A 72,089-nucleotide genomic window follows, 5' to 3' on the forward strand; every position below is an offset into this window, starting at 1 on the left:
TTTTAAGGAAAATCAATATAACCCCTCAAAAACTGTGTGTAGTCTGTGATGTTTATAGAGATACTATATTATATTTATGTATATTGTATTTATACAGGTACTAATTTATATTTACATATGAGGTAACAACTTTGGTGTTCTGTTGCACAGTAGGGTAATGACAGATGATAATAATCTGTATCTCTCCAAGAAGAGAGGAAACTAAATTTTGGATGGTTTCACCAGAAATCACACAGTGATATATACAGCAATCCCAGTCAAAGACAAAAGAGGTTGTAAGCAGATGATCACTCCATCAGGGACCTCTTCCAAGACGATGGGTGTAGTAAATCTACTCAGAGGGAGGAATAGAAGTAGATGAGATGGAGGTAAAGCCTAGAGCCATTACAAAGGCCTGTGGACTTGGAGAAAGTAGAGAGGGGTACGGAAGGAAGTTGGCCAGCAAAGCAAGAGCCAGATGCTGTTGGATGCTGTACAAATGGCAAAACTCTGCTGGAAAGAAAAATTGGCCATACTTATTTTTGTAAAAAAATTACCATAAAGTATCTTATATTTAACTCAATAATTCCACGTATGGAAATGTATGCCAGGAAAATTGTTCTTCTCCATATCCCACAACGATCATGTCAAATGATTGCAGTCCCCCCTCCCCCCCTCAAATAATCTCTTAACCCATCTCCCTTTCCAGATCACACCCTGTGCTCTTGAGGGGGCAACGAACTCATTTTGACTCAAGAGAAGCAAAGCTGCTGTCTGTTAAGTACAGCACCTTGACATTTGTGTTTGGCTGGGTCTTGTGCCTTGATCCCTGTCCTTGCTTCACACCTTACTTTTTTCTGACAGAGATGTACCATCCTGCTGTCTCAGACTGCTTTCCTAGCGGGATTCTGACTCCAGTCTTCCTCTACTGCAATCTCTTTCAATTATTTCACCTTTATGACAACTTTCTATGTATCCTCCCCTTCCCATCAATCCTTCCCTCTGACAATTCAGCTCGTGAACAAATAATCTGTGATTGAACAGAACAAAAGGAAAGAAAATTTCCTCCTTCTCCAGATGGCTCCAGAACCTCTTGAGAATCTTTTCTCAGAATTAATTATCTGCTTAACAGACTGTACTTCCTTCACTTTCCTTGACTTCCAAACGTTCTGCCATCTTGGTCTTCTTCCCGAACGGTATCTTGGAAATGTCCCTGGAAAATATTGCCAATGTCTTCATTGTGATTCCATTCTTTTTACATCCAACCTTTACTGTAGCAGCTTTCAGGGTGGCCTTTTAAAATCACAGGGAGTGTATAAAACCACCCCAGGGAGTGTGAAAGAGGTTGCAACTATTTTATTATCTTCCCTGTAATGAGTCCTTAAGTGACTTTATTTTACCCTCTTCCTTGGTAGAGAGGTGATCATGAGCCACCTTTAAAATAATGTTTGCAATTCATTAGTTTGGATTACTTGTATGGATGAAGCCTAATGCTCCCCTCCCCCCCCCAAAAAAAAATCATAGGAGTCCAAGAAATAGGTCAACAAGTAAATATCATATGAATAAATTTATGGAAGGAGAAAGGGTTTCTTAATAGGACAGCATGAACTGCTGCTGATTCTAGAGGGAAAGTTGAAAACTCTGAGACACAACTCAGACATTAATAATGCCCTGAAAGGAAGGCTGTACCTGTCAAATGAAACAAAAGAGCATATAAAAGATGACAGGGGAAATTTTAGCTCATCCTTTTGTCTTAGATAATTTAGTCTAATGATCTAAGGAAAGCTGGAATACATAAAAGCCTATTTTTTTTTTCCTTTAGAGGAGACATATCTTTGCTCATATCTAACTGAGGATTCAATCTTCAGGAATATGATTTTCTAATAGGTTATTTAAGAAATGGAAAGCTAAAGAAAAGCAAAAAAATGAAGGAAAAACCAACAGTATTCACCCAGGCAAAAGATACCATTTTGTATTCATTTCTAATACATCGAGTTTCCAAACTTCCCACATCCTGCCAAACGGCAGGATAAAGTACATACAGTAAAATTATACAGACTTGCAAAAAAAAAAAAAGATTTCAATTCAGGGTATTAATAGCAGAAGGAATGTTCTTCTGGGAGTAATCTAAGTGTTATATTTACCTTTGGTTTGGGAATATTTGCAGTGAGGAATTTCAAATGCAAATATTTTAAAAGCATAGCATGTTAGGAGAGAGACACTGTAGACGCTTCTGTTTTTCTTTTTTGAAAAGAGGTACTTTTTTGAGATTTTGTATTCTTAATAAAATCTTAATACGATTTCAAATTTTTACAAGGGCAAAAGGGAGTCCTTGCACAATTTTTTTTAATTTGAAGCATTAAAAAGAGAAACTATAAAGAATATTTTAGTAACGAAAATCCTGAATATATCTCTCCTTCTTGAGCCAAGATTTACATATATATGTATATATGTATATATATATATACATTCTTTGAAATTTGACAGTTATATTTGTTCTCATTTTAGTTAGGTTATGCTATAATACACTATGTTCCCGATTTTTATTATCTTTCAAAAAGTTATAAACTTTTTTTTCATTTTTGTTTTTGTCTCTGTCATACACATATAAATTTTCTCTTATGTGTTATGAGTTTATGATACTCTTCATCTCCAGAGGTCACAGGTTCTATGCTACAGGCTTGTGTGGAAGTTTTGGGTATCCGTATGTGCATCTTACATGAGGTGGTATGCCTTTTTAACACAGGACTGGTGATTACTATGGGAATCCCATTTTCTTAATCCTATCACAGCACCCTAATCCGTCTGGAAGTGTCTGGAAAGTTATGGTTGCTGTCCTTAAGAAAATAAATGCTTTTCCAAAAGATAAAGACAATATATATGCAGAATAGACCTCAAGCAAAAATGCGTGCAGGTTGTCTAACCTCTTGTCAACTTGATAGAGTTAATAAGTGAAGAACACAGCCTGAGATAACACAATGCAGATAATATATTGTCATTTAATTCTTACTCTGAGTGTCATTGAGGCTGATGGTTTTGAATAGTTGTCGAGTGGTAGCCAAACTGTTGTATCATTACTATATCTTCCTTAACCCGAATGAAGAGAATAAAGTAATTTCTTTGTTTGATTTCGACTCTTCATGTGAAGTCTCCATTTTATGCTGCAATGAACCATCAGAGTTCAAGTTCTATGGGTTAGCTCAGCAATATGACAGACCCATAGGAATATTCCCTATTCCTATCTTTGCTTCAAGTTATGAGCAGAACATATTTCATTTAGAAACACATCTAACCCATAGTAGCATATGTCACAAACACTAAACTTTAGAGAGATAACAGAGGTACTTTCACTAGACAGATCCATCTATGATAAGTTACAATTTCAATATGGCCCCACATTTCAATAGCTGATCCATAGGCAGATTGCAAACTTTCAAGATTCTGCTCTGTCCTCCAATATCCCCTGCCTCTTGAGAAGAAATCACAAAGCTGAAGAAGAGCAGGAAAAGCAGAGGAACAAGTAACAAACCACCAACCATTGTAAAGAAAGGAACTCAAGACACTTTTGAAGGGCAAGTCTTCAGCTTCCCAGGGGCAAAAGCTCCTCAGGATCATTTTTCAGAGAACATACAGACTTTGTGGCTGAGCCTAACCCACCTGAATAATGCCAGCCTGATAAGTGAACAGATCAACCGTTCTTAGCTTGCCAGGATCATCTACACCCATAGAAGGTTCTGGAAAGAGAAATTGTAAAACCCATTTGTTTCTTTATATCATAGACTGTCCTCAACATATTTTTTAAATTCTCATTCACACCCTGCCACAATCCTCAAAGCGGAATTTGAATTTTTTCGAGGTACTTAAGGGCTCGACACCTTCTTCCTCCAGGTCAGTTCAACCCTAGAAAGAGCAACTGGGACAAAGAGATAGAAATGAGGGCTTCCTTACACTCAATTTTCTCAGTTATCACAAGGCACCTTCTCAAGGATGCCTGACACTTCCGTCTCCTTGACTTCCTTCCTCTTAAAGTGTGACCATCAGGAAATGGTAAAGACCAAATCCCCAGTGGCCCTCCTTTTAGGCATTTCCTTGTAGGATTATTTTGTACTTCTATTCTGTTCAATTTAGATCTTCCCAGGCATAGAAGAGCAGTAGCTGTTCACATTTTAGGAGATGGATTTTCTCAGCTCTGTGAAGATTGACAGCTGTCATGACTTCTAGGATTTACATAGCCTTCTAAGACACAGCGATCCTGGAGACTGCTGACTTTCTTTATAGATGAACGCCACAAAAATAGAGTGGCTCTTTTGTCAAGCCAGCAATGCCTGGAGTACAGGGACCGAATCCTCAAGTTAACAATGCTAGTCATAGACTTAATAAGGATAAAAACCAAATTTCATTTGGTGATTGTGCATGGGTCTATTGTTACATGGGGTGAATGGAGCATGTTGGTGTGTAATGTGTCTGCCTGCGATTCCTACATCTTTCTCAGATTCTCTCACCCCTCCCCACAATAGCTTCTAAAGTAGGTTTCTGTTTCTTTTCCACTCTAAGAACCTTACCTCTCACATAGAGATGGAGATCATCTTCCAGACAAAGAATATTCAAATCACCTCTTCTCCTTTTCTGAAAGAATTGTGCATGTTCAAACCTACCAGAAACAGATTCTAATTACCACCCAGGTATCAGCGCCACCGCAGCTGTGGATGTGGGAGGTGATGCTTGTCACTGACTGCCACCAGGGTAGCATTACCTTCATTGTCTGTTCTTTTGTTCACCCTGTCCTGTTTGAATATGGAATAAAGCAAGGCAGGGGGTGAGGCGGGCAGTGGGGAGATAGAAATACACTGGGACAGTCTTGCGAATGAATAAAAGGCTTACCCATTAAAATCCATTAACTCTCTGTGCATGTGTGTCTGTGTGTGTATGGGTACATGTGTGCGATCAAATGCTTGCCTTTTGGCATAACTCACCGTGCAAACATTGTGTAAATGTAGGCACTCAATAATTATCCGGGGGAAAAAAAATCCCAAAGGAGCCGTAGCAAACATTGACCATATCAACTGTCATTACCTTTCTATCAGCTCACCAGTCATTCCTATAACACTGTCCTTTCTGAATAGTAGTGGTCATTTTGTTTACTTGATTTCATGTAAAATAAAGCTGTTAATGGGGGAAATGCCCTAAGTACCAGGAGGCACAAAATAAGAATAGCTCCAACAGCCAGGGACAACTATTTTTACTTTAGGAAGTATGTTTTCATTCATTTTTAATATTATTTGGATGCTACTAGCAAACTTCTATTGCACATTTCGTCACTTAAATATCAATATAACCCTTACTATGGAATTCTTAAAGTCATGAATGACAAATACCTCTATGTAATCATGCATTCAGCCATTCCCAGTTTTTAGAATTTGTTTTCCGCACTAGCACCTCTGTGCTGCTGGTTTCAGACTCGGCATCCTTGAAAACCCCATGTTCCCTGTTTCAACGCGGCATCTTGCTATGCTTTCTCTCTCCTCACCTTCTGTTCATTCCCCCTGAGCCTCTTAACTTTCACTCTGGGTTGTAGAGAGTCACCATCTTTCCCTGTCTCCTTCACATGAAAGAAAGAGACAGAGAAACAGAAAGACCGGCAGACACAGACAGAGGGAAGGAGGGAAGAGATCTTCCTCTTATTGATATGTTGCCAAACCTACGGTATTTGGACCTCATTTAATTTTAATGACATCCTAGAAGCCTGTATCCAAATACCATTGCATGGAGGCTGGAGTGTCAATGTGCCCACGTGAAATACTGTTCTTTTCACTGTCCCCTTTAAATACCATATAGACTCTACCCATATTTTGCCTGGTGTGGATTCCTTCCTGGAGGAAATTCTCATAGTCCCAAAAGGAATCGTGACCTAGCTAAGAAAACAGATCAGAAATATAGACCCAGGGTACCTGCGCTGACTCAAAAGCCATCTTTTAAATGGGACAACATGGATTCACACAGCTATTGAGACAGTTCTTGGGGTGACCTCCTCTGGGTCACTGCTCAGCCGTGAGCACGGTGTACTCTAAGGATTGTCCCACACGACAGACCAGACTGGTTCCCAGACCACAAGACAGCAGCAATCAGTGTTTCATTGCCATAATCAAACCACACACTTACAAATGGGACGTGACACTTAAAATCAGGTCCCAATGTCTCCAAGCCACGTCAGTAAGTATGAAAGATGACAGCAGACAAGCACCTTCATCTACTGCTTCTTAGCCTTGGACTATGCAAATTAGGAGAGATAAGTTCTTAATTATCAGAGAACATGAAGACCATGAAATTTCTAGAGAAAAAAAAATGGTTGGCCCTTAACTAGGGCAGGTTCAACAGCAGCCTCAACCTCATCTATGAGTTCTGAAGCCCAAGTGTCAATGATATTCCTTTCCCTTAGCTGTTTATAGTGGACCACTCTCTTATTAGCCAATATAAGGCCTGCAATATCTCAATGGTGGGGAGAAGCACCTACCTATAAAATAGAGGTAGGAATTGATTTACATTGTCATACCATGAGCTCTAAAAGCAAGACAATATTTTAGACATATTCATTAGCTCAACAGGAAACTTTAAGCAGTAAAGCTAAACTAACCCTACCAGCTGGCAAAGTAAGTATAACAGAGAGGGTGCAACACTGTTGGCTGAGTTCATGTCCATCTGAGCTTTGAGACTTTCGAGTCTCAGCCCCTTTTGGAGGCTCAAGTTCCTTTGGAACTTGGCAAGATGTTATTTCCTGGTGAAGAAAGACCAAGAAATTCATCAGAAATGTCCACATTGTGTCAGCTTCATGAAAATGTTCTTTTCGTGGAGAGACACGCTAGGAAGGGTTCTCCGGGATTTTTCTGGCTCCCTGACTCTCATTTTGCAAATGAAGGCAATGAGATTAGCTTTCTGGAAATAGAGTAGTAGTGCTTCTGTGTGGAATCCATCCTTCACACCAACACACCAACAGCTGATAAGGGCAATTGTAACGGGAGGAGCTATTTTGTTATCTATGCAGATCCTGAGGAAGCCACATCTGGAATTCTCTTAAGTGATGATGATGCTCCAAAGTCTGAAAGTTTTTGAACGCAGGCATCAGGCCACCAAAAAGTTCTCAAACTACTTCATACCCAAAGTCATTCAATATATTTTATACAACTCCCCCTTTGGGGCCATATGTATAATTGTGCATTGAAAAGCACATGAATTTCCAGTTTAGGTCTGGTCCAATGTCCCTGGGGATTTTATACATGTGTAAATATCCAAAAATAACCCAAATCTGAAATATTCTTCGTTCCCAGCATTTTGGATCTTAGAGCAAAGACTTTCTATGCACCTGTAATCGGATAGTGGGTTTCAGACTCCTACCATGAGAATCATTTGTGTGGTGAAGAATTTTGCCTCTATGAAAACCTTCAGTTGTATTCCGCTCTTGTTTATGATGCATGAGGGATAAAACACCTTAGCTCATTCTTGTGTCCATATGAATTAAAGAAATAATTCTTATAAAAATGGAACTAGCCAAGCAATACATTGATTGGGAGGGGAAAATATTAAGAAAATCCTTAAAGATGGAAAACTTGTGAGGTGTGTGTGACAGCTAGAATATTTGATGGACTGTGTGACAAGAATATACACAATCCATTTCTGTGTATATGTGTGTGTGTGTGAGAGAGAGAGAGAGACAGAGAGAGACAGAGACAGATACAGAGACAGAGACCAAGACAGAGACAGAGAGTGTGTGTGTATGTGTGTACTGTGGCTTGATCTTAGAACTTAGACACTGACCTAGACCTTTTTAATTCAAGGCTGACACTATACCACTTGAGCTATAGCTATACTGCTAGCTTTTTGCTGCTTAATTGGAGATAAGAGTCTCACAGACTTAGTCCTACCCAGGCTTGCTTCACGTTCTGAGTAGCTAGGATCACAAGCCTGAGCCACCAGTGCCAGCTCAAAAGAAATAATTTTATAAACAAAATCAGAGATGTTAGAGATGACCTTCTTGGTCATTTGGATAGGTTCCTGTCCATCATGGAATTAATGGGACATATAATAAAATGTATTTTGACCAAACACATATTCAAAGCAGCCAGTGGTGAATGAAACCGCAATCTATTTAAGGCAAGAGAACAGGGAGTTTAGGGTTGTGTGAGTGAGCCATGGAAGTACCTTCCATCTATTAGCCACACAATGTTGAGTAAGCCACTTTAACTAGATCATTAATCTCTGCTTATGTAAAGCTAGGAGATGCTAATTTCCATTACTGGCTAAAAGCTGAATCAAGAACACAGCTTATTTGTAATAACTAGTATATATCTGAGACAAGCAGTAAAGGTCAGATAAGATGATGTTAAGTGAAATGAACCCCAAGATAAGGACACAAGTGGTTTTTTCTTTCTTGCTATTGTTTCTAACGTATTCATAAAGTACCATGTGATTTTTTTTTGTGGCTTTGTATGTCCCTTCTCTACTGTATAACCCTGTTTTCACTGTACTTGATGTTGGTATAATTTGGGGAGCAGAAGGGAAAAAACAAATTGTTTAAATAGGGATACAGGTGGACCCATGGCAACAATGAGATGTACAAGATGCTATGTCAAAAAACAAACTTTACAATTTGGGCAGGGGTTGGGGGGGTGTAGTTGTGGAGATGGGAGGGAAGGGATGGTGGGGAAAAACAATGACGGAGGCAACAATGCTTGATAAGAAATGTGCTCATTACTTTGCTCATTTGATTGTAACCCTTCTGTACAGTATTTTCACAATAAAGAATTTTATTTCTTTTTAAAAGACCTATCAGCAATAAGAATGATGGGGACATTTAAAATTACTGGGGTCATATGAAGTATCCTCAATTAATTGTCCCATAAAATCCTCTAAGATTGAGGCCACACCCCATGCTCCCATCCATGACTTGCAATCCTGACACATTCTTTTGTGTAATCCTAAAGCTAATTTTTTTTCTCTCTCAGCCAATAAGAAGCCTGATAAAGGCACTTAGGAACAACTACTTGATCCACACATCATAGAGTCTTGAGGAGTTATAGGGAGTAAGATTTAGGAGATCATCTTTCACTTTGTTTCCTTTCTTTGGATGGAAATGCTTTATTTCCTTCACACAGACAGAGACTTGGTTTCCAGGAGAAAGGAAATACTACAGGAATCTCACACCCAAACTCGTTAGTTCCTTTTTACCTATATTTGTGCTGTATTTATTCACTGACCCTTTTCTTGATCTTTGCCATTTTGTCACCACTAGAATTGTATTACATGTCTATGTCATTTGTGAGATAGGCTCAGCCAAAAGTATTGCCATGGAGAACTGGAAATTCACAAAATCCAACACTTCGCAGTCCATGGAATTCAGAAGACACAGGAAATGAATTTTTTTAATTCCTGATTTTAGCCACTGTCTGCAGTTATGGAAATGAAGGTTATTAATTCTTAGAAAATTCACAAGGAAAAATTTAATGAAATAGGCAAGATTTCGCTCTTTTCTAGCTCTTTCCCAGCTCTCTTTCCCAGCTCCTTTTCCCAGCTCTCTTTCCACGTGGAGGGCCAACATGGCCTGGTGTCAGCCAGAACAATGAATAAACCTACCCCTTACCTGAATACCACGTGCGTGGTGCTGTTCTTACTTGGCTACCTCTTTTTAAAAACCTAACATAAATGGTGCCGTGACTCGGATAAAGGGTTTAAAGTCAGGATAGGTGGGATTCCTCTCCGGTTTTTTCCTCTTTTTTTTTTCTGTTTGTTTTTCCCTTTTTGCTCTGAGGAATACCCACAGTTCTGATGGCCTTTTGCGAACCCATCTGTCTGCTGCGGACACAGCACATAGATACCATTGCTGGCCTTCACATCCACGTCCACAACACTTCTCTACTCTGGTGAGTGAAACTACTCTCTATGGTTCTCTGTTGCTCAGTCTCTGTCTAGACGTGGGGCCACACCAGAGAACTTCTATGGACTTTAGCTGAAAGGCCGGTCACCTCTGAAGCCAAGGATGCTTGGTTTTGGGGGCTTGCCCATTTCTCTCTAGAAGGCTCTGGGGGAAGTCGGGACGCCGCTTCTGCCTGATCAGCTCTCCTTCACGCACCAGACTGACTCTCCTACTCATTTAATGGGGTGCTGCGGATCACACCCGAGTGGTGAAACCCCTTTGAAATGCCCCCTGCGCTCCCTGGAAAGCCAGAGCACCTAATTTTATGCCATTCTCAGATGTACACTGTTTTTGTTACTGCAATGGTAAATGGTCAGAAGTCTGTTTAATTTCAGGTTCTCTTTGCTCCCTCTCTGCCATTCATGTCCAACTTCTATCCTTTTTCTACAACTTTTTGGCTTGTGCCTTGAAGAATGCGACACAGGCTGGGTCCCAGGGACCCCCTCTAGGTTCCCTCTCAAAGGCTAGCCAATGTAGGCTTGATCTATTTGTTCAGGGTTTCTTTGCATTTTTTCAGGAATTTGCCATCTTGAATTCGCCATTTTGGCCACATGGTGGGTTAAGGGTTTGGCCCCATCTGACCCTTAACCTTCCACCAAGCTTACTACTCCATCCATCTATTCTAAGGTGCCTTGCTAACAAGTTGCTCTTTTCACAGGCCCTGGTAACTGAGGCCCAACCATCTGATGTGCTTTGTTAGCAAAAACATCTAAACATTGTTGTCAAAATTTTAGGTTTTGAGTTTTGCCTTTTTTGTTTTGTGTTATGTATTCTGGTACTGACTACGTGACTCTAAAATATTGGGCATATCTGTGCTAAGATTCTCACATCTAAGAAGTTTTGTCATTCCAGAATATTTGTCAGTCAATTCTTGATAAGAACCACGTAAGCTCTACTTATTCTACTTGATCTCCTTGTTGCTTTAATTGGAAATAATAAGGGGCTTTTGTGGCAAAAATTGCAGCTCAAAGCCAGCCCGGGCCGAAAAATCCCTCAGACTCCATCTCCCAACTAACCTGCAAAGAGCCAGGCTGGAAGCATGGCTCAAGATTCTTATCTCTAACCAGCCAAACACTGGAAGTGGTACTGTAACTCAACGTGGTAGAGCAATAGCCTTGAGCAGAAGTGTCAAGGACAGTGTCCAGGCCTTGAGTTCAATCCTCTTTGAATACCAACTGGAACAAGCCATCTCAGCAATGAGCACCTAGACTTAGCCAGTCTGGGGAACAAGGGAACATGGAGAGGAGTAAGAGAGATGATGTCACATCAGCTACTTTGTGCCTGCCCTTTCAAAATTAACCAGAGCTGGGAGGTCAGTAGAAGTAAGAAGCCTGCCCATCCAATGTCTATACCTCTCTACCTATTAACAACAGGAATTTATATTCTTGCCTTTGTCATTTGACTTCTCCTCTACCTAGTCACCAGATGTCAGAAGTAGCTAGGGACATTTCTACCAACATTTTCAGCCCCAAGTCCTTCCTCTTGCCATTTATTTGCTCTCTACTATTTTTTTTCCAGCCCCTCAATGCCTCATGAGACTTCTCCAGACTTCATCTAAGGACTCACGCCACCAAGGGACAGCTGCTGCTCATTACCTTTTCTGGGAGGGGACCAAATTCCAGCCTTTTACCCCTAATGTCGAGGCTCTTTGTCAGCAGGAAGTAACCAGAGAGAATCCACACCCTATTTCATGATTATTAAAAGCCTGGAATGTAAGGTCCTCTCCTGGATGGCTAGCAGACTCCACCCTCCAAAGTCTCCACCCAGTACCTGTGTTACCTAGACAACTGGCACACCTGGAAGAGGTCACATCTGCATCCTCTGAGGTCACATCTGAATTTGATGTGGCCACACCTTTCTCCACCCATGCCCTAGATAAGGCCTAGCCCAGGCCCAGAAGCCCTCTTTTCTAGCTCTTTTCTAGCTCTTTCCCAGCTTCCTTTCTCAGCTCTCTTTCCCAGGCCTTTCCCAGCCATGTGGAGGGCCAACGTGGCCTGGTGCCAGCCAGAACGATGAATAAACCTACCCCTTACCTGAAAAAAAAAATTTTTTTAAAAGAAATAGGCAAGATTTCTATACAGCAATTATCAATACCTTACTACTTATTTTTCTTCTGCAATCTATAAGTCCACCTCTAATTTCTTAATCAAATGGTTAAAAATGAAGATTAGAGACCTCAAGAGATAAATCCAAAACAAGGATATGTGGTAAAATGTTAACAACAGGTATATTTGAGTAGAAGCATACTGGATTGATTTTCCTTGAAGCTTCTCTGTGGGTTTAAATGATTTCAAATGTTAAATTTAGAGATCAGCACCCTAATAAATAGAAACAAAACAGACAAAAATATGAGAGAAAAATATTTTGATCTAACGATCTGTTTATTACTTCTGGAAGTTATCCTAACCACAATTATCTCAGAAAAAAAAAAGGTATGCCAAGTGTAGTTTGTCATCGATTGTTTTTTCTCTTCACTTTTTTTTAATCAAGAGTCATTTTTGCCTTGTCTAAGACAAAGCATGTTGTCACTTCCTGTCCAGACAACAGAGTCTTAATCTCTGTTGTTGGGAAATGTATGAAATTTGGTGACTTCAGGTCTCAGTTCTTCAGAATGTACAACACAATTTACTGGAAAGATAATGAGCAAGTTCTTAACTTCTTTTAATTGAAAAGGGGTAGGAAAGAAAGTCTAATTCAGGTTCCAGACATCATAAAACTATTCTGAAACATACATACATACACACACACACACACACACACACACACACACACACACACACACACACACCTTTAAGCCCAACACTCCAGACAGTTTGACTTTTGTTAGGTTGCCTTCATATATTGTTTATGGTTCTCAGTAACATAGCAACATTTGCTACGTGTGCAATAACAGCATCTAAAATGACATAATAAAAAAAGAATTATCTGCGATTAGAAGTGGACTGTTAAAACTACTTTGACTGATGCCAAAAAATCAAGGGAGTTTATTATTTCAGTAGCTGCTGTGGAAACCCCTCTAGAGGCCTAGAAAACTGGCCCCTTTGGGGAACTCCAGCCATCCTCTTCACTGACATGGAAATGGCCTTTGTTAAATTCAAAGACAATTATGTCAGCAACCTATGACCTGTTGGGAATTTTTTTCCAGCCCTAAAAAGCACACAAATTATACCCAAATATTGCCTTGAAAAATTAGTAAGCTGTAGGGTTTATGTTATGTTAGCCAAACTTTCCTGAAGTCAAAGAAACTTTGGGACCCTAAAGATCAGTGGTCTTTTTGCTACTTTCTATTTTCTTTTTTGGTGGGCCATGACTGAGAAGCTTATGAAGTCTTGTTTTGCTTGCTTTGCTATTATATTATTATTTTTATTAGTTTTGTCTTGCTTTATCTGTTTGACACCCAAAAGACATTTTTTTGGGTGGGTGGATGTTAACCTTTTGTAACATTTCCAATGTCTTTATAGAACTCAATTTGTTGTTGCCCATAATTGACTGATTAAATAAAAATCTAGAATTATCTTCCCTTCTTTGAGAGTCTTCTTTGCCTGAAAATGTCAAAGCTCTTTGTTACAAATACAACCCCCTTGGGGGTAGGGGTGTTATAGCCACAAAATTCCACACATGAAGTATGGTTCCAAGTTGCCTGGAAGATGTAACATTGTCTGAACCAGTGAGTAGTACCACAGGGAACTAAACTATTCGTTTCTGTCAGAATAGACTCTTATATTTTAAATGATGGAAAACACTAAGGGTGGGAGTTCAAACACTTTGATTCAAGAGCATATCTGCTTCTAACTACTGTGGCTGAATTCCTAAATTGTGCTTTCTTTGCTAGGGTAAGGGAGGGAGGTAGAAACAAAAAGCGTTAGTGCTTATCCGAACTCACCCAGTGGTGTTTGCAGAAACAAAGCAAAACAGACTAACAAGTAAACAAAGTATACTATAACATGTTCCAGAACCCTATAAGACATAAAACAATCTAACACAAAAGAAGTGGTTCTTAATAGACTGAACATAACTGCAAATCCCTGAAAATGATTAAATGCGTTGCTAATAGCTCTTATCACTCATGTGTGTCTGTGTGCTGTTAAGTACAAGGATGTAGACTCCACCATTTCCTATCACTTTATCAAGTAGAAGAGGATTATTTTTGGCCATGGAACATGTAATTGCTAATAAAACTATGTATTCTATGCTACTTATATTTTAATATAGTTTCCCACTAGACTTTTGCCTATTTTTCAAGCTTCTCATACTTCACCCCCATTATTTAATTTTCAGAAACACTAGTAAGAATACGTGAAGGTCAAACCCCAAAGAGGGGAAGGAGGTTTTGCTGAATAAAGTTATCTACATAGTTAATCAGGAGCAAAAACCCAAGAGAAATGCAAATCGCCCTGTTTCCAGAGAAGGAACAGTAGGATAGACTTTGGCTGGCGTTCACACCCTAGAGATAAACAAAAGATTTGCCTTTCTTCCTCTGAACTTCTCCTGGGTATGTGATCTTACTAGGTTTCAGTTTTCAAGTTTATAGAAATAATCTTTTGGGTGAACCAAGGTCAAAACGGCAACCTGGGGTTTAACTGCTGATCTAGCAAACAGGATGTCCAAATATTTCCCCAAAGCAATAAACCATCAGTTAATGGTGTCCTTCCCACCCATAATGCCCCCTTGGACCAACAGGAAATGTATCTTGGTTAGCAGGCCCTGTGAAGAAGTATCCATTTTTAAATGCCATAAAACTGCTCACCTCAGGATTCTCAGCTTGCATCCCGAGGAGGCAAGGCTCACTGAGATTGGGCTCAGTATGTTCTCATCTGCTCTGTGAACTCTGTCGTTTTACTCATCTGCATGTGGTCCTGGGTAATACTTTCTTCTTTTCTTCTTCTTCTTCTTTTTTAATGGCAATTGGTGGTACATGGCTGGCTGGAATTTTGAAAAAGTTTGTTCTACTCCAACTTCTTCCTCCGAATGCTATTATTCTAGAAATCACTGAACAACAGGAATCAAAATCCCCAGAGGAGGTATTTAAATTTTGAACCTCCGTTTGCTTGACCTCCCCCATTAGAACACGGCTTTGTTCTCAGTTAGAAGAAGTATATCACAATGGCTATGGTGCCACTCAGGGGTAAAATCCCAGCACCTGGAAGTCTGAGGCAGGAAGACCACAGTTCAGCCTGGGAGATGTAATAAGATACTGCCCACCCCAACAACAACAACCAAAAAAGCTAGCAAACGTGGATCCATTGCAACAATGAGATGTACAAGTCGTTATGTGGAAAAACAAACTTTACAATTTTGGTGGGTGGGGGAGGAGGATTGCGTTGGGGGAGGTGGAGGGAGGATGGGAAGGGATGGGAAGGGGAAACAAAGGAGGAGGCTACAATGCTTGATAAGAAATATACTCATTATCTTGCCCATGTAATTGTAACCCCTCTGTACAGTATTTTCACAATAAAATTAAAAAAACTAGACAAATATTACCAAAATGAACCATGGTCAGAGAGGAAGAAAAGTAAGAAGCTCACAGACAGAAAATGATTTGAGGGAGGAATAGAATCTTAATATGTGTCAAAAAAATCCATTTTAAAAGTGTGACTTTTTTTGAGTTAGGAATCATAGAAGGCTCTTCCCTCGTAGCAGCTCACTGAAAAGGCACCCATCTTAAAACTTTTGTTACATATTAGATATGAAACTATGTCCCTATGAGCCCTCCAGAAACTTCAACATCAACAATTTTAATTTAAAAAATATATAAATAGATCCAATCTTCTCTACTTTTACTGTTTAATTCTGAGATGAAAGAAACAGTAAGAAAACACCTGTTGGTGAGGGAAACTTCACCCATACACGTTTAATTGGCTCCATGATTTATATAGTGTGTTTTGCACTCTCTTTTCACACACTCACGATATTACAAATATTAATCATTTCCATGGCCAATTATTGGGATTAAACTAGTGTTGTGTATGACTATAGGTGATATGACATCACACTGAAAGAGTTTTGCTTCCTGCTTTCCCCCATTTCCAACCCCAGCTGTTCTTATACTACCTTCTAGTCTTTTTTTTGTTTTTTCTTTTTTTATATATAAAGAGGAGAGTTTCCATGAAATAAATGAAATCTTTAGCAACTTTCCATACTGCTTGAAGGAAAGAAATGATGATTGAAAACAATATTCAAGCTTATACAAACAAACTAAGAAGTATGATGAAATGTTCCACTTTCATGGGCTTCCAGGTTTATGGTGCTGCCGAATTTAATCTATAAGTGAACTTTCAGACCTGATGAGGAGGCCTGTCTGGATTCTCAGGCGTCAATTTCTTCCTGCAAGGTCTTGACTTCTGTTTCCAAAGATGGCGGCCACCAGGAAGAAGGCGGCTGCAGAAAGTGTGGATGTCACTTTTGAAGATCAACAAACCACAGAGTTAAAGGAGAAAATAGAAGGGGAAAGAAGAAGTAGGAAAGAAACCTATTCTGACCTTTGAAAAGAAAGAAACACTTTTGCTGAAATAAAAGGCTATGTTAGAAAGACAAAGCAAAAGAAAATGTTCAGATAAATCAAATCAGGTGAAAAGCTAGAGAGTGAAAACTTTTCATGTGCGGGCTCTCGTTCCAGGCATCTCTGTATTCATATCTCTGTATTCATATCTAGGTTGCTGAATCAGAAAGACAGAAGCTGAGAAGCACACTGACTGGGGCACCAGATCCCACAGTTCCTGGCAGTGGCTTCCCTACAGGTGGGTCATCTTGAAGCCTGAACTCAACTACACTAACCTTACTGAGCTTCTCCAAGGTAAAACACTTGTCAGCTCCAGAAAGACGTTGCTGCTCTCCAGAATGACTCTAGAAGGATGAATGAGACTATACCAATAATGAATGAAGTGGTGAAGCAAGGAACCGCTTATGTTCTTTCCTCCACATCAAATAAAAAAAGATTTCTATGATTTTTCTTCAACTTCTGAGCCAATCACGGTGTTTTTTTTTTCTTCACTGAGATTAGAACCACCAACCATCCCAGAAGTGAATAAATGAAGCAACCACTCTATGTAGAAGTCTTTAGGAAATCATCTATGTAGTAGGGTCCTAGATTAGTCAGAATGGATTATTCTGCAACAGTAAGTAGCACTCACTCAATGTGTGGATTCCATAAATATGTGTTGTCTCATCCTGTATGTTACAGAGGGAAACAGTTGCTTGCTGAATTGGTGTGTCACAGTGCCTAGATGAGCCATGCTACAAAGCAACAGATACTTTTGGAGTCATCCAGACAGTGAAGGGAAGTATAGCATGTCTACCTCATAAAGCTTCTGCCCAGGAACAAAACACATGCTATGCCCTCTCATTCATAGATGCACTCCAAATGCAGAAAAGGGAACTGGAATAACTGTGAACAGATTGAATGACTCCATTTCGCTTTTATAAAAACTGCCTAGCTGACATCCTCTACTATTATCTTCCTCGAAAATATAAATAACTGACTGTGTTTTATATAGAAGAGACACAAAAGAATATTGCATCCGACAAACACATCTAAATCAATTCATGAAATGGAAGTTTGGATGATGTCCAATTCTTATTTTATTTATGGAAGCTTGGACTTCCATTCTTAATGTCATTCAAATCCATTAGCCAACTCTCTTCCTGGTCTGTACACTTGATGTTTTCTTTCTCATATTTTAAAGATATTGAACTTTTAATCTCCTACAACACACTACTATGAATTCTTTGGCACAAAATGATACAGTCAAAAAAAACCCTTGTGATAAGATCAAAACTTCAGAATTCTTCATGGCATTAATCCATTAATTTTTCCACCCCAGATCATTCTAGAATTTATCTGCCTAGAACCCTGGCTGCATAGACGATAAAGGTGTAACTCCTGCTTCTGTAGAGTCACAATACATGCTAGAAATACAGCATATAAACAATGAACTATTGCAAGAAAAATAAAATAAAAACACCACCAGTCTCCAGTATTGATAGTTTCTCAGACTCTCACTGGTGAGTCACATATGAACAGAAATTGTGTATGAAGAGACAGAAAGTCTGGCTTTTCTGAAACTTCTTATCTGTACCACACTAACAAAGATCACATAAGAATTCAGCATGTCTGAAAAGATAGACAGCAATGAGACTGGAAGGGTAAGGAGATACTTAATTGGCTGAGAGTCACAGAAATCATACCTTTCCTACTAGCTAGCTAGATATTTTACTTGCTTATCTGTTATTTTATCTAATCGTTACAGATGATTGTTACAACTAAGGTATTGAGCTAAACCCAGTAATCAGAATTATGATTCCTTTGTGCACGCTTCAAAATGCCTCCAGGCCTGAGTCTCTACGTACATACAGCAATGTGGGCTGAAGTTTCATACCAGAATCATGTCTCAAAAGTTGTGTTGTGGCAGCCACATATTTTCTCTCATATGAAGCTAAATCTAAAATACATAAGGACATGATAAATTATACAGAACTCTAGATAGATATTCACACACAGTGAGACCAAAGAAGGATGCTCTCAGGAGAATAACACAAAGGAGCAATGTCTCATGTGCATCTGAGCATATGAAATAATATTTATCGATATGAAAAAAAACAAGTTGTGTGGTGAGAGGGCACACACACGTGTGTGTGTGTGTGTGTGTGTGTGTGTGTGTGATTAAAAAAAATTCCTAATCTATGCTCAGAATGATGACTTCTGGCCTGCTATTCTTACTTTACTAAAGGCTCAGAAAACCATATGATTCAACCATTTCTATAAAAACAAAGTTGTTACCAAAGCAGTTTGTTTCTTCTTTTTCTGACATGGGCATGGGGAGCCATCTGGACAGGCTAGGGAACTGTCTTATTTGTATATTTCTCTAGCATTTGTGTATAAGTGAGAGCTCCCTTCCCCCCCCCCAAAAAAAACCCTTCATGTTCACAGGACACTCAGGCAAGCTCTCGCAGGACTGTGTAAGAGCTGGTGATGGCTTCTCAGACAGTCATTGTTACATCTGTGTTGGGAGAACTCATTCCCATTTTTAGAGCTCAATCCCTGGGCAAAGAATTGAGAAATTGAAACACCCAAGGCATAGAATTCGAAGCAGAAGAAAGGAGGAAAGAGAACCTGCAGGAGGCAACCCACACAGGCCGTCAGTCTGTTCTATTAGACTGCACGTCTGCAGAGTCAAAGATCATTAAAATGCCATCAGCTAGAATTTCCATATCTCCCAATAGCCAGGTAGCACTAACTCTAACAGAAGTGGTTGATTAAAATGTACATATAACAGAGCAAATGGTACAATCTCATTCTTTCTAATGGATGAGTAGCATTCTGTTGTGGATCTATACCATGTCTTCTTGATCCATCCATCCATTGCCTTTTACAGTTCATTTCACTGATGCTGGCTTTGTGACAACACATGAACTCAGGTGTCCTAGCTTTGGGATTGCTGTTCTGCCTACATGTGTAAGTATAAGTGATACTCACTTACATTGCAGATGATGAAAAGAACTTTTAATTTAGCAAGAACACTGAATTCTTCCAACAGAAATTGATGTCAAAGGCTCATATAGACCTAGATTTGGAACGTTACAATAAAGCAAAAAAGCAAAAAAAAACACAGCCAGAGACTTGGTGATATTTGTGTTTAAAGACTATGCCAATGGAACAGCATGTACGGGGCATTTCCAGCAAAGCGTATGCAGCATCATAGAAGGCTCAGCTTAGCCTAACAACATTCTATCTCTATCTCTCTCTCCATCGTTTATGGATCCCTGTTGGCCTCTGAGTGTTGTCTGAAGACTGGAAATGCATGACATAAATCTCTGCTGATCTGTTTAAAGGAGACTTTGATTGTCTCTGGGGAGAAAGGCATTGGGTTAATTCCATCCAGTAACCTGGAGTAATGGTGGAATGGAGAATATAGATCGTAGCTTCCCTCAAGGATGGATAAGATCTAGCTGCGCATAGCTCCACTTTACGGAAGCACAAGTGTGTTTGTCCTAATCACTAGCTTTAGGTTGCATATGGTTCTTGGAAGAATCTGATTTTCTGCAAAATGGAAGTTAATACCTTTGTGGTTCTTTCTATTTTCCCTGTCACACAGATCTTTGTTGCCTACATAAAATTTATATTAGATCATTTTATACTGTTGCTTCCTAGTCTTCTAGAATACATTATTTTCCCCACAAGAGTATATTTCCTGGCTATAAGATTTATGTTTATATTCTGCCCTTCCATTGTCTTCCAATGTGCCTATTGAAAATAGGGAAAACATAAATCATTACTGACTAAACAAATGAAAAAAAAGGCGATTTTTGTGGTGCTGGAGTTTGATCTCAGGGCTTTATGTTTGCTAGGCAGGTGATTTATCTCTTCAGCCTTTTTACTGTAAGTTATTTTTCACATAGTCTATTGATTTTTTTGACCAAGGTCTGCCTTGAACTGTAATTCTCCTGTGTATTCATCCCTCGTTTCCAGGATGCCAAGTGTGCCCTGTTATACCTGGCCCCTTGATTGAGATGAACATTCTGACTCTTGGCCCAGGCAGGCTTTGAACCACCATCCTTCTAATCTTTACCTCCAAATTAGGTAGGATTGCAGGCATTAATCACTAGATCTGTCCCAAAGTTGGGCCTTCAGGTTTTCTCCCATGATTTTCTCATAACCATATGATGTCCATATATTCCTGCCACCCTAAGCTTTCTCTGTTCCTCAGAGAGAAATTGTTTTTCCATAGCTTTGAAAGTTTTTCCTGGATCTTCCACTTAAAACGCCAAGTTGTCCTTCAAATCCCAAATAAATGTTTCATCCTTGTGAATCTATATTTGAGTCCTCAGAACAACTCTTCATGAGTTAGATCTCCAGCTCCTAGAACAGTAAATCTCATCAGAAGTTATCGGGTTATATGGGAAGAAAAAAACAAAACAATAATAATCAAAGTCAACTCATATCTGTTGAGTTCATTTATCCATGTTTATATACTTGCACCTAACATACATGAAAAGTAGAAGGAAATCTTAGGAGGAACACACACTATAAAAATAAATCATACATGCATAAAAGAAAGTTTTGCTTCTTAAAAAGATTTTAACTGTAAATGTAAACATCACTTAGATACTACTCTTTATGGTGTTCATCAGAGTGCAGGCTACATTCAGCAGGGATGGATAAGCCATCAAAGCAAAATCCCTAAAACACCGCGAAGAATGGGAAGAGCTTTCAAAAGTTTGATGGGGGATAGGCTTTTTTGAACTGTCATAGTATATTGTCACCAGCATTATAGGTATGTTTTTAAGACAAAAGAGAGGACTGGGGGCTTTCCAGAAAGTCAAATTTCCTGAACCAGAATGATTTCTGAATCAACTGCTATACCGACATCAAAGCACTTGTAAGTCAATGAGGTGTCACAGAGAAACGTGTAAGTGGATTATCCAGGGAATTTTAATGTGAGAGTGGGAGTATGAGCCAGGCTTATACCCAGGGGAAAGAGAGGAGTCTGCTTTAAACTTTAGAATAATTCTTATCCACCAAGAAGTGATATTTTGTCAAGTGTGGGCTGGGAGTTTCTAGTGACTGACAGATAAATCTCCTTAGATTTCATGATATCATTTGCTATTCTCTCAGTAAAACTGAGCTAAAAAGGAATCCGAACAAGAGTTTCATAAATTGCCCCTCATACTCTTACATGGGTGTTTTTGCACGCACACACTCACACACACACACACACACACACACACACACACACACTTGTATACACATGCACAGAAGGTGAACGCAAATGCCTCCTGTCTTCTCTCAGCTCTCTTAAACATGGTGAACGAACTCTCTTCTAGTACCAGTGGTTCTGGAACATAAAGACCATTAAGTCATCACAATGTCACAGGAGCTCAAGAATGGAAATAACTATTGTGGTTTGCACATTCCTTGCTACTCTCTAAGTCTTTTTCAGAAGTGTTACAAGTGCAAAAAATGAAGAAAGAAAGAAAAATCATTTTTAAAAGTCTTGAGGTGAAATTAACTTTGTTTCCAAAGCATTCTTTCAAATAAAAGGAATCAAAATTATCAACCTATACACCGCTATTGACACATAAATGCCTACCCTTTGCATACATACAACAGGCCTATAACAACTACCTATGCACATCATGTATAACACCATTACATAAAGTATATACATACAGTAGACATTGCTTTGATGAAGATGCTAGGAGGAAAGACTCAGAAGATTCTTCATTACCATCTTCCATGCCAATATCTTCAGCAGTGATTTGCACATTGTCAGTCCTTAGTTGCTTTCATGAGGAACCTACATCTATCCCCCACTTAGGCAGTTCCTGCTATCATGACAAAAATGGCCAATTTGCTTTGTGGAGATCTCCAGGTTTCCAAAACAGATTCCAGTGTGAGTGAGATCTGGGAATACTGGAGAAAACAGAGGGTCAGCACTTGGATCACATTTGTTCCAGTCACAGCCTCAAATGTCACTATTATTTACCCAGCCTCACTGATTGGCTTGGCACTCTTCCACTCCCAGGGGAAACTTTCTCTCTGACCAATGGGGTTTGAAGAACATGGGCTCAGGGGATGCAAAGGACATATAAGAACTGGCAAGAGCGAGGAGTGATCTAAGCCTGTGGCTTAAAATATCATTAAAATAATCATTAAAACCAGGCGTCCTACACACCCCATGATCTATGCCAAACACACAGGAAAATGTAAGCTTTTTTTTTCACTCTGCAACCACAGGCTCCTTTGTTGTAATTGGTAGGCAGCAGGGAAGGGAGTAAAAAGTTCCTTCCTAGGATATTGTAGAACAAAGATATCGTATTGCTGGGTTTGCTGCCACTGTTGGTTAGAGGCCCACGGTTTCAGAGTTCATAGTGGGCTGCCTACAATATAACTCGCAAAGACCCTCATCTTACCTAAGAACATTGAGTCTCAGGGCAAGACCCCAGAAAGTAGCATTAAAGGACCATGATGACTTTTGTCTCTTTTAAAAGATTTAAATTTGATGTAAAGGTGATATACAGAGGGGTTGCAGTTACATAAGGCAGATAAAGAGTACATTTCTTTGAGAACAATGTTATCCCCTCCATCATTTTCTCCCACTTTTTCCCCTCCCCTCCCTTTTCCCCACCCAAGTTGTAAAGTTCATTTCCAACATACTTCTGCTGAATTGGTTCATCCTTTGTCCCTCCATTTCTGTGATTCCTCTTCTCCTCCCCAGATCAGGTAAACTTATATATAAGACAAAAGGTACAGAAATCAAAAGTGAATAAACCAAAGGAAAACAAAAGAAAGAAAAGAGAAATAACTGCAAATAGTACAATTTTTAAAAAAAACATTGTTCCCGTTTCTCAAAGTTCATGATTAAGTAAACAGCACTCTAAGTATTCTCACAGTGAGAACAAAGGAGGATATTCTTCGGAGAGGATCACAGTGGCTCAATATGCATATGACCATATAAAATGATGCTTAGCAAAATAAACTCCATGATGATGTCTGACTGAACAAAGAAATTCACTTCTCTCAAACCCCAACCCCTGATCTCAGCACGCCATTCACTGCTTTGCTAACCATCATTCATTTCTTACTACCCTGGAGGTTCGAGGGCCAAGGTCAGGGGGTCTATACAATCCGTTCAGAGGAGTGTCATCTTTGAGCCTAAAAATATATCACTCCTCACTGCATCATTGAAAGAAAGACAGGAGGAGAACTGCTTGGTTTCTCTTTCATAAGAGCCCAATCACATTCATGAAAAAATCCATCTCACCTGTGAACTCAGAGAAGTTCAAGATGTCTTCAAGAATGCTCAGGGGCCCATTCATTTTCAGTCCAGGATATTCTCTAAGTATGAAAAGAGTTGGAAAGATGGCAATCAGTGTGGTGGGCAGAATGGTGTGACATTCTAATCTATGTGTATGGTTCTTTGCATACTAACAGAAGGCACTGTCAATGGAATGAAGTTGTGGAGGTTGGTAAGGGAGCAGGAGACTCAATCACAAACACCCTTGTAGAGGGGAGGAAGGAGGGTCAGAGGAGGAAGTTAAAGACCAAAGAAGACTTTGGAGAGGTTTAAAAAAGAGCCTCAATCAAGGAAAGTGGATCACCCGTAGTAGCTGGAAATAAATTCTCCCTTAGAACCTCCCAGAGAAATAGGGTCTTGTGACATCTTGATTATAAGATTATAAGAAATCCAAGATAATATATTTGTGTTGTGTTAAGCCACTGAACTTGTTCAGGTAATTTTTTAATAGCAACAATAAGAAATTAGTGTACGGTGTCTGGTTTATTGATTTGGGAGGTGGTAGGGTTTGAACTCAGGGCTTCAAGCTTCTACATAGGGGTCCTACCATTTTAGCCATGCTCCCAGCCCTTTGACCTTAATTATTATTCAAATAAGTTCTTGATTGTTTTTTGCCTCGACTATGATTGTCCTACCAATGTCTCCCAGGAAGCTGAGTTTCTAGGCATGTGCCAACATGTCGGGCTTATGGATTGAGATGGCTCACTAACTTTCTGCCATTATCCTCAACCATCTTTCCCTTCCAGAAAGCTGAGATTGCATGGGTGAACCACTACACTCAGTCTTCTACCTTTTTCTAAATAAAACCCACTAAGAAGCTCTTGACAAGGAGGCACAGGAGGGATTCCCCCCCATTTCAACCCCTCCCGAAAAAAATCTGGAGAAAACTGTGTAACAAATGGATTTCTCCCCTTTCCTAACAATATAGCTCACGAGTATCAAATGTCTGTGTCTTTAAAGTACAAGGTATATAAGAGTATCTCTATATTTGCAACATTACTTATAGATTTTTGTCTTTTCTGGGAGAAGGACATTTCCCTTTCCTCAAGATCTCTTCGCTAGTTCAGAACAGTCTAGTAAACATATTGCACACAGACCAGTGGTGAATTTCCACCACCATGCTGGGATAGCTTCTCTGCTTCTCTTTCTGTACCAGTCACACTGATCCAGGTACTCAGGCATACTTGCTCTGCCCCAAACACATGGACTCAGGTACCATCCAGGTACCTGCTTCTGCTCCAGTACCAGGATCGTAGATGAGGTACCACCCAGATGTTTTTGCCTCTTTCTCTGCTAATTTAATATACAAGCAAGGGCTAAATGATTTCAACTAGGTTATATGTCCTGACTCTGACCTGGCACTAGTATCCCTGGAGTTCAGGCTGCTGCCTGGCTCTTGTTTCTTGTGCCTGGGCTGTTGAATAGCAGAATTTAGTGGTGGTGGTGGTTTAATTTTCTCCTAAAATCAGTCTCCTAGGTTCTGACCCCTAGGTGTGCCAAGAAGATAAGAGCTATCCTGGCTGCTTAAAGTCTCCTCCTACATTCTAAGCATTGTTCTTCAGTCCATGCCCCAGTGATAAAATAGGCAAAATAATCTTTGTGCCAGCCGGTGCTCTATGGGGCAACACGGGCAGCACTGTAGACCTGTAGCTTGTCTCACAGAGATCTGAACAATTCACCTTTGGTCACGGCCCTTCTGCTCTCCATTTTTCACAGAGGTCTGTGAGTGGAGATCCAGCTCACCAGCAGGTCTTCAAGGGATGCCACGGGAGCTGGCTACCTTCATCCTCATATTGAGACTGAATGTTTGCATCTCTCTGACATTTATATTGGGGAAATCCTAGCACTCGATGTGATACTAAGAGAAAAGGGCTTTAGGAGGTAGTTACATCATGAGGGGGGATGAGTTCTGTTGCAAAATGACACCCTGGGGAGTCACATGACAGCCCTTGTGCTGTCATGTGAGAGTAAGTTGACAATCTGCCAGAGAGCCTTCAGGACTGACCTGCATGCTGGCACCCTAATTTTAGTCTTCCAGTCTCTAGAAGTGTGAAAAATAAAATTACGTTGCTTACTACCCTCCCAATTTAAGGAACATGGCTCTAACACTCTAAACTGACTAAGATAATTTGCTCCTTAAATACCTAAAAAGCTAAAGATAGATATAGCTAGCTAGCTAGCTAGCAAGATAGCTAGCAAGATAGATAGATAGATAGATAGATAGATAGATAGATAGATAGATAGATAGATAGATAGATAGATAGATAGATAGATAGATAGATAGATAGATAGATAGATAAGATAGATAAGATAGATTAGATAGATAGAGATACAGGTTTCAAACACTGATAAATGGGCAGCATGGTACTATTACTCTTGAGAGAGAGGAAGCAGAAAGTCCCACAATTTCTCCCACATCTGCCTGCCATGGTTCCTAAATCACAGCACAGTGAAGAACATCTCAGGCATGATGTGGTTGCCTCACTGAAGTCGACTGACAAAGGCTAAACTTTTGGCAAGACTCAGAGAGCTATAACTTTTAAGGAAAAGTAGTGCCAAAAGAGAAAGAAGAGAGACATTGCTACAGACCAAATTGTGTCTCTTAAATTTATTAAGGGAATCCTTTAGCCCTAATGTGATACTATTTTGACACTGCTCTCTAGAATATTATTGTGGTTAGCTGAGTTCATCAAGGTAGGCTCCCATATTGAACAAAAAAAGATCTGTTTCTCTGTCTGTCTGTCTGTCTGTCTCTCTCTCTCTCTCTCTCTCTCTCTCTCTCTCTCTCTCTCTCACTCTTCCCCCTCCTTCTCCTTCCCTCCTTCTTCTAAGTAAGGGCAAAGTGAAAAGGCTAAAACCCAAAGAGAGATTCCCAGCCACACATCACTCATGTATCTTGATCCTGGACATTTTCACCTCTACATAAGTAATATATGCTAATATTAGCATATATTGGCTAAGACAAAATTATCTAGAAGAAGAAGAATTCCCCAAATCTTCTTGTGACCTATTTGAATCTACTGCTTAATATTAAATGCATGTTTATATGTAATTACTGATGGCAGAACCAGGGAAATATAAGCTAAGCTTATATTTCTAAGATCCATATAGAGCTAAAAGGTGTTCTAGTTGCTACCTGTCCAAATGCAGTCCCCACTGAATGATTGGACAACTGGTGATCATTCTAAAGTTGTATCTAACAGACAGGTCAAAAATAGTTGCAGGATATTTTGTACTGTCACTTAAAAAGAACTTAAAAACAGACAAGTTCATGGGCTCAAGTGTGACTTAACTGTCTGTCTAATGTTAAAATGCTTTAAAGGAGAAAAATGAAGATTGGGACTAATAATAATAATGGTAATAGATATTATTATTAGCAATAATGAAAATACTGAACACAAAAGTCCCTGAGACTCTTTTCTCCACTTAACCATCAAAAAGCTGGAAGTGAGGAAGCTCAAGTCTATCTCTTGACCTACAGTATGGAGCTCTAGTAGTGAGCAAAAAATTAGCTAAGGGACAGTGCCTTGGTGTTCTGAGTTCAAGCCCCAGTATTGGTACTAGGTGGGCAGATGATAGCTAGCTAGCTAGATAGATAGATAGAATATTATATTAGACACTATAGAAACAAAGGTTAGAGGATGTGAAGCTAAATAATCCACACATAATCTTTGCCCAGCCATTAAATTGCCTTGATAGATTTATCAAAAGTCACTGATCAGCCTGATGGCAGTGGCTCATATCTGTAATCTTGCCCACTCTGGAGGTTGAGATCTGAGGATTAAAGTTTAAAAACAGCCCAGCCAGGAAAGTTTGTGAGACTCTTACCTCCAATTAACTATCAAAAAGCTGGAAGTGGAGCTATGGCTCAAGTGGTGGAAAGCAAGCCTTGTGCAAATGAGCTTAGGGACAGTGGCCCAGATCCTGAGTTCTAGCCCAAGGACAGGCTCGTGCATGCATGTGTGCGTGTCCACACATACACACACATAGAATAAGTGCACACAAACTAATAAACCACATAAAGGCGAGTTTATTACTGTTTCCTATCTCTTCTATGCTAACCTCACACTTTAACCCATGGGCATCCATTACTAGATACCTCATCAAAATTGATGTGAGCTGGGTGCCAATGGCTCACGCCTGTAATCCTAGCTACTGAGGAGACTGAGATCTGAGGATCACAGTTCAAAGCCAGCCTGGGAAGAAAAGTCTGTGAGACTCTTATCTCCAATTAACCACTAGAAAACCAGAAGTGGCACTGTGGCTCAAGTAGAGCACTTGCCTTGAGCTGAAGAGAGCAGGGACAGCATCCAGGCCTAGAGTTCAAGCCCCACCACCACCAACAACAACAAAAAATTGATGTGAACATAGATCCACAAAGAGGCCTGTACATGGGTGTTCATCCAAGATTTATTTGATGTGTAGTCCCACCTCAGAAACAACTCAAATTTCCCATCAACAGGTGATTAGATAATAAACCTTGTATAGCCAAATGATGAAGTGTTAATCAACGATTGAGAGGAATAGACTCTTGCAATATGCAGAGGAATGGATCCATCTCAAAGTCATTAACTGAGGTGCTTACGCTTGAGGAAATAAGACTGCAATTACATAGAGCTCGAGGAATTACAAATGGAACTAGTGGGCTGTCTATGGCCAGCAAGGAGATGAGAGGAATGAACAGGAAAGGGCGAGGTCTTTGGGATAAAGCATTTTGTTAAGCTGTTGGTTAAAGAGGTTGCACTGTGAAAATCTGCCCCGTACGTACCACACTTAACTCAGTTTGATTGTGTATATATGCACATGATCCTGTGTTTTCACATGTTTATACTTTAGATCTAATTTTCACATATGAGAAAAATATGTGCTCTCTGTCTCTCTGAGCCTGACTTATTTCACTCAATGTAATAGACAAGTAGCTCAAAAAATTAAACCCCTAAAGACTCAATAACCCAAATAAAGTCCGGCACCAGTGGCTCACACCAGTAATCTAGCTACTCAGGAGGGTAGTCTATATATAGAGATGTTACACATTTTTCAAAATTCATCCAAGTATATATTTAAAAGTTCCTACTTAAAACAGTTTGTATTTAAAGGAGTATATATCAAGCCTGTACTTGGCTGAAATTGATATTTTCTACCCTCACTCTCTGGAACACCAAATGCATAAACACCTACCCGCCATGCACAGTCATATTGCACCTTCTTATGCCAGGCCTATATATTCTCATTTTTCCTTTCTAGGCTCAGTCGTTACTTCCAGATAGAGACTAAATGATGCAGGCAATCAGAGTGCCAAGTGCTGAGCACTTTCTGGGGTGCCTTAAGATGTTCAGTCCTACCCGAATCTCAAATACCACCACCTGGGTTTCATAATCTCTGACATCCCAACCTCTACAGGAACTAAATGTTGTGACCCTAGCTTCTCTCATACAGATATACACACCTCTACAGGAATGACGAAAGAGCAGTGGTGAAAGGTAAGGGTTTGACAAGTAACAGAAACAGGAAGAAAGTCCTATCTAGGGACAGTCCTTAGCTGGCATCCACAGGATGCCTGACATTGCTCCATCAAAGTGTCCCTGTGTGCTTTTGATATCCATTGGTGCTTTATTGCCACCTGCTCAAAGTTTTATGAAATACAGTACTTGGTGATGCCTCCCTGGTATGGAATTACATTTTCGAGCACATACATTTAGGGATTTTAAAAGGACTCACAGTGGGTAGCATTACTAGAATGCTCACTCAGAGACACCAGTCTCTGGAAACACTGAAGTGGCCACTTTGTCAGGAAGCTTGAAGTTAAGTCACGTTAGAATAGCGTGCCATTTTGTCTGGTTTAACTTCCATGACCTTCCCTGCTTTTCTCTCTTAAAGAAACACTTCTCAAGCCAGGCACTGGTGGCTCACACCTGTAATCCTAACTACTCAGGAAGCGAAATTCTGAGGATCACAGTTCAAAGCCAGCCCAGGCAGGAAAGTCCAAGACTCTTATCTCCAATTAACCACACAAAAATCCTGGAAGTGGCACTGTGGCTCCAGTGGTAGAGCACTAGCCTTAAGCTGAAGAGCTGAGGGACTGTGCCCAGGCTCAGAGTTCAAGTCCCACAATCGATGCCCCCCCCCCCAAAAAAAGAAAAAGAAACACTTCTCTGTAGCATTTCCCTTTCAAGCAAGGATCAATCAAATAAGCCTTCACTCCAGTTGCTAATCACACTTCTCAATTACTTGTATGAATTAAACACAGTTGTATGAATACCACCAAAATGGTAGAATACAAAAATAAGTCACTGGGGGGTAGGAGTGGGGGTAGGGAGAAGAAGATGGGCATAGAGGATGCTTAAAATGTTTTCCTGTCTGGGCAGCTCCATGGTGGTGTCATTTTGTAAAATAATGCTCTCTGGCTAGCTGAAGAAAACATTAAAGAAATGGGGAAAAACATTCGAGATGAAAGTTTCCTAGGAAAATGTCAAAAGGGGACAATAAATGTATGGATCATAGAAAGATGGCTATCTGGGGGAAGCCAGGGGACAGAAACTTCTAAGCAGCATCAAAATGTGTTATCTTGATTCCTGCTGGTAACTTGAGCCAACTTCAAAGTTCTCTTTTGTGGATTGTATCAGAAGGACCCATTATCAGGAAGGAGGGGTTAATTAGAGTGAACTAGTAGAATGCTTGGTCTTGCCTGAAATAGACTGCAGCTGCTGGATAGCACTATAAAAAAGAAATCAGACCACTTATGTGCTTCTGTAGTTTGTTTGAATTAGATATCTGATTTTTTAAAGCTCAATACCAGCAAGCAGGGGGTGGGGAGGTGGTGGGGGGAATGCCATCACAGAGTTCAATGGTGCATTGGCATGTCCATTCTTGTGCTTAGTTATTATGTTATATTATGTTCTTTCCTGATATCTTTTAACATCTTAGAAATTAAAACATTTCCTCGGGGTATTATTTAAGCATAGAATATTCTTCCCTCTTAAAAGTAGCCATTGTTGTTGCTGCTGCTGCTGCTGTGAGTGTGTGTGTGTGTGTTAAATGTATTGATGGAATTGCAATGCTTAAAAATCTCACTATCTTATTCCATTGCTTCGTAAAAGGAGATTAGGGACTGAACGTCACACCCAACTCAAATCATTTTCCTAATTACCTCCTTAAATCAATTTGGAACAGGTGCATAGCCTAGCAGAAAGACCGGGTTGCTTGTGTCTAAGATCTCCTCTTCTTTCCCTTTTCTTTCCTTCTTCTAAACATTCTCTAAAGTATCTCAGTGGAAGAGGTGGATCCACGCAGATATGTATTAATCTAGAAAATCAAACTCACATGGATTGGGTAGAAGAGAAAAGATATAGACAAGTAAGAAAAGAAGATGTGCAGTTCAATTTTTTCTTCCTCAGCCCTGGTATGCACACATCTGTGGATCAAGTTGGCATGGCAGAAGGAACTCACCAGATGTCTGCTGCTGACAGTAATCTCCCTGTGAACTTTCCAAGCTCTGTTGTGATCTTCCTAATAGTTTGCTTATCACAATGCCATTATAAATCCTCACCTGGGTAAGTTGCCTAAGCAACTTCCATCTGGCATTAATCATGTCAGAAAACCGGCTCATGGATAATATCCACAGTCCAGGTGTCTACAATTACCAACTTACAAACCACCTAAAGTACACAACCTTTTTGAAATCACACTTTCCCTATCACTGTTTGAGGCCAGCAAAAAGAACTCTTAAAAGGTGTAGCCTGGTGCTGGACATGCTCTGGTAGAAGGAAGCATTCATTTTCCAGCAAGTTAGCAGGCATGGAGACTATCAAAGCAGATGACATACTTGAGAAATGTAAAAGTAGCCTGATGAATATCGGCAATGTGTTCTGCATAACCAGAGGATGCTTCATCTTGGAAAAGATTGTCAGACTTGACATGTGAATGCATTCTTCATTCAACAGTGAGGAAAATATGCTGGTGGGGCACAGATTCACAATCTTGGCTTATCCAAAGAAGTTTTAGGTTGTTCAAAACTATGTTGAAAAGGGAATTTACAATGTTGGGGTGTGGGAGTGGAGGAGTTGGGGAGGTGGGCAGGGAAGTGATGGTAGGGGGAAAACAAAGGAGGAAGTAACAATGCTCACTACGAAATGTATTCATTACCTTACTCATGTAACTCTAACTCCTCTGTACAATATTTTAATAATAAATATATTTTTTTTCAAAAAGTTTTAGCTTGCTAAAAGGAAAGTAACAGCTACAGTTAAAACATTTCTAGATGAACACATGACGTGAAGACATAAAAACAGTGTCTGGAGTCTACTTTACCAGAATTAAAATTGAAATGTGAAGGCTATACAATTGTGTGGTTGTCCTATATGTCACTACATTATACAGTGTAAAATAATTAATTCTTAATTATACACTTTAAAATAGTTAAGAGGGAACTCTTGCTAACAGAAACTTTAGATTCCGAGAAAAAGCTTAGCCAAAATATTCTGGAATAATTCTTAATTAATTCTATCCACAAATACCTGTAAGGATCAGTCACCAATATACACAGGGCTTAAAGATTAAAGATATTAATATTCTGACACCCTTAAATCCCTAGAGCATTTAAAGTTGGGATTCCTACTCTCTTTTTTAAGGTTATTCTAATAAAAAAATCTCTGGGAAACACACTGTTTTCCCTGTCTTCATAAGTGAAGGTTTACTGAGTTACAGGGCTAGGGTTCCATCCTGACTTGTCTGTTATCTGTGAATCTATAGACATGAGGGGTGAGCCCTCCAAGGCTTACTTTTCCCATCTGGAAAATAAAACTATTAAAAGGGAAATTTCAAGATTCAATTTGATAATTCAGAGCAAACATTGAGGAAAGCACTATTGTTAATGTTGGTTTGATAATAGATGTCTGTTGTTATATGTGATGTTTCTTTATCATTGGTGTTAATATAATTCTTTCAATATACTTTACATCCCTTCACTTCTATACACAGGTTCGTGGTGGTGTGACACATCACAGTGGTGATAAAGACAGCGGATCTGAATCCAATGGATCTGTTAAAGTCTCTAAATCTTTCTTACCAGTATAGCTAGAGCATAATACTCCAGATATAACTGACCAATTAGGAGCCCAGTGATCATTTAATTCTTTTCTTCCATTTCAATTTGCACAGTAGCAAAATATTTCCAAATAGATAGCCAGACTCAGTGTCACTCCTATAATTCTAGCTACTCAGGAAAGTGAGATGTGAGGATAATGGTTCAGAACAAGCCCAGGAGGGAAAGTCTGTGAGACTCAATTTCAGTTAACCACCAAAAATGATGGAAATGGAGCTGTGGCTCAAGTGGTAGAGTACTAGTCATGAGCATAAAAGCTCAGGGACACACACAGACAGAAAGACAGACAGACAGACACACACACACACACACACACACACACACACACACACACACACACACACACACACACACACACACACACACACACACACACACCACTTGAACCAATTCTAATGTAATATGAATTAGGATTACAGGTGTGAGCCACGAAGGCCGGGCAGGAAACACTCTTTAAATTTAATCATGATAAAAAAACAAACAAAAATAAAACATCATTGTCCTGGATCCAGATCTTACCAGCGCAAATAACAATTAATATCTATTCAAGAATTTTGCCAACTTATTGTTAAACTAAAAGTATCTCAAAAAGGACCATGGTGAGAAGTTTGTGCTGTGAAAATCAACAAATTCCTGTTGTTGTTGTTGTTGTTGTTTTAAATTTCCCTGGAGAACAGGGAAGTTAATTGTTAATTAATTGTTGCCCTTGGCAACAATCCTTATCAACACTCAAATTTATGCTGCTTCTGTGTGCAGATCAATGACTCACTGACAAGCAAAAGCTAAATCTGGTTCACTCTCAATATCTTAGCTACTTGAGAGGCTGAAATAAGAAGGATTAGGGTTCAAGACCATCCGAGCCAAAACGTTTACAAGAGAGGGTAGTTGAGCCTGTGGCACATGCCTGTAATTCCAGCTAAGGCAGGGAGTATCAACTAGGAAGGTTGTAGTTTGGGTGGGTGGTTCCCCCAGGCAGAGTGAGACACTGTCTCAAAAGAAGCAGTGCAAGAAACGATCTGCCACCGTAGTAGAGCACCTGCCTAGCAAGCAGGACACCCTGAGTTCAAACTCCAGCACTGCCTCCAAAAGCTGAATCTGCAAATCTAAATCCTACAGACCCAAGGACACCCCCTGTCATATCAGTTGCCCGTAAATGCATACATCTCTCATATTTCTTCTCACCTGATATCTACCTCAGAATTTAGGGATCTTTGCCCTAAGTGTAGAAACTAAACACTAAAACTGTTGTCCAGTAAGCATGAGAAATGACAAACTATTTGCACATCTCCGTTGCTGTGTGATTCCAGATCAGTTTATTTTCTCTTATCAAGCAATTCTCTTTTTCTTGGATATGGATAAAATAACATCTCCTCTGTATTTAGAGTCTAACATGTTGGCTTTTTTTTGTTTCTACAAACGCAAAAGATGATATTTTTGTCTGATTTTCAGATCTGTAAATGGAATCAGATCATTATATGGATCTAGAGTCAGAGGCAGGCTAAATCCTAGGCCCCTTGACTATTGGGCCTGCTATGCACTAATAGTCTTTCTTGGTCTTATTGTAGTTTTGTTTTCTGTATTTTAGAGGATAGTGTAAAGAATTATAAGGAGGCGAGGAAAAGAGCAAGAGGAGATGGAGAAGAAGGTGTGAGCATTAACTATACGATCTTCCAATCTCTGATCTTTTTCAGAAAAAAAGTTCCAATTCCCAGTAGAGCCAATCAATACAGAATTGGAATTCCATAACCACCTTCATATCTGCCACATGAGGACACAAAAGTTATGGCATAGAATGCATTACCTTCCTGCCTATTCTTCTTTTGCTTTTTTTAAGTGACAATGAAAATTATGTAGGACGAAAGGACAAATGGATTAAGGGAATTTCATAGTTTCCCTTTCCAGTTCTTACTCACAAGTGGGCTCACTTTTGTAGGTAAGAACATTAATTTTAAAATAGCAAAGACTGAATAAAGCAGGGAATGGTAAACTGTTCCTACTTATCTCCTCACAATCCCCAAATATCTATAAGGACTGAATTTTTAAAATAAGATGCACACATAGTTACACTCACTCTCTCTGCTAGACAAGGTACCACACATTTGGAACATGTCTTCCTGGTGATTTTGAGGCTTACATTTCCATCTGAGATATTATGTTGCAAGAAACTATCTCGGGTACAGCAGATCTGCAAGCAGTCGAGATACACATTTAACTACAACAGAAAAATCAAACCTACACTTACCCTTCATTTTTTCTGTGTCCCTCCAAACATCAGTGCCCTCTCATATTTAACACTCCTGTACCCACTTTCATGATAATTTGCATTTTACAAAGGGGATGTTTAACTAACCCATTGGCAAAATAGACCCAAGATGAGAGAGCTTCTTTAATCTTCCTCTTCGTCTCCCAGCTTTCCAGAGAAAGTAAACACTAGCTCTGCTCTGTTTAAGCAGCTGTTGATGGATATCTGAGCGTGGTTGGAGGAGCCTCCTGAGCTATCATAAAAGCTTGAATATTGGTTCTGCCTGAACTTATAAACAGCCCAAGTGAAATGTATGTAAATTATACAGCATTTGAAATACAGGGAAGGTGGAAAGACACACACACACAATGGGAAAGTATGGAAATGCTAGCCCAGAAAAAAAGGAAAACAGGTCAAAGGTCTGGTGGCTTAACCACCAGGTGGGTTAACCCTTGCACTAGGAAGGCAGAAGAGTATGAAGAAAGGAAGGAAAAGAAGTGAATGGGGGGGAGGGGTGTGGCCATTAGCCATGTCAGAGTGGCTGGGGGACCCCCAGGAGCTTAGAGAGCACTGAAGACAGCCCTTGAAGGATCAGCAAACTTGAAAAGCAAAGTGTATGGATATGGTTCTATTTGTGAAAGTGCACTGTCAGCTGGAAATGGTGGTAAACATCTGTAATCTCAGTACTTCGAAGGTAAGGCAGGAAGAAGATGAGTTTTACATCAGTCTGGGCTATAGAACAATACATTGCCTATCAAAAGAGAGACACATGAAGGGGACCCGGCGGGAAGTAGGGGAGGGGAAAGAAAGGTGGAGAGGAGGGGAAGGGAAAGAAGGGAAAGAGAGGGGAAGGGAGGAGAGGGGAAGAGAAGGGAGGGGAGGGGAGGTTAAAAAAATCTCTTTTCTGAGAAATCTGAATGTCCCAAAGGGTAATATTCAAAGTATTGTCATTGATTATAGATACAATTATGTCATAAAAATATTATACAGTAAAACCATAGTCAACAATTTCCAGGCATTTGAAGATGGCCATAAGGTTTTAAAACTGAGACAGAGAGTAAGCAGAAAACAGATATTAAAGAAATAAAACAAATACCTTAATATTTTCAAAGAGATAAGAACTATAGCTCTACCTAAGAAATGGGGAAAGAGAATGGCAGATCAAAGGTAATGGGAGAAAAGGGCTTTGAAGTAGAACTATAGAAGAAAAGCTTTTAAACTTCATGATGAAGTTGAGCTGATAAACTTGTGGAAACAAGAAGCTGAGAATAAAATAATAGGAAGTGTCAGAAGGGAAGGAATAGAAGGATCCTTCAAGTCCTCAGGACAGCGGATGAAATCCTCCCAAGATACCTCACTGTGAACCTCAAGTCTTTGAACTAATAAAGAATTTCATACTTTTTGTTTGTTTGTTTGTCTTGTGCTAGCCCTGAGGTCTGAACTCGTGGCCTGGACTCTGTCACTCAAAGCTAGCACTCTACCAATTGAATCACAGCTTCACTTCTGACATTTTGGTACTTAATGGGAGAAATTAGTTTCTCTGGTTTATCAGCCCAGGCTGGCTTTGAACCAGGATCCTCAGATCTCAGTCTCCTGAGTAGCTAGGATTACAGGTGTGACTCACCTACACCTGGCAAAAATCTCATGGTTCTTATAGTAAATGTTCTGGGATCAGTGATGATAGGTGGTGTGTGTGTGTGTGTGTGTGTGTGTGTGTGTGTGTGTGTGTGTGTGTGTGTGTGTGTGTGTGTGTGTGTGTGTGTGTGTGTGTGTGTGTGTGTGTATGCATGCATGCACACAGGGCTTGAACTCAGAACTCAGGGATCTGGCTTTGCTTGCTTGCTCATGACTGGTACTCTACCATCTGAGTCACACCCCAGCCTAACATTTTGCTGCTTGATTGGAGAAAGTACCTCATCTCACAGACTTTTCTGCCCAAGCTGTCTTCCAACCACAACTTTCCATATCTTAGTCTTTGAAGTAGCTAAGTTTATAGACATGAATCATCTGTGCCCTAGAGTTTTTAAAAATTGTACATACTTTGAAATAATGAAGACCATAGAGAAATTTCTAAAAATTAAGGAAAACTCCATCCAATAAAAAATTATACATCTTGCCAAATTCTCAATTCATTATGAAGATAGGGTCAAAACATTCTGTGTATGACGAGTTTTCAGAGCCAACGCATCTATTATTATTACATGCAGCAACATACATAGAACTGAAGATTAGGTGTGACTTAATGATTGCCATATAAAAGAAGCATATCAGTTGTTAATAAAATATATAGGGCTGGGAAGGTGGCTCAGTGGTAGAGGGCTTGCCTTGCATGCATAAGGCCCTGGGTTCGATTCCTTAGCACGACATAAGCAGAAAAAGCCAGAAGTGGTGCTATGGCTCAAGTGGTAGAGCAGTAGCCTTGAGCTGAAGAGCTGAGGGACAGCGCCCAGGCCCAGAGTTCAGTCCCCATGACCAACAAAAATAAAAACCAAAAGAAAGGAAGAAAGAAATATAGTGGAATCATGTCATATGGTACCGCATGGTTCTGATGTAGCTAATATTTTTATTTTTGTAATACCATATAGAAATAAATATTTATCTAACAATAATTACCAAATAACCTCTCACTCTGGATGGGATAATAAGATTTTTATAGGCCAGCAGGAAGAAAAAGAAGAGCCGCCAAATTCCCATCTTCCACTGTGTGAGCTGAAGAAATAGTTCTTAAAATAGAAAAACTGAGAAATAACAGATATTATCAGAAATTATTTGAAAATATCAAAAGTACCCACTAAATGAGATTGTGTCGAGGTGTAGCAAGGATAGGAAACAGCTGTCTTTAACAAGACAAAAATTCAAGCAGAAAATTACTGCCCCATGATGATATTTTCTTAATAATCATTACCCCTACAATTAACTTATACAAGCAGATTTGTTCAAGAAATCCAGCGCAGAGACTGTTGTATTACTATCCAGCTGTGCTGATTATCCCAGTAGTCTTATATTTTTAGCTGACAGATTTTGGATACCATATATTTTGGTTTTTCCTCAGAAAAGTGGTCTTCACAGATGAAATTAATGTGAAGCTTAAAGAAGTAATATCTGTGAAGATGCAGTTTGAGCATGATATCCTTGTTAAGGAAAGAAAGGAAAGCTTCTACTAAGAAACAATTTCCTTAAGATTTGTTTTATGCCAAGTATATTCTCTATCTCTCTTAAATCTCTTTTTCTCTTTCTCTCTTTCTCATACTAGCACACACACACACATATAAACATATATATATATACATATATATATATATATATATATATATATATATTTGAATCTATCTCTTAATGTAGGTGCAAAGTTGTCATAGGGCTCCTAGAAATCATGAAGTCATTTCCAAGGCAAGGCCGGGAAATGAAGTGTCTCTGTGTTCCCTTCCAGACACAGGCCTCCATGCTGTCTGTCTACACACAGCTCATACACACTCATCCCACACAGACAGAATTGGCTTCCTCTTGGAAGTCTCAATCCCCTGTCTCCATCCCATTTGTCCAGACTCCAGATATTAGAGTGGATTTGGTTTCACATATACTTTTAGTTTTTACTTGCACAAGAAGGGGATGGGGGAGACTCATTTAGGCCTTGGCCTGAGATTATCTGGTTCTGTGAAGAACATCCAAACCCAGATCGGGTGTGGTGAGCGGGCCTGGCACTGTGCATAACTGAAGAGAGATGTCCTATGGGATCCTGCCATCCATCACTCCCACACAGCCGTGGCCACCAGTACACATCAGACAGCACCGCCCTGCCCCGCCTGTGTTAGTATTTTCAATGAAAAACTCCTGGGATTTCTGCTTCGATGTGTAACCGAGGGTAACACGAAAGTCATTGCTTAAACATCGCCTAACAGAGACTGTGTGCTTCTCACCACCATTTCATCTGGTTATAAAGAATATTTTTTTTAAAGTAGTGTTTCTATGTGTGTGGCAAGAGATGCCCAGAGCTTTAATTTGGAGTTTGGTCCATGGAATAGTATTACATATCTCAATATCAATTCCCACACACGAGAGAAACCAATCTAAATTTCCTCATCTAGAAGAGAACACCATACCACCCCTTTCCACATAACACCATGGACCTATCTGAAGAGAAAAGAAGAAACATCAGACATAGCTATATTAATGTTATGCCTATATATTACAAATCTGAATTGGAAGAACTTGGGAACTTCCTGCAAATTAAAAGATAGAAAAATAGACAAGGCCCAGTGGTATATACCCGCAATCTCAGCTACACTGGTGGCATAGGTGTGCATAGGAAAAGAAAACAAAAATAAAAACACACTAACCAAAACAACAACAACAACAACAATAATAATAGCTAAGGCAAAAGACATGCTGGGAGTGTCACTCAAGAAGTAGAGTGTCTAGCATGCACAATTTATTGAGTTGAAACCTATCTCAAATACATGAGTTGTTTGTTTTTTTTAAGCCCACACCCCCATGTATATCTAACTTTCTAAGATATGTAGAGTCAGGATGTGAGGGTTCTTCTTTGCCTGTGAATGACTCTGGCCCTTTGACAAGGCTCTTCCTTCTCCACTAGACTAGATCAGCCTCCAGACCACCATGCCATTAGTGTCTAGTTACTCACCAAGAAAGTGGTATAGGCGATGTAGTAATTTATTGCACTGTACATTTTCCATAAAGTTGTTCTTCGTCTAATGGTTTGGCTCTCTGATACAATGAGGTTTGGGGTGGAAAAATGAAGATCAAGGAAAGGCTTTGCTTTTCCAATGCAACAAACGATGTACTTAGAATGGCTTGTTTCTTCTTGCAAATGCCACCTCTTATCTCTAACTGTAGAAAAACACAATTCTTCCCACAAGGAAAGAACAGCAAATAAGTGATCAACTCAACCTCAGCTTTCCCTGCATTACCCTTCCCCTAATTAATAACCATAATGACACAAGAATGGGAACTAGAGCCAATTACTAGCTTCCTCTCGCTGTTGTTTCTCAACAGATATTTAATAAGCAATTCAAGACTTGCTGGAGTTTCAAATAAAAAAAAAAAAAACCACAGCCAGAATCCTGGGTATATTAAAACCATTTCTGCAACAATAAACTCTGACTGGGAAATGAACTAATCGTTCATCGTCTTCACTAAAAGCTCCTCACTGAAGAGGCTGGAATTGCAGCACCCTGAAAGGAAGCTCTAGCTTAGTGAACCAGGAAAAGGGATTCACTGATCTTCAGGTGCCCTTGGTTCGCAGGATTCTCTGCCAGAGCCTCTCCTTTGACAACACCCTTGTCTTTCAAGCCTGTATTTGACAGTAGATGGCCCCTCATGGATACTCCACCAGGGACAAATAATCAAGATAGCTTGGTGATGTGCTCTCAAACCCTGCAGTCTTCACTGCTTCCCTTTAGTGGTGTTTTTGAAGTGCATCATCCACGTGACATGGAAAGCAGTGATCAAATGACGGGGAATATGGGTGTTGATGTACGCGTCATTGGGAATCTTTGCAGTGTGAGTGAGGCTTTGTCGACAATTCTTTGAGTCTTTCAGGATTGTCATGTGGTTTGATTGCCTCTGGCCCTGAAAATGTCCCTTTGAACCATCAGGGCCACTGAGTTCAGCCTAAATCTCCTTCCCAGCAGGGAGAAAATGTGTCAGGTACAACATTCATTTAAAGACTTCCTTGTAGAAATTGGTGGAGTTAACAATCTGAGGAGTCTTTAAGTGCAATGGTAAGTGATTACTGATATAAGGGTAAAGAAAGGTAAGTCCACATCTCCCTACCAAGCTCAGACAAGAGTGGCTGATGGTTGACACTCTGATTTCATTCTACTGGGTGAAGGGGTCATGCCAGAGGCTGCTACAAAGGAAGCCTTACACTGGACATGTGACTAAGCCACAGGCCATGAATATATGTTTTGACCTAAAAATAATTTTCCAAATGAAATCCATGTTTTCACTTATCAGTAATGTCTCAACCACAGGTTTTCTGCTTTTTAGAAATACGTTTGTTTATTTATTTGTTTATTCATTCATTCATTCTTTGACGTTATTTTGTTTTGCATTTGGATTTCTGGTGGGTTATTTTTTCTTGGCCTTTTAAAATTACCTTTAAGCAGTTGTACAAAGGGATTTTCATTTAACAAGGAAGTTTAAGAATATAAATACAATTCACCTCGACCATGTCACCCCTTTCAACATTCTTACCCATTCCTCCCCTACCCAGCCTCCTGCCCTCACCCTTCTTAATTTTGTAGGACATACACTTAATTCTTGACTGCATTCTCACCTCCCTTGTCCCCTTTATTGATTTACCCCTATCCCCTTAACCTCACTCTACCTCTTCTAAGTACTCACTTCCTGGTGTTTATTTTGTTGAAATTTAACTTTGCCTTTCTATGGAATTACACTGAGTTCTCCCTTGAACCTACCATATTTCACTTAATACATTTGTATACACTTGCATAGTCAATGTATTTACTTATAAGTTGATAAGCTATTTCTAGCTCCCACATATAAAGGAAAACACGCAACTTGTAAATCTTGTCCAGCATTTATTCACTCAACAATATTTTTTCCAGGTCTTTCTATTTCTTTACAAATGATACAATATCATTCTTGATCCATTCTTCTATTGAGAGGTGTCTGGGTAGATTCAATACCTTGGCTATGATGAATAGTGCTGTAATGAGCATGTTTGTGTTGGTGGCTTTACTGTATCCTGGTTTGCAATCTATTTGTCCTCAAGTAAAAACATAACACATACCCTCACCCTTGATTTTGTAGTTAGTTCAATTGCATGAATGTAATTAATTAAGATTGTGGGAATCTTTACTTAGAGAGATAGAATTTTAGTCTGTTGAAATTTGTGAGACACAATGGTTTGCATACTATAGCAATTCATAGTCAAATGGCTCACTCTGAAGAGCTTTTCATTCATAATGAAATAGCTTACCTCCTATAAGAGACAAGAGATGAAGAGGTTCATTTGACCAACTTCTCTTACAGCCAAGATAGCAATGAAGCCAAGTACGCACAAGGAGAAATGGACTCAGAGTTTTGAGGTAGGATTTCCTATTTTTATAAAGAGCAAATGAAGGAGAGAGAAAAAATACAGAGAATGAATATGGGCTAGCTCTTGTCTTCATATTCTTTCTTCCTGCATTTGTGGTTGACTAAGAGAAAAATGCTTATCATTATAACTGGAACAGAAAGAATCAATACTTAGCATGACAGAAACAATGTCAAAAGTTAGACTTACTTATGATACTACTAATCTAAGGAAAGTTTCCCCAAACTGCCATTACTGTAAACTAATTTTTGCCAGTCCTGGGGCTTGAACTCAGGGCTTGGGCACTGTCCCTGAGCTTCTTTTGTTCAAGGCTAGCACTCTACTCCTTAAGCCAGAGTGCCACTTGTAGCTTTTTCTGTTTATGGAGTACTCAGGAATTGAACCCAGGGCTTCATGCATGCTAGGCAAGCACTGTACCTCTAAGCCACATTCCCAGCCCCAACTGTAGACTTTTTAATATATAACTTATTAATAAATGGAAGTCTCTTACTTGCAACCCAAAGCAAAGTAACTGCTCACGTGAACTCATGGATAAAAGAATTCACCAAATGCAAACACTAAAGCATACTTTTCCTGTTGTTGCTAATAGCCATTTGAGACCTTGAAATGCTCCAGCCTGAGTAGAAGCCAGTAGACAGAGAATCACTTGGGAAGGAAGCTGGGGAGTGTCTGTTTCCTTGTCAATATTGTTGAGTCATTTAGTCAGCCAGTTCTTTAGTCGTCATTGCCTCTTGGCTTCCTCTCACGTGAGATAATTCATGTGGGTAGCATTTATGAAATATCTACTTTGTTTATTGTGGAAAGTTGGTACATTGATGGTCCTAATTAATCCTGCTCCTGGATTCATAATCTTTGCCTTCAAACTTTAGAGGGTCTGCCCTCGCTGGCTACAAGAATTACTTTACCCAATAGGATGTGACATAAGTAATGGCATGCTGGTTCTGAGCCTAGACCACAAGGGACCTTGAGTGTCTCTGTTCTCTCTCAAAAATCTGCCCCTGCTATGACTATCAGTCTGGGCAAGCCTGGAGGTAATGAAATTCCACATAACAAAACCCAAATTGTCTCAGTCGAGACCATTCTAGACTAGTCTACAGTGAGCTGACACCCAGACATGACCGAGAACTAAGACAAGATCAGTAAATCTGCTTACCTAACCACAGCTGACCACAGACATAAATATGAGCCTGAGACCAAAGAACCCTACCTAAATGACCCAGAGACTCAAGAACAATAATTCATACCTATTGTTTTAAGCCACTATTTTTCAGAATGGTAAATTCTGCATAAAGAAGTTACTGATTTAGTTTATCCTCACTGATAAAGCAAACTAACAAGCTAAAGAAATAGATACTAGGCTCTTCATATATTATAGAGATGGATTATCTTGAAGAAGTTTGTGTAGGGTTGTTTTTTATTTTTTTCCTGGCCTTGAACTCTGGGCCTGGGTACTATCCCTAAGCTCCTTTTGCTCAAGGCTAGCACTCTGCCACCACTTCCAGAAATGTCTGTGATTAATTGGAAAAAAAGAGTCTCAAGAACTTTCTTGCCCATGCTGCTGGGCTGGCTTTGAACTGCTATCCTTATATCTCAGCCTCCTTAGTAGCTAGGATTATAGTCATGAGCCACTGATGCCTGACTTTGAAGAGGTTTTAATTATGGAAATTACCACCTATGTATTTAGGACAAAACAATATGACAAAAATGCAAAAGATAACACTAAGTAAGATCAAGTGACTGACCTTTCCTTGAAAATAGCTGCACTTAGGAAGGAAGGACAAACTGAAGTATACAACAACACAAGCCAAGAAAAATTTCTGAGCAAAACAAGAAAGGGGAAGCAAAGCATATGGATCAGGAGATGTGAAGATTTCTTGATCCCTCCTATTGTAAGTGATTTACCAATAGTCCAGGTCATGTGCTCAAAATCTTCCATCAGGACCTCTTTTAACACTTGGAAAATTATTAGGAGTTGTTTGTAGATCACTCCTGATCTTCCAAGTCCAAGGCTGGAGATGGGTTCCAGAATTCTGCATTTTCACAAGCACACTAATGCATGCTAAGTTTTGAGAACTATTGGCTTTGTCCAATAGTATGGGCAATGTCTTAAGCAAAGAGGTAAGTACCATTACACAAAGTTGAATGGACATCATGGTTTTCTGATTCCACCATTTAATTGGACTGCATCAGGACTCTAAAGACTTAACATTGCTCACTCTGTGGGAGATGCTTGTGACCATGACAAATATGATTGACAGTGAATTACAGGTCTCATGACACAAAGACCCTGTGCTATAGCTCTGTTCCAAACACCTAGTAGTGATGCATGAAAATATTAAAGGAATCTACACAGGGGTGTTCACTTGTTAGTGAACATATCGATGAGCTAGAAATAGGGCAGAAAACACTGTAGTGAGTAGAGGTTAGATAAGTAGTACGACCAAATTACAGGAAGGAAAATAGGTGTATTATGTTGGAATTGGATTTATATAGCTTATTAATGGTATGATGAATCCCTCATCTGTCTGGGGAACTCATGTCAAGCTGTGCAGAATCAATGCCTTGCAAGGGGTGGTATCTAGAGAACAGGCTACATCCTGCAACTACAGAATGGAGGAAGATGTCTGGGGACATGGTTGGACAGAAGAAATCACAGAAAAGGACTCAGACCTGGGTAGAAACATCTGCTTACTTGACTATTATCAGCATCACCCTGACATTGGAAGTATTCTCATGTATTAGTCACCATCTTAAGTGGATGGAGGGAATTATTCTCAGGATGACTATATAGGAAAAAGGTACCCAGACATAAAACAAGAGCAATCGCCATCTAAACTATAGACAATCTGAAATTTCAAAACATAAAATGTTCACATCAAGAAAGAGAATCCACAAGCCCAGTGATTAAGAGAAATCACATTGTGTAAGAATACAAATGGTAGAGAACTACAGAATAGCTCAAGTATCTTTAAGAGCTTTAACCACATAATCAAGCAAAAAATATTCATAAACGAGAAGAGAATTGTAAGTAAAATGAAGAAGGTGTGAATAAAGAGTAGAAAAATATGAAGCAATACAACTGCAACAAAAAGAAAAAGGAAATACTGTCATAGTGAACTTGTTACACAAGAGAAAGTTTAGTCTTCATGTAGTTTAAAAAAGAATCCTCAGCATTATATAAAAAAGAGAATAATCAGCAAGATAGAAAGTAATACCTAAAATACAAGGGAGAGAGAGTTGAAAATGAAAGACATACAATCACACAAGGAGGAAAAAATGAGAAATCTTAAAAGCGAGAGAGAGAGAGAGAGAGAGAGAGAGGAGAGAGGTTTTTTAATTAACAATAGAAAGAACTCTCTTAAATTAGAAAAATAAACATATGACCCCTCAGACTAAATGCACATAGTAGTCTCAGAAGAAAATAAACATCTTAGCTAGGCTTATCTTACTCAATAGTGAGAGGGGTAGCATGAAGGCAAATCCATTAAAGAGAAAGACAGGTTCTTTACAAGAGAGCTGTCATTCCATCAAACAGACAGTGTCAGATATAAACAGTGAAGATTTTCTAAGCCACTAAATCATACTATAGTAAAATGAAAGAACTCCAAGAAATGTAGCAAAAGGTGACAAATAAAAATGAGCAAAACTCAATAAATGTGATTTTTAAGCACCATAATAATTATTACTCCTCCTCCTCCTCTTCTTCCTCCTCTTCCTCCTCCACCTGCTCCTTCTCATCCTCTTCCTCCTCCACCCTCTTCTCTTCTCTCTTCTTTCTTTTTCTTTTTCCTCCTCCTCTCTCTTCTCTTTTTCCTACTCCTCCTCCTGCTCCTCCTCTTCCTCCTCCTTTTTCTTCTCCTCCTTCTCCTTCCCCTTCTCCTTCTCCTCCGACTCCTCCCTCTTTTTGTTTCTGTCTGCTTTTCCTTCTCCTCTTCCTCCCTCTTCTCTCTCTTCTCTTCTTCCTCCTCCTCCTCCTCCTCCTCCTCCTCCTCCTCCTCCTCCTCCTCCTCCTCCTCCTCCTCCTCCTCCTCCTCCTCCTCCTCCTTCTACTTCTCTCTGTTTCTTTCTCTTCCTCACTCGTTCTTTACAGATTTGAATTTCATTCTGGAAAAACATCAATGACATGGGGGTGACATTTCAAAAATCAAAATAAGCATTTTGTCCACACGCTAATAATACCAAACACAGAATAAACAAGTTAAAAATATGCGCACATGTGTAAAATGCAGACATCATCACTAAAACATTGAAACTCAGAAGAAAAAACAAAACTTTTCCAATCAAATATATATCTCAAAATGGAAAGAAAATCAAATCTAAGGCAATCATTTCTCTACCTACAGATGTATAAAATATAACCGTACTGTTATATGTGCTATTTGCTGAAAGGTTCTTTGCTGGAATCCACTTAGACCCAAAGTCAAGGAAATTTTTTCCTAGTCTGGAAGACATAATCAGAACCCCAAATTTAAGGACTTTAGGGAAATTACAGAGTTCCAGTTCATATAATTTATTCATAGACTGTCTAGTGACAGCTTATTAGAAAGGATGCATGTTTTATTGAGCAGAAAATAACCTGAATTGAAATTCTACATGACACCTCCAGATTCTAAATATGACTATGTTTTTCTCCTGTCATGCTCTTTCCTTTCTTACTCTGTCCAGATCCTATTTCTTTTTTGATCCTTCATAATTTTTTTTCCGTCTTTCTAGCACTCCCTTCCAATAGCAGTTAACCGGTGAGCAGGTTGGACTTGGGCCACAGGAAAGGCCCTGTTGCCTCTCACCAGCCCCTCAAGTTACAGTGAAGGCTCCTTCTCCATCTTGTGCACTAGGCTTGTGCTAGATCCATGGAGAGCCCTGGGTCTAGGCACACAGCGGTGAGTGAGAGATGGCTTCTGCCACCTGTGATCAGCTCTGCAGAGGGAGGGGAGAAGGGGAGTGTGTGGTTTGTGCTACCTGCACCAAGGCAGAGAAAATTGAAGGCAAATCTGGGGTTTGAGGAACCATCTTTGGAAGTTGGGTCATGGAGCAAAGCTAGCCTGGGCCAAGAAAGAACACTGTATACATGTGAGCTGAGTGTGGTGGTGACATCTCAAGAAAAATCACTTTGAGTCGTGCACCCAAACCTTTACACTGCCCTGGGCACCAACCCAGCTTTCTCTACAAGTCAAAGGTAGATGGTTTAAGGAGGCTGGCCTCCCTTCCCCACCCTACACACACACACACACACACACACACACACACACACACACACACACACACACACACACACACACACACACACACACACACACACACACACACACACACACACACATCGCTGCTACTAAATGTCTGAAGGTCATTTTACTGTGTTTACAACTTATGGAAATTTGAGAGCAGCTAAAATTATGAAAATATTGAGAGGCCCTAGAACTAACTCTTGGAAATCAGTTAAGGTAGAAAACAGACTGTGGAGTTCTACCTTGAAAAAGGAGGTGTTTGTCCCCTACTCCTGCCAGAACATTTTGGTACACCAGCATAATACTATGCTAATCTGAAACCCAAAAGAAAGAAATCAATAAAAGCTAGTAAAAAGAGTGGAGGGGAAAAAAGGCAGGCCCATCCATACTTGGCAGATGAGAAAGAACAGATCAGTCTCTATACCCTTTCTCTCTCCTTGCTCCATACTTAAAGCCAAAAGATCCAGGGAAAAAATAGGAAGAACAAGTTTTATAACCTAAAAGGAAGGTGATAAATTTTAAGCTCTCTCTTTCTCTCAAAAAAGAAAGTAAAGAAGGAAGGAAGGCAGGATGGAAGAAAGGAAGGCAGGAAGAAAGAGAAAGAAGGAAAGAAAGGAGAGAGACAGAGAGAAAGGAAAGAAAGAAAGAAAGAAAGAAAGAAAGAAAGAAAGAAAGAAAGAAAGAAAGAAAGAAAGAAAGAAAGAAAGAAAGAAAGAAAGAAAAAAAGAAAGAAAGAAAGAAAGAAAGAAAGAAAGGAAGGAAGGAAGAAAGAAAGGAAGAAAGAAAGGGAGGAAGGAAGGAAAGGAGGGAGGGAGGAAGGGACATCCTTCTTCATGTATGCCCTAGCTGTTTCCCTACCATCTGGAAAGAAAATCTAGTTGTCTTCCCCGATTTGTTTTCTGCTGAATAAAATTAATGTACGTGCAGCAGTAACAGAAAGAATGTAAGTACATTCTAGACTGATTATAAAGTTGGTTAGATTTCATGATATATCACAACAATTTAAGAAATGATTTTTTTCTACAATGCCTCTCTTTCTTGTAGCAAATTTCCTTAGCTAATTTTTTATGTTAAGTGAATACATACAAAATAGAATTATTGTCATTCTTCTCCATGGAGGAATGACAAAACCATGGCAGTCAAAGCAAATTATACCGATTAGAGATGGTAAAATAATTTTTAGAACACAGCTATTTCATTGTCCAGTTCTATAATCGTTCTATCAGAAAATAAAGCCTTCTCTGTCTTGATGATATTACATAAAGTTCACTCTATATTCCACACTACAGCGTCACACACAGTGACACCATAGCCCTGTCATTAATGTCTTAAAATGCATTAAAGTCTTAAGTGAATAATCTACGCTATTATTAGCAGTCCCTGAGTTATGAAAGGGCCAGCCAATGCCGCAGAAGACCTAACACAAATATGTGTTTTAAATTCAGAAACTTTGAGATGGCGATTACCATTTCCTTATAACAAATCCTCCCACAAATTGTCCTTCTTAACCCCAGGTGATCTACAAATTGTAAATAAAATGTTAAAGGTTGTAATTAATTGGTGAACTGTAAAGCTTGATCTCGTTTTTCTATCTTCAGTGCCTCCTTTCACTGTTTAAGGTGAAGAAATCTACAAGGGTTTCCCAGACTGTCCACTGGAAGAAAATAGCGCAAAAGTTGCTACTTGTATAAAGTGTGGAAAAGCAAGGAACCACATTGACGTCTATGAAAGACTGAAAAGAAAATGGAAGGGATGCTTTCCCCATGCACGTATGATTTGACTGAGACACACAAGGATATAAGGAGTGTGTGTACTTTATTTACCTTTCAAGTAGATATCAGTAGAGACAAGGACACAAATGCCTTCTGTTCTTTAGCTGGAACATCAACAATATTAAATATTAAATGTCCAGATAAAGACCAGTCATAATTATACCTACCATACCATGCTATTGCAAAGGTACTTGTCAAGAAGAAATAGTGTTTCATTTGACATTGTCCATTTCCAATAAGGCAGTCCTGCTTTCTAGGGCTTCCTTTATATTTCTGAGAGCTTAGTGGTTTGCGCCTGCCCTCCATCATCTTTCGTCTGAGTGCAAACAGTCCCTTGGCTTGCAGAATGAACATAAGAGCATACTCTGTTTCCAGGCCCACACAAATCTTGATGAATCTCCACAGCTATATGACTTGTTAACTCTGTTGTTTATTTGCTTGTGATGTTAGTAATTGGCAGGAGGCAAACAAATAATCAAATCCTTACATCTGACTTAATTCACAAACAACTGGAATAGCTCTAAAATACAAGAATAAGATATGGCCATTTCAGTCCTCCATTTTGTCCTCCTCAACAAATTCTGCCTGGTCCATTTTTTCCCCCAAAAAAAACATATCATGTGGGACTAAAATTATAGATCTCAAACAAGAAAAAGAAATCAGACCTAATCTGATATGTGACTACTAGTCATAGTTTGTTATATCAGAAGCTTTCATCTCAACAAATTATTAATTCAGAAATTAAAATATAAAATGGAATCTATTACAGAAGGAAAAACTTAGCTTTCTCCATGCAGACATTCCTTTCTTATTTGGCCTCTGGCTGGGATAGTATCCATGGACTGCTACCCAAGCTACTTACCAGCTTCTTGATTTTGATACACAATGACAATATTTGAGAATTAGGGCATAATGACCATCCTCCTGCTTGGGGCTAGACATACCTAAGTGAACCAAAGTTTGCTGTCTTTAATTCTCAAGGAATATAATGGGAAAACAGTCTGGCAGAGAGAGAGAGAGAGAGAGAGAGAGAGAGAGAGAGAGGCACCTGATAGGCTAAGACAGAAAATTTTTCATTCTTCCCCTCCTTTCCATCCCCAGTTTTTTTTCCCTCAAAATATGTAATGGAATGAGGCAGTTTACTGCCTCCTTTCAACTGCCATAATTCAGTCAGGCTACATTCTTTCTGCTCAGCTATCATTTGAGAATGAATGGTATACATGTGGACATTTTTTAGAGACTGGCAACTGACCAAGAACACTTTGTGTCCTATCATTTTTGCTACCAGCAGCACTGGAAAGCTATATGCTATCAAGAACCCTTTAGCTATCCCAGTTTTACAAGGGAGAAAGGATTCTTTCTTTTTTTATCATATATTATATTATTTTATTTTATTGTAAGGGAGATGTGCAGAGGGATTACAATAGCAACGTAATGAGCATATTTCTTGTCAAATATTGTTACCCTCTCCCTCTTTTTCTCCTACTTTCTCACCCCTCCATTTCCCACTCCCCTCCCCTGCAAGTTGTAAAGTTCATTTCCAATATAGTGTCTTGTGAGTATTGCTGATGCATTGGTTCACCCTCTGTCCTTTGTCTCACCATTTTGTTATTCACCTTCCCTTCTCCAAATCAGATAAATATATATACAAGACACAGGGTACCCAAATCAAAAACAGTGACAACAGAGGATAAACAAAAGGGGTAAAAACAAGGGGAAAAAAATAACGTCACAGAGTACATTAAAAAAAAATACCTCTTCTTTCCATATCTTGGAGTTGATTTTGATTAGCATCATTTTATATGGTCATATGTACAGAGCTACTGAACTATTTTGAACCACTGCTAGGACTATCCTAAGCATATAATTTTACAAATGATGGAAACCATGAAGCCTATGTTTCTTGGGGTCTGACTACACGTTTGGTGGGAATATAAACTGGTACAACTACTCGACAGCAGTATGGAGAGTCCTCAAAAGACCAAACATAGAGCTCCCCTATGATCCAGCAATCTCACTCCTAGGTGTTTGTCCAAATGACCACAACAAGACTACACTAAAGCTACCAGCACAACCATATTCGTTGCAGCATTATTTACCACAACTAAGATACAGTACCAACCCAAATGCCCCTTAGTATATGAATGGATCAAGAAAATGTGGGATACACACATACACACACACACACACACACACACACGCACGCACGCACACACACATACACACACAATGGAATTCTATGCTTCCATCAGAAAGAATATATCACCTCATTCATAAAGAAATGGAAAGAATCATATTAAGTGAAACGAATGCTTTCTTCCTGTGTGGAATCCATCTGAAAATCAACTTACCCATCAACACCAGGGAGACTTAAGCCTTGAGTCTTTCTTCAGTCACTGTTTATTTATTTATTTTAACTTTTGCCATTAACTCCTGATGGTTTGGAATGTAGTTGATACTGCCCAGGATATCTCATTTCAATTACAATTGCAAGGATTTCCATCACTACTGAAAAAGGTCTCAATAAACATAGCTCCAAGTTTATATATACTGTATTGCTTGCTTTCTGTTACATTGATGCCTGGGGTTCAGGAAGCCTTTTCTGTAAGGGCAGCTTAAATATTTTATGCTTTACCAATCATATTGTTCTGTGGCATGTGACTCATGGAGACATCCTACCACATAGTCTACTCTGTTTTGCATTTGCAGAATACCAGTAGCCAAAAGCCATGTGTAAATGAATGAACATAATTGAGGGGAGGGCAATCAAATTTCACTTGCAGAGTGAAGCTGGATTTAACATAGAAGTCATAATCTGTTGCACTCTTCTGGCTTAGGACTTCATTTGGCATCTTGCATGAACTTATGAAAGTTTTGTGGTGGAGGGATAAAATTGATGGCATTCAGTATGTCAATGGGGTTGGAATATCCTGATGTTGTATTTTCATTTCAGAGCAGCAGAGTAAGGTGCTCCTGTGCAAACTAGGTGAATAATTTGATCTTAAAAAATTATCCCAATTCACTGCTCCCTTAATCTAGGATACTACTTCAAAACAGCCTACTGAAATCTTCTTCATGTCCTTATCTTTCATCTCTTTCTACACAAAACTTGCTGTGGATTCCAAATCACCATCAGTTATCCTTTATGTGAAATAGAAAAACTAAGTCTTCTTGGTGACAACATTAGAGATGGAAATATAAAGATAAAAGCAATAACTACATTATAGAGTTGTGAAAGTCTATACAGCTCCCTTGAGAAGGTACCAGCAAAATAGGGAGCATGCACTAGAAAATAATCGGTACGAAAGCTTCCTGCTCCAATGCCATTTGAATGGTAAATACCCAACACTGCTACCAAGCTTGGTTCCAGTCTTACTGTGGGGACAAAGAAGATTTTTTTTCATATATTTAAATTCATTTTTGGAAAGAAACGAATGTGAACAGAATATTATTTCCTGTCTCAGAGAAATTCTGAAAAAACAAAAAAACCAAAGGATGAGTTAGTAGTATATAAGCTTTCCGTCTTGGTTCTCATCACATAATATTAGAGACCCTACCACAAGCATGGACAGGCCCACTGATTCCAATAGGGTTCAGGGGTAACTTAAGTGTAATGAAATTACCTCATACTGCTCTAGAATTTTGGATGCCTCCTAATCTATTTTTTTGTTTGGTTAGTGACTTTTTTTAAATGAAAAGGTCAGAATATTAAATTACTATGTAGTATATGAAAAGGCTTCATTCTAATTAGCCATCAACTTTAGTGTTCTAAAACTTGTAGGGAGGAAGGAAAAAAACTTGTATGAAAGAATAAATACCAGTGGTTAGATCCACATGTCCTCTTGGAATTGAGAGTCATTGTGGTGAAACCAGCCAGGCCTACAGGGAAAATACCAAGATGATTTGAACATGGCATAAAGTCGAGTTCTAGAAATCAACTCTTAACTCCCTAGTAATTTCTGGATCAACGACTGCATGTGTATGAAAAAAAATGCCGCCTCTCTCTCTCTCTCTCTCTCTCTCTCTCTCTCTCTCTCTCTCTCTCTCTCTCTCTCTCTCTCCTCTCTCTCTCTCTCTCTCCTTTCGTAAAAACCTATGAGATAGTTACTTGTGCTTCTGAGAATCTCTTGACTAGTTAATATTACATCTTAAGTATAAAGGAGACAGGAGCCACTATTCCTGAGTATGTGGAAGAAGTACAATCTACATAGTTCATGGAATATCAGTTTGGCCAGCACCGTCTAGGGCTAAATTGATCCATATGATTGGAATTTTGCCCAGACCCTTTAACCAAAAAGTGGGGGGATGGGGGTGGGAAGCATCATTTTGAAATTAGCATTATCAATACGGTAATACATTTTGAATGCTAGTTGGGCCTGACATAGGAAGTGATGTAATAACAGAGTGCTTACTGTTCCTGCCCCTTGAACAGGAAATATTTTCCTTGAGGAATAGAATACTTGAAAACTGCAGATTGCATTTTAATATTAACCAGATTTCTACATTAAACATGATTTCCGAGAACAATTTGATTTTTTTCTTTTTTTTTCTCTCCTTCCCCCCACTGCGCCCCTCAAGCAAGTGATCAGAACTGCCTTTAACCGCAAGCAGCTCCTGGAATAGACCCAGAGCTGCCAGCAATTTAAATGTCAAAGTCTGTAGTGTGGAGAGCAGAGGATCACTCAGCAACATATGTCAGTCATTGCTGCCCTGTCTATTCTAACTGCTGCTTGATGCCTTCAGATAGCTACAAATTCTCTCCTGGTTCCTTTGATTATCTCCAAGTGTGAAATTTCAAAGTTCGTTTCTTCTTCGGTCTGCTGAAGACAGCATGTAAAGTGCAATCGCCTTCTAGGACAAGCAAGAAGCAGTGAGAAAATTACCAAACCTGTTACTCATTTTTGAGAGGTGCAGAAAGGAGTGCTTTTTTTGTTTTGTTTTGTTTTTTGCAGCTCTTGAACTAGTTTAAGCAACTAACGACAAAGACTGAAAAAAAAAAAAAAAGAGAAAAGAAACCTTATTCACTGGCTGCACACATGTATCCCCTGTGGACATAAAGAAAAAATTTAGTCCTAAACTACCAAAAAAAAACCCTTCCCCTGGCCCACCCCTGCCTTAGGGCAGCCGCATGAGCAATGAGAACCCCTCATTGGTAAATGGAAGTACTTCAGGATCCATTGGTTTTGATTGCTTTCGTCTTTAGCAACCAGGAAAATCACGAAATAAAGACAATTTAAGTTGCGCAGAGAATGGCTGCCACATAATATACCATCATTCTTCATTCCCTGAAAGCAGATAGATGGTTGTGGTGCAAGGATCACAAAGGATGAGCAAGAAGAAGCAGAGTGTAGAATAACAAGTGAATAAATGAAAAGCATGGGAATGGGATGCACACAGTGTATTTGCTAGGATGATGGTTGTAGTCAAACAAGATAATGAAGCATCAGTGGCCACCCATGATGGTAAACAGTGGTGGGCTTTGAAATTTGTTTCCCACTGAGAAATAAAGATTTCTGGGTTTTTTGTTTGTTTGTTTTTTAATTTAATTTAATTTTATTTGTGAACATACTGTTCAGAGGGGTTACAATTACATGGGCAGGATAATGCGTACATTTCTTACCAAGCATTGCAGCCTCCTCCTTTGTTTACCCTTCACATCCCTCCCCCCCCTCCCCCCGCACCGACGTTGTAAAGCTTGTTTTGGACTTGACAACTTGTACTTCTCATTGTTGCAACAGGTCCACCTGTATCCTTAAACAACTGGTTTTTCCCCATCTCCTCCACAAGTTATACTGACATCAAATATAGTGAAAGCAGGGGTTATACTGTGGGGGAGGGGCATACAAAGCAACAAAGATATAATCTTAGAAATGCGTTAGAAACACAAGCATGAAAGAAAAAAACATTAAAATACATATCTAAGGGTTCTGAAAAGAAGGAACTTGGGTAACAGACAAACAAGAACCAACCTCAAAGTTCTTTGGCCATCTGGTGCTATTGACTTGTCCACTTTCCTCCCTACACTTGCCCCAAAATGGTGTGATGGGCAAGTCAACCTGCAAGGCCAAACTTTCCATAGACATTGGGTCTTACAGAATGCTCAAGGCACAAACTAAGGAGTACAACATCATGGGAAATAGGTGATATCTCCCCCCCCAAAAAAAAATCACATTATTCTCCTACCTACACTGAGAGATCAATACCCTAGGAGATTGAAATGTTTTGGTTAAAATTTCCAGACCTTAGATATTAGACATGGAGAGAGGAAAATAGCACAGTTATGTAATTCTTGATCTTGATGCAGCATAAATGTCTCAGTGGAATTTTTTTCTCTGTTCTCACCTTCAGTCTACATTTATGGAGGAAATATAATGCTGGTAGAAAAAAAATATCTAGGCTATTTGTGTTATATACTAAATTTTGGTTTGCACCTTATGTCACACCACTTTGCAAAACAGATGTCATCTCAGTTTTGAAAAATCAGAAAACAGGCCTAGAAAGACAAAGTATCACTTCTAAGATTATAAATGATTATTTTTTAAAGAAGACGCTTGGAGATAATATCCAGTCCTTGAGTTCAAGCCCCAGAGATAGCACACAACAGGAACAAACAAACAGAAAGATATAAGAATAAGTTAGGAGTGTCCTTTGTATTGCATAATGTCACCACATAGATTTATTTGCTTTCTGTGTGAGACAGGACAGCCTACATCAGTAACTGCTAACAGACATCTATGGCTTAGTTTTCTCCATCTTGTTTCATTGTGACCCATTGTGAAGAAGAACCTTGGCTCTTGACCTTCTTGTCTTACTTACAGCACTACATTGCCTACAAGTATTCCAGTCTCTGCAACTACAATGTCCTCTGCTAAGCCCTGTTTCATGGGACTGAAGGCTTGCTTGATCATAAAACTATATCTTTCTAACATCTTCCTCCTTACTCTGATATTGGTGGTTTCTACAAACTAGAGCTAAACCTGACAATATTTGGTTCTTGTCTGACTTTCATATGGATTTCTTTATTTGCAAATCATGCTGTCTCTCCCAACACGCACACACACACACACACACACACACACACACACACACACACACACACACACAAAATGAGGAAGACTGTTTTTACTAATCCTAGCTGTGGTTAGTGTCTGTAGATAATATACCATCATCTCTCTAAAAACCTTAAAATTATTTTCAGTATCTTAAATTACAGCTATAAAAGGACCTCAAGAAAATACTGGCTGAAATAAAGAAAAATGTTTCCTTCTAGAATATTGATTTAAAAAAATAGAAATTCAGTTTAATATCACTATGAGAAAACTTAGTCTTTACCTATAGAAAAATGTATCCCAATCCCATAGAACACAATTCATTACAAGCTACATAGACTCTTCTCAAAGACAGCCCTAGCATTGCTCTTTAGCAACCAGGAAAATCATGAAATAAACACAATTTACGTTGTGCAGCGAATGGCTGCCATGTTACATACCATAATTCTTCATTCCCTGAAAGCAGATAGATAGTTGCTGTGTGAGGAACACAAAGGAAGAGCAAGAAGAAGCAGAATGTAGAATAACAAGTGTATAAATAAAAGGCACGGGAATGGGATGCATGCAGTAAGAAGGATTGTCACCAGATTATGTCTTCTAACATTTGAGGGAGTTAAATTAGGAAATAGTGTGTCAAAGTTAAATAACCTACTTTTAAATAACCCAGGAAGAAAAGATAGTAAATATTTCTAGCTTAATAACAAGAAAACATAGCATATCAAAATATATGAGCTACAGCTAAAGCAAAAGCGCAACACATAGTTGTTGGTTTGGTTCAATCTCTTACCATGTAGCCCAAACTGACTTCTACCTGGTGATCAGCCTGCCTCCACCACCCCGAGTGCTGGTTCTCAGGTGTGTACTCCCACAATTAGTTCTGAAATGTGTTTAAGAGTTACTGTTAGAAAGAAGGAAAATCCTGCTAGCCACCTCAGAAATCTAAAAGGAAAAAAAGAGGAAGATGAAAAAGAGAAAGGATGAGAAAGAAGAAGAAAAAGAAAAGGAGACAATAAAAAAGAAAGTGCATCTTTTGTCCCCTGGGCTTGACTTACTTCACTTAACACAGTTTTTTTTATAGGTGGCTCAGTTCTTTAGGAATAGTACCATTCTTTCTAATGGATGGGTAAAATTCTGTTGTGTAAATTATGTTAAGGGAAGTAAGTAAGTCAAGACCAGAGAGACAATGGACCTATGGTTTCCCTTATATGTGGTAACTAGATTATCTTATATACTTGTAAGTAAATACATCGGGGAGTATGAAAGTATATACAAATGTATTAACAGAAACATGGTAAATTCAAGGCAAAAAGCAGTGTAATTCCCTCAAAATTCAACAAAATAAACACTAGGAAGTAGGTACTTGAAAGGAGTGGGGTAGAGTCAAAGGAAAAGGGGTAGACAAATGAAGAGGAGATGAAGGGAAGAATGCAGACAAGAATCCAATATATATGCGACAACGTTTTAAAAAAAAATCAAGAGAAGGGGGCTGGGAAGGTAGCTCAGTGGTAGAACGCTTGCCTTGCATGCATGAGGCCCTGGGTTCGAGTCCTCAGCACCACATAAGCAAAAAGAAAAAAAAATCAAGGGAAGGAGTGGATAGGGGAGAGTTCCAACGGAGAGAATTCCAGGGGGTGACATTGATCAAAATGCATTGGGTTCATAAAGTGCTTTGTTAAAGAAAAACACCTTTATACAGATATTAAGGATAATAAAATTAATACATTTAAAATAGAAATCCAAATAAAATAGAAAATGTAGAAATAAGAAAGACAAGTCATGAAACATCATTTAAAAACTTGATATATATAACTGCTTTGATCACTACAAATAAATCTGAAATAGAGATGAAATGTTAATACATATCATTCAAAAATTCAAAAAAGCTAATAAGCTTTTTTTATTACTATTAACAAGAACATTAACAAACTTGGAATTAATGAACACTTTGTAAAATAAATCAGCCCAAACTGACACAATATAGTAGCATGCTATCTAACAATAAAGTCATTTCATAAGATATCTTCACCAAAATAAATTAAGGTTTCATATACCCTACTTGGTAAATTCTATAAAAGATTTTTGGAAGAAATAACAGTAATCCCATGTGATACCTTTCAGGTGAATAAACAGCATTTTCTAACTCTTAGATAACCCAGGTATCTCATTGACAGCAAAATTATAAAGAACATTGTGAAAAAGAAAACTGTATGTCAGGATTCCTCATAGGTATAAAGATAAAAGTGCAAACAAAATTTTACTAAATTAAATTCAGAAGTATGTGAAGTTAATAGTATGTAGTCATCACTTTCTGTTATCCCAACCATTGTTATACTTGTGGTTTAACTTTCCAAAATATGAATTGATACCTAAAAATAAATTGAGGTCAATAGATGGGAAAATCAATGTGACATTAAGCATTCATTTTTGATAGGCATGACACTATTTATTTTATTAAGGTGTCGACAAAAATATCTTCAGCTTATACCAAACTTAATGATAAAAGACTAAATTTTTCTGTCAAAAATCAGAAACAACATGAATATGTCAGTTCTAATAACTTCCATTCAGCATTGTATTGGAATTCCAAGCCAAAGTAATAAGACAAGGAAATAAAGTATTTGAAAGGAAAGCTTGGAAAGGAAAAATGAAGGCTCTATTCAATGATAAAATCATACCCATCAGATTTCTGAAGAAAGAAACACTGTAAGAATACAATGAGTGACTTTACCAGGATCACTGTGCATCAGGTTTAGTGCACTTTTATGTACTTTCAATGACCAATAGAAAATAAATACTTGAACATCCAGATAATTATTTCATGCAGCCAGGACATCATAACTGTGGAAACTATCATCTTAAGGAAACTCTGAAGACCTAGAAGAATGCAGATTAGAGAGACATTCTCTTACAGTGGCAATGGAACATTCTCCACAACATGCAGTACTTGAAAACCCAACAATATAGACAGTATTCTTACTGCAAGGTTGAAACTCAGCTATAATGACAAGCCCGAGTTACTACCAATTATTAAAGGTGATATCATTGTCAGGTTGTTACAGCAAAATCCCCACGTGTAAGACATTCACTGCCAATCATGAGAGACATGCCATAGATTAAGAAGTTCTGGACAAAAGAATAACATTATGAACCCTGAATCAGTTATGCTAAGGGATCTACCATCACTTCAGCACCTGTAATTTGTCATTATTATTAAGCCATGAAATGAAGAGGTGAGCCAAATGGTATGGGCTTTCCAGTGGTAAGTTTATGTTGGAATGAGATACTAGGCCACCAGAGCCGCTAAAATATTTTTTAATGAATTCATAAAGAAAATCCAGACACTTAAAAATAACAAGGCCTACAACAGTGCATTTCAACAAGGTTTGCTAAAAGGCAATGAATATTTTTCCTCGAGACTTACTTCCTCTTATTCTCTCTTGCAAATACAGACATTGGGGAATGAAGAGATCATTGGTTTCATCTTAAATACTAATGAGTCAATAGCCAGATGTTTCCAATTTAAGCCTCAGATTCTTGATAGAGCTGCTTCTCCAACAGGCAACTTTAATTTCTATGATCCAGGGTATATTGGAACAAGAATTATTTTCTATATACTGTATAAGCAGATAGAATAACAATTATGCAAAAATAAATTTGCCACAAACTTAAAATGATCTCAGCGCTGAATAAACGATTGAAAATATAAAATGAGTATACTCTCTTAAGTTTTATTTCCCATGAAACTCCATGCAACAGTATCAAATAATTATCCTAAAATGCTATTAGTACAAATACAAATATTAATTTAAAAAACCTACAATCTGCTTTTGCAAAAATGTTCACTACATACAATGTGCCATGCTACAATGCATTAAGTCCTTATGACAACCTCATGGAAGAAATGAAATACGATTATCCCCCATTTTAGACATAAGCTAGTCAACATAGAGAGAGTTCAACTTGTTGCTGTAGTTGTGGATGGTTTTTAATGTGGCATAAACATGCTGGAGATTGTAATCTTCAGATCATACTCTGAAGATTATTTTGTTGAATAGTGCTATTCTACATCAAAGAGGGGAAATATGTGTATTTAGAAATGCCAATGATTCTGCAGCTTTTCTCCCATCCCCAAACCTTTGTGCATAAGATCAAGTTATAATTGGGCACTATGGCAACTGAGAAGGCCTAAGAAGTCTTTCCTCTTAGAAAATTAGAATTTGATCTACAAGAGTCAATGCTAAGATGCATAGGATGGATGAATTTTACTGACATGCTCACATAAATACAAGATACATGAGAGAAAGAAGAGGACTGAAAGAGAATGTGTATCCCTGAAGTAATTAGAATAAAATCTGTGGTAGCAATCTGAAAAGAAATTTTTTATATAAGATATTCCCTCTCCCTCCATCTCTGTCTCTGTCTCTGGCTCTCAAAATTACTTGGAATTAGTGTATCTTAATTTCAGATAACTTTCCTTACCTTTGTTACTAGATTTTAGTTAAGGAATAAAAATGTCCTCAGAATAACCTTGGAGAAGTTTTTTTAAGAAAGAAGGAAGGAAGGAAGGAAGGAAGAAAGAAAGAAAGGAAGGAAGGAAAGGAGGGAGGGAGGGAGGGAGGGAGGGAGGGAGGGAGGGAGAAGGAAGGAAGAAAGGAAGGGAGAGAGGAAGGAAGGAAGGAAGGAAGGGAGAGAGGAAGGAAGGAAGGAAGGACAGAAGGAAAGAAGGAAGGAAGAAGGAAGGAAGGAAGAAAGAAAGGAAGGAAAGAAAGAAAGAAAGAAAGAAAGAAAGAAAGAAAGAAAGAAAGAAAGAAAGAAAGAAAGAAAGAAAGAAAGAAGAAAAGAGCTTCTAAACCTATTGAGAAGCAGGGAAAATGACTGCTATGGTACAACCACATTGGGTGAGTACTAAGAAAAAGAATTGAGCTCATAGCTTCCAGCCATAGAGGCTGATTATTCATGTTGAGTTATGAAGGCAGAGCTGAAAGTATCTCTGGGGGAGCCATAACCCCTCCCTTTCACCCCCAAAGTACCAAAGAGACTTAATCCAAATCATTCTAGATGGATGGGTCTCTCTTCTTTGTTTTAAGGAAGTCTCTAGGGTCTCAGATTTCAAAATTGCCCTTACTCAACATTTCATAGACTTGCCCAACTTTTGTAAATTTCTCTTTCTGTTAAGTAAGTCTACCTTCCTCATATGAACACTGAGCTCAGAGTAAAAATATTATACAAGCTCGCTCTATTTCCCTATCCAAGAAGAATGTACGCAGAATACAAATTTCCAATGTAACCACAGGAAAAATTTCCTGTTTCTTACTCCTTTTTGTAAGTCAAGGAAATCCCTTCCTACCATCTTTACTGATACATATGCTCTCAAAAATGTTTACAAGGACACTTACACGCACACAAACACACACACACACACACACACACACACACACACACACACACACACACACACACACACACCTTCCACAATGAACTTACATGCAAAACTAAATTCTCAAATTTTATAACTTTATTCTCTGGCCGCTTTGCTCTTGAAGTGTGATCTTTATAGCACACTACATTTGCCATATTTATGATAGAGCCTATCTAGTATATATGGATATCAAAGTTTTTCTTCATCTCGTGGAGTCACAGTGTGTGTATGTGTTATACTTGAGCCCTGGGGTCTATATATTTAGAAAGCGTTTCCAACCATTCTTACACAAACAAGACATGGAGAGGTACTACGTGAGGGTGACAGCAGGGACTGGTTGGTTCCACTTTACAGATGCTTTGTCCATGTCCTCTTTCTGGCAGCAATCTTTAAGATGCTCAGACACCCGAGTATCTGTAGTGAGCCATCCAAGACTGTTGAAACAGCACCCAGGTTGCTGTTGACTGTTAAAGGTAACGATAGAACACCCATTCATTAACCAGCCGCAAGTGAATGGGGCTAAGTTGTCAAAGACTAGGTACACAATCTGCCAAAACTTCAAGAAAAATATGGAGAATGTAGTCATCTTTTTCCTGAGGTTCCCCCTCTTGAAATCCTCACATGAGTGCGTATTTTTCTTATAATAATATATTTTTCAATTAGTAATAATGGAAAGTTCCCTAACATTTCTGACTGCACAGGCCACCACTGACAGAGACATTTGGTGATCCTGCAGTGGTTGGTAAAGAATGACATTGCCCCATTTGTTAGGAAATGGAAAGACTTGGAAAAAATTATATTAAGTGAAGTAAGCCAGGCCCAAAGAAACATAGGTCCCATGTTTTTCCTTATTTGCAATAACTAGTATATGTCTGAGACAAACAGAAACGGTCAGATAAGGTGATGTTAGTCGAAATGAATCCCAAGATAAGGATTCAATTTTTTTTTCTTTCTTGCCATTGTTTCTAACATATTTATAAGATGATTTCTTTGTTGCTTTGTATGTCCCTTCCCCATGGTATAATCTCTGTTTTCACTGTATTTGATGTTGGTATAATTTGTGGAGGGGAAGGGAAAAAACATATTGTTTAAATAGGGATACAGGTGGACCCATTGCAACAATGAGATGTACAAGACGTTATGTTGAAAGACAAACTTTACAACTTTGGCAGGGGAGGGGGGGAATGGGAAGGAATGGGAAAGGGAAACAAAGGAGGAGGCAACAATGCTTGTTAAGAAATGTACTCATGGGGCTGGGAAGGTGGCTCAGTGGTAGAGTGCTTGCCTTGCATGCCTGAGGCCCTGGGTTCGATTCTTCAGCACCACATAAGAAAAAAGCCGGAAGTGGCACTGTGGCTCAAGTGGTAGAGTGCTAGCCTTGAGCTGAAGAGCTGAGGGACAGTGCCCAGGCCCAGAGTTCAGGCCCCACGACCGGACCCCAAAAAAAAAAAAAGAAAGAAAGAAAGAAAAAAGAGAAAGAAAGAAATGTACTCATTACCTTGCCCTTGTAACTCCCCTGTATGGTATTTTCACAATAAAAAAATGCATTTAAAAAAAAAAAAAGAAAATCTTCAGTCTCGTGAAGTTCCTCTTCCAATATATCCAAATGCCACAATTGCAGCTGGAAGTCTATTTCATGTTACTTTCTTCAAAAAGAAAGGAGGAGAAAAGGGGAAGCTCATGCTCATACCTGTAATCCTAACTACTCAGGAGGCTAAATTTGAGGATCATGGTTCAAAGCCAGCCCAGGCAGTAAACTCCATGAGACTCTTATCTCCAAGTAACCACCAGAAAAACTGGAAGTGGTGGTGTGGCTCAAGTGTTAGAGCGCTTGCCTTCAACTGAAGAGCTGAGGGACAGCGCCCAGGCCCAGAGTTCAAGCCTCACGATTGACCAAAAAAAAAAAAAAAAAAATTACAAGCTCATTAAAAAGAAGAAAAGAGAAAGAAATAAGTTAAATATGTTGTTTTCATTTTTGTTATTATTGGGCTTTGGTGCAATAAAATTGCTTTTCTACTACTTATTTTGGTGTCATTATAAATTCTAAAAAACTAAACTGCTAGGATTATTGGTGCTCCAGCAGAATTAATGAAATGCACAATGTCACATTGCCTATGATGCTCCTTCTTTTTAGCATCCCCAAAATTTTAGTGGCCACAAATATTACTTGAAATACACAGAAAAATATGACACATCCCTTTGCCTGCTCATGCTGAATTATGTATTATGTTATATAAGCCTATTATGTTATACACAGCCAGCATTCATGCTGACACAAACAATAATTTTGAAATGATCCTATCATAAACAAGGGAGAAAACGGTTTTGAAGCAACGAAATATTCAAATATGCCATGAAATTATCCATTATACCTAATGCTCAAAACAACGACCCGTGTGACATGTGATACTTTATTTTTTTTCCTGATGCAAAAACGTTCAGCATAAGTTTCTAAATAGCCATTGAGTAAACAGATTTTCTAGAGATGATGTGATAATAATACCTTGGTTATTAGATTGAGGCTTCTAATTACAAAGCACCACTTCATGTCATGGAGTTGGGTGGGGGAAGTGGGGTAGAAGAAACTTGTCAAAGATTTTATCTTGTGATCATAAATACACATAGGACTGTAAATTTGTCAGAGAAACCCACTGAACGATCCTGAGGGAAACCAAATGCGTTTTTGAAGGAAACACCAACCTCACACAAGTGTCAAAAGGATAGGAAATCAATGTCTACAGAGTCTTTAGACTGTCAAAAAAAAAAGGCGTACTTTGGGTTGCTTTGGCTCTCCTGGAGACACCCTAAGGAATTAGAGGTTCAGAACAGCGAGCCTCATTACCATAGATGTAATAAAGCTTATTTTCTGCAGACTTCTTGGTTATCACCAGTTAGAAGTGGTGAAATGCTGATATCCCCAATCCTCTCATGAAAGATGGAGTAACTAAATCTAATTTCTGAGTCTAAAATTGCTAACTTCCTAGCAGAGCCAACAAGAATTACACCAATGACTGTTTTAACATGCATAACGAAAAGCAACTTGCTAGATGGAGAGCTTGTTAGATTCAAAGCAATGGGAAAGGACGAAGAAAAGTATTTCTGATCTGAAGCCAGGGAAACAGCATCCACATGATTTATTCTGATGAGTTACAAATAAAAAAAGCATCACAATGTTTCAAAGTAGTAAATCAGTCCAGCAGTCACTTGTAATCAGCTACTAGTTCTTAGTAACTAGGTACTCATAGCCAGGGTTCCGATGTGTTTTCTGCCACACAGGAACAAAATTTTAAAAAGAAAGAAAGAATAGGACCATCTGAAAGAAATACAGGACCCATGGGAAATCCTGACTCCAGATTGTAAGCCTCAGGTTCAATCTGCACCGGCAGTCTCTCTCATTTTCTATCCCAAATCTTGTGCACAAAAGAAAGGCCCTAAGTAAGATGCCTTTCCAATCCCAAAGAGATTCTTTGGCTCTAATTTCCATCATGAACAAATAGTGCTTTGAAAATCTGCACATCTAATTTGTTTACTATTTTCATTTGTGCGGTTTTCTTGGTAGCCAATAGGAGAGCATCAGAGCCTGAGAGCAAAGTAGGCTGGCAACAAAAGATGGTTCCATACAGAGAATGTGTTGCTTTCATTTCTGTAAGAATAGCTTTCTCTGAAAAGCTGCATCTGATAGGCATATTTCATAGTTTCTATTTGTTCCAATCTTACCTGATAATAGGAATTTTTTCTGGAATGATGTTAAATACAGATGGTCAGGTTTTCTCCTACAGGATTCCCAGGTGTGAAGGATCTGAATTTTTTTTTTTTCTTTTAGCAAGCCCGGTCCTAAGCTAGCATCCAGTTGTTAAAAAAAAAACCCAAGAATGACAAATGATAACATTTTGGTATCCAAGCCAGTTCATGAATTCCTGTTTACGACTATGCCTCTGCACTCCTTTACAACTCCAGATGTTTACAGAGAGTTTTCATTTGGCTGTCCACAAAAGGAGGCTGAGAGAACCCACACAATAATCTACTAAAGCTGTCTTTTTACCTTCACTATTACATCCGGTGTGTCTGAGTGATTGCTGCAGACATAGCTCGTTTGTTCTCTGGATACTCAGACCGTGGTGTTGGTTCAGGTCATCTAGGAAGCAAACTCTGAGATAGAAACCTGGATACAAAAGTCTATTAAAGAACTCAAAGGATCAACAGCTTTGAAGAAGTGAAAGAAGCGAAGGTGGGAGGGGAGGGGGGCTGGAGCAGGTGCATTGGCAAACACCTCTAATCCAGCTGCGTAGGAGACAGAGGTCAGAGAATGATGGTCTGAGGTGAGGCAGGACCAAAGTAGGAGACCTTATATGAAAAGCAAACAAACAAAACAACACTTGGAGCCATGGCTTGAGTAATACGAGCATTTGTCTAGCAAACGGAATGTCCTGCATTGGAATCCAGGGCATCTAGGAAAGAAGCTGAAGGAGAAAAAGGAAGAGGAGGAGGAGAGCAGAAAGGATGTGGTGACATTCATGCCACCCCCTCCCAATAAAGGGATCACCCGATCCCAACAAGATCTCTGGAGACAGAGATCAAGTTGTCCAGGTCCTTATTCTGCGCATTCATGTGTCTTTGTTGCTGTTGTTTTAATTGGATGTGGGCTGCCCTGGATATATAATGTATGCATGGCAGGTATTCCCTCCTGAGAGCAGTTCTCAAGGAAAATTCATTCCCAGTGTATCGATCATTAAACAGTAACCGGGGAATAAGTTGGTGCCGAAGATGACATCGATGGCACATACCACAGCATCCACTACAAAGGTCTGCAATCGACTCCAATCTCACTCATCTTCACTCATATCTGATGGCTCTACGTTTTTGGTAAGAAAACAAACAAACCTGAGCCGGCAATCACCTCAGAGAAACCTAAGAATCTGTAAACATTTTAAGGCTGGCGATTTAACAGTGCATTTATGCACATTTTCAATGTACAATATGAATAAGAGAGGGAGAGCCCACATATTTTAGCACTAAGATGTCAGGTTTCATTAGAGTTAGTTGTTCCAGGAAAGCAAAGGGAAATAAAACACAGAGAAACACTAACAAAGACTCACATTACCAGCCTCTTAAATACACTGACCATATATTGGTAGTTTATGTTGAAGAAGAAGAAAAAAAAGAAGGAAATGGGCATTTTACACGTTTCACTGAATCAACATTCTCATCCACAAAGGCCTCTCATCAATCATTTAGTGGTCAGACAACCCCGCAAACAAGGAGTGCATCCAAGCTCACTTGGGAAGTTATTATGAATTTCAGGTGTGGTGTGCCAGCCATGACAGGGTATACAGAGCAACACACAGCACCAACGCTCCCCTAAACAGCCTGCTTCTCGAATTTTCGACTGAGAGTAATCACACTTAAGTGTCAACAGAGGTCTTGTTTAACCACAAAAAGCCAGACAGTACAATCCGTATTCCAGTGTCATCTATGCAGATGCCAGTGTTCTTCCCTACAGCGAAAAGCAAATGAGAAACAGCATGGCCTCGCACAAACTCATCTGCATGTTCAATGTGAGCTGAGGTAACAGGGAAGGTGTATGATTGTGGTTTTGGTAGACACAGTTAAATGTTTGGTGAGTCACAGACACCTTGAACCCAGACTTAAGTCAGCATGCAAAGGTGATTTATGCTCCTTTACCCATACTGATCACTGAAAGGATGATTAACCTTAGATGATTAACCTCCATATTAGTTTTCCTTTCCCATCGATCAGCATCTCAGAATATTTGCTGCAGTTGTGTCTACTCTGGACGTCTCTTGCTAATGGATTTTCTTTTTCCCTTTTCTTCTAAAAAATAGTTTTTGTTTTCTTTAAATAGTGGTAAAGGGGGCTTCAATTGTACACACTCATAAGGCTCATCCATCTCTGCCAACCTCAGCAGCTCATCAATTTTCCTTGTTCTATTTTCACAGAGTTACAATGCATATTATGACTTTTATGACCCATTGTCCGTTCGCCTACCCCATTCCCCTTGGCTTCATTTCCCCACAAACACACCGCCAGTTCCAGCTTTCTGGTATTCACTTTGTCAAACTCTTAAGTTAGTTGTTCAACAGAATTATATCATTGGGCTCCTCCCCTGTGTGCACCATACTTATTTGGTATGTTTGTGTATCTATGCTCATGACTTTCTGTATGCATACATGTATTTATGACTTAGATTTATCTTCCACATATGAGGGAAAACATGCATCATTTGCCTCTCTAAGCCTCACTTCCTTCCTTCCAAATAACTATGTTCCTAGTTTCTTTACCTGAAATGACAGTAGTATTTTCAATGAAATGCATTTAGCTACAACTAGGAAAAGGTATTTCTAACTTAGATTTAGCAGCCTAAGATACAGCGTGCACATACACACATTTTTGAAATTTGTTTTTGCCAGTACTAGAATTTGAACTTAGGGCCTTGAGCTTGCTCAGCTGACTCAACAATTTAGTTATACACCCCTCCAGCTTCGCTTTCTGTTGTTTCTTTTGAGATTAACGTATCACAGACAATTCTTCCTGGGCTAATCTGGGACCAGATTCATCAGAGCTCAGCCTCCCTGAGTAGCTAGGATTACAGGTGTAAGCCACCGTCACTCCACTCTGCAACATTTTTTGTTTTATTAAATAATATATGATGAATAAAATAATCAGCTTTCTGCACCTGGAACAAATACCTGAGATAATTCAACATGGAAAGAGAAAAGGTATGTCTTTGCTCCCAGTGTTGGATATTTCAGTCCAGGACGGATTGCTCACAGTGCTTTAAGCTTGTGAAGTAGCACAAGAAGGAGCTTGTGATAAAGGCCATTCATCTCACAGCAAGAAATAAAAAGGCAGTGGTTCATGCCTGTAATTCTAGCTACTCAGGAGGCTGACATCTAAGGATCACAGTTCAAAGCCAGCCTGGCCAGGAAAGTCCATGAGATGCTTATCTCCAATAAATTGCTCTGAAGAAAACAGAAGTGGTGTTGTGGCTCAAGTGGTAGAGTGCTTGCTTTAAACAAAAAAAGCTCAGGGACAGAGCCTAGGCCCAGAGTTCAAGCCCTGGGATGAAGAAAGGAAGAAAAGAGAGAAAGAGAAAGAGAAAGAAAGAGAGAAAGAGAGAGAGGAGAGAGAGAGGGAGGGAGTGAAGAAGGGAGGGAGGGAAGGAGGAAAGAAGGAAGGAAGGAAGGAAGGAAGGAAGGAAGGAAGGAAGGAAGGAAGGAAGGAAGGAAGGAAAAGAGAAAAAGAGAAAGAGAAAGAGAAAGAAAGGAAGGAAGGAGAGGAAGGAAGGGAACGAAGGAAGGAAGGAAGGAAGGAAGGAGGGAGGGAGGGAGGGAGGGAAGGAAGGAAGGAGGGAAGGAAGAAGGGAAGGAAGGATAAACAAAGGAAAAGATGGAGTCTACTGTCTCATTGAGGTCATTTTCTCAGTGACCAAAAACTTTCCCAAATTTCCAACACCCACCAAACAGCACCAAGCTGAGCTTTTAACACATGAGCCTCTGGTAGACACATGAAGATGAAATATATAGCAATGGGCCACATGCTATGTCAATAAAATAAGAAACTAGCCTAGCTGATTCTCTTGACACAGGACTGTGTCTATGTGACTATGCCATAATGTCTCTAGTTAGCCACCTATCACACAGGTATTTAATTACTTTCAATATTTTGCTATTATAAATTAGGTGTCAGTGTTCCTAGGTTCAGACATAAATGTAAAATAAAATCTTGGTGAAAGAACGTAATAAAATGGACAAATGACATGGACAAATGTGACATATCAAGCAAACATATATATATATATATATATATATATATATATGTCTCTTTTCTTGCAGATTTATAGAAAACAAGAAATCAAACCTTTATCTCTAACAGGTTCTACAACTATATTTCACTGACGTTTTACTTGACTTTGACTTTGTGTGTGGCATTTTACCAAATTGTTCTAACTTGTAAATGATCAGATTGTGGAGTTTGTTTTTAAGTTTATGAAATTCATAAGCTATTAGAAAAGCCTTCCCATTCTAAGATAATTTATATAAAATGATACACTTTTTATATTTAAGTAGTTGTACAGAAGGGTTGCCATTTAACCAAGCCGTTTAAGATTACTGATTTTCATCCCTCTCCTCCCTATTCCTTCCCTCATGGTCTTAATGTAGGGTATATATTGAATTCTTAAGTGCATTCTCCATATCTTCTCCTCTTCATTTGTCTACTTGACACCACCCCCCACCCCTTTTGGGTACCAGTTTTCTAGTGGTTTTTGAAATATGGTAGATTCAAGGGAGAATTCAAATAGTGTGATACATTCAGAATTTTAACCCTCTGGATTTAGTTGGAGGTAATAGGCTTAGTTCTATCTACTTTCTCTCCCAGTGCCTGCCAAATGATCTAGTACTATTCACCGAGTAATCTTTTTTACCAGTTATCTTTTCACTACACCAAGTACTTTAGAGTTCAAAAGGACAATGCGTAATACAATTCTAATTTGGTTTTCATAGTGGCTCACTTACTGAAGAATATCTATTACAGCCAGCATCTTTCTGTTGTTCATTAGGCCTTGGGGTACCTGCTCAACTACATGATGCTACCAAGTTGTGATTCCTTGGTAGTAAAACCACCAGAGTCTTATGTCTTGCTAATGTAGCAAAAGAAATGAGAACTGGCCAATTTGTCTCTACTTTCTTTCCTGAGCTCCTTTGTACTTACTTGGAAATCACAAGCCTTAGAGAATGGCTAAAGGAGTAAATCAAGTAAAAGAAATTTTGTTAGGAAGTATGCTTCCTTTTCACGAAAGGTTTTTCCATTACATTTGATGGTTAGTGTCTCTGTAAGCATTATGTCATGTACATCTTAATTTATAAAACTAGTGTGCTTCTATGTTTACCTAAACAGTTTGAAATTATCAGATGTATTTAGTTTACAAGTTCTGCCAGGAGTTTGTCATTAATAAAATCCCAGAGTATTTGAGTGTTTAAATGAGTAGTTTGCTCTTCTGAGTGCTGTAAAAAACTCACAAATGAAAACAAGGTCTTGTCCATTATGATTGAACCATACACTACTTGCAGGGGCAGGAGCTACCTGTGGTATGAATTAAAATGTGTATGTTTTCATGATCATACAAAGAATGTCTCCAACATACTGAAATGGAAAGTACAATTCCAAATAACTTAGATAACATATCCTGAGAAAAATGGCATTCAACCAATCCTGGAAATTCATTTGTACTATTTAACATGTCAAGAGAATGATTTAAAAGACATGATAGAAAATTGAACCTTTGCCCAAAATAAGGACATAGAAAAAAGATGATTATTCAACCCACAAACATAAGGCTTTAGGAACTGAGAATAAAGAGAATAAATCTTTCAAAATCTCACTGGTTACTGAGACTTGACATTAGCACTTGATATTGCAGACTCTTAGCATTTCTTTGTTTGTTTGTTATATGTTTGTTTATTTTGCTCAAGGATGATGCGCTACCATTTTCAGCTCTACCACATCTCTATTTCTGCTTTTTTAGTGGTTAACTATAGATAAGCATCTCATGGACTTTTCAGGCTAGAAACCTGGATCCTCAGATCTCAGCCTCCGGAGTCTACTGTTACAGGTATAAGCCACAGGCATCTAAATACCCTGTATGACTTTTATGCAAGACAACTTCAAACCAAGACTTGTTATGTTTAAATTAGATGAATTCGATGCATGTACATGCATGTGTACATACCTACACGTGTGACAAGATACTATTCACTAAACAATGTCATCCCTACTTGTGATGGGTTCAACACAAGAACACCTTGTTCTATCATCTCTCTAAATTGTTTAAAATGGATATTGACATGGCGGGGGGGGGAGCAAAAGGGGCACAATTATTAAAAGTAATGGCCCAGAATGTTGAGACTAAGGATACAATTCTTAAAGTCTTCTGTTTTCATTCAGAAACACTAAATCTAACTACTTAACATAAACGTAGCAAAGCATGGTCATGTTTAATGCATACAGCTTATAGAGACATTCTAAGGAGAGAGGGTTTTGTTTCTCATTAGAAAAGTGAAACTCTTGGCTGGGAAATGTGTTTGGTCAGCCAGTCTTCTAACCTATGTATTGAAGGCAATTAGTTTTCAACTTACAAACTCCCCAGCTCCACCCCCCCTTGCTCAGTAAGCTTTACAATCAAGTTATTTTCATCTTAAACAGAGTTTTAGGGCCTTGAGCTGATACGTTGATACCTTGATAATTTGTAGTCTTGCTCAAGACTTAAGTCTTTGCACACCCTCCCGGGCTTGATTTGTTATTTCAGACTTCCAATTATTTCACACCTTCCTTTGAGACTTTTTCTAATTGGGTTATATTTTCCCAGTTGGAATTAGAACTAGCCCAACCATTGCCTTCATCAAAACCTGGGCTCCATTTTAAAGATTAATACTGTACAGTATGTTTA

At 39.0% G+C, this 72,089-nt stretch overlaps 1 long non-coding RNA gene across 1 annotated transcript; it reads right to left on the reverse strand.

The window, feature by feature from the left end:
* Positions 1-22,252: 22,252 nt before the first annotated feature.
* LOC138807501 (uncharacterized) lies at positions 22,253-39,806 on the reverse strand. The gene is made up of 4 exons (XR_011366176.1): positions 39,721-39,806; positions 23,704-23,777; positions 23,097-23,167; positions 22,253-22,352 (listed from the first exon to the last, which is right to left on the reverse strand). It is a non-coding gene; the product is annotated as an uncharacterized lncRNA (long non-coding RNA).
* Positions 39,807-72,089: the final 32,283 nt, after the last annotated feature.

This window comes from Dipodomys merriami, unplaced genomic scaffold, assembly GCF_024711535.1.
Source record: "Dipodomys merriami isolate MVZ:Mamm:240054 unplaced genomic scaffold, mDipMer1.0.p SCAF_42, whole genome shotgun sequence".
NCBI lineage: Eukaryota > Metazoa > Chordata > Mammalia > Rodentia > Heteromyidae > Dipodomys > Dipodomys merriami.